Source organism: Euleptes europaea, chromosome 9, assembly GCF_029931775.1.
Source record: "Euleptes europaea isolate rEulEur1 chromosome 9, rEulEur1.hap1, whole genome shotgun sequence".
Lineage (NCBI taxonomy): Eukaryota > Metazoa > Chordata > Lepidosauria > Squamata > Sphaerodactylidae > Euleptes > Euleptes europaea.
Window position 1 is genome coordinate 66,654,188 of NC_079320.1, and position 72,089 is coordinate 66,726,276.

Below are 72,089 nucleotides of genomic sequence, written 5' to 3' on the forward strand. Positions count from 1 at the left end.
GGTAGTAGGCTTCTACTAGGTCCAATTTAGAAAAAATACATCCTTCTTGTAGTTGTCCCAAGATATCTGAAATTAGTGGTATAGGGTAGGCATTGGTTTGAGTAACTGCATTGAGTTTTCGGAAGTCAATGCAGAGGCGTAGGTCGCCCTCCTTTTTTCGGACAAAAAACGCGGGGGCTGAGTTGGGAGCATTTGATGGGCGAATGAACCCTCTGGCAAGGTTTTTGTCCAAAAAGTCCCGAAGCACAGTGCGCTCGGAAGTGCTCATTGGGTAGATTTTACTTTTCGTTAATGTGCAGTCCTTCACCACTTCAATTGCGCAGTCAGTAGCCCGGTGAGGGGGTAAGGCATCACATTCTTTAATGTTAAAGACATCCGCGAAGTCTTGGTATATTTCAGGGAGGGTTGGTGTTGATGGGATCTCGGAGAGTAATGCCGAAGCGGGTGGAGACAGCATCGCAACTTGCTGTCGGTTCTGCTCGCATTTAAGGTTGTTAAAGGAGATTGTGTTCGTGTCCCAATCGATACTGGGACAATGACCTTTAATCCAGTTAATTCCCAGGACCACCTCGAATCGAATAGGGGCTATGGTAAAGTCGATTTGTTCCCAGTGGGAGCCAATTCCCATCGCCACCCCTATAGTGCGATGATCAACTGGACCCCCTTTGAAATGGCTCCCATCCATTTGGGCAAATTGGACGGGGGCTGGTAAAGCCTCAGACTCGACTTTGAGTGCTGCAAATGTGGCTGCGCTTATGAGAGTGCGACTGCAACCAGAGTCAATAAGTGCTTTAACGGGTAGTTGGGGGCCACCTTCGTGATGTTGTAGAATGGCGTTCTACATAAACGGTGGTTTCTACTTCCTTTACTTTGGTGGGAGCTGTCGGTTTAGCAGGAGAATCTGCAGAGGTCTGTGGAGACGCTCCACTCACCACAGACCGGAGCCGTTTTTTGACAAATCAAGGGGAGATTCCAGGTTTAAAGCTGGAGAAGTCCATGGGTTCTCTTCGTCCGAAGAGGGAAAGTTGTCCCCCAATGGGGCACTTGTAATCCGAGACCCGGCTGGGTCAATTGATGCAGGCAGAACGGATGAGTCTCCAGCGTGAAGTGCAGAGGGTGTGGGTCTTCCCGGCGCTGCGCTGCGGGTGGCCGCGGTGCCTCTGCGTTGCGGTCGTCCTCTAGCTCGAGTTGCCGTGCTGGGACGAAAGGGTTCAGGGCGGTACGGGCAGACCACTGCAAAGTGGCCCTGTTCCCCACAAATGAGGCAGGCACCCCTTTGAAACCGGGTTTCGCGATCCTGGGGTGGACGCGTCGGCTTCCGTATAGCGGGGGGTGGTGCCTTGGGCTGGGGCTTTTGGGCGCTTTTCTCCTTGTGTTTTTGGCGGACAAGGGAAATAAAGCGCCGGCGGCTTTCTACTTCTTCGGCTAATAGAATCCAATCCTCGAGAGTGTCGGGATCGCCCCGCATGTACGACCAGTTCAGGACGTCAGGGTGTAAGGCTTCCCTGAAATGGTGAATTAGGGTGGCCTCGGGCCAGCCCACAATTTTGCTCGCCAGTCTTTGAAATTCATCGGCAAACTCTCGGACTGGGGTAGAGCCCTGTCTCAGCTGTAGCAACTCTGCTTTGGCCCGTTCCCCCAGAAAGGGGTCCTCAAACCTCCTACGTAAAGCAGTCATGAAATTGTTGAGGGAACGGATAGAGCGGGATCGGGTGTCGAATTGGAGGACCATCCAGTCGGCCGCTTTGCCTGTCAAAAGGGAAGCTACGTAGTGCACCCGGCTGTCCTCGGTAGGGAACAATTGTCCCTGTTCTCGCATATAACTGTCCACCTGATGCAAGAAACAGGGTAGGGCTTCAAGAGATCCATCATAGGTAGTTTTCAACTTGAGCTGTTTCCAAGGACCGGGTATGGGTTGAGCCGGTTGCACAGGCTGACCCGGTGGCACAGGTGCTCCGGGTGCAGGTAGAACGGGAGCTCCGGGAGGTGGAGGTGGTGCAGGAGGTTGGACTGGTCCCCCCTGACCTGGTATTGGGACGGGCTGTGCTTGAGCCATCAGGGCTTGTTGCAACTGCCTGTTGTCCTGCAGCATTTGTTCCATTGGCTCTTGGAGTTGATCAACACGGTCGGATAACTCTCGATTCTGGGCTCGTAACAGGTGAACATCCTCTCCTGGGCCGCCGGTACGATGAGATTTACTTGTCCGGAAACTCGTGGCCCATTGAGAACTGTCCCCATATAGGTCCTCGTCAGCAGACTCTCCGGAGTCTTGGCGTCGGTCTGCAAGGCGGCGTGCGCGTTGGGTCGTGCGCGACGGGACAAACGCAGGGGAAAAAAACAGCCCTAACGGAGGGCCGCTCTTTACAGTGTCCTTAGGGCGACCGCCGGTCTGCGCACGATCCGCAGCTAATTGTAATTCCTTATCCCTTGCGGCTTGGGCTTCGGCCGCCGCCTTAGCCGCTTCAGCAGCTTCTTTATCCTCGAGAACCTTTCGGGCTTCGAGTTTCAGAGCTTCAGTTGCGGTAACGTGTGGTAAAAGTTCTGTTTCCAGGAGTGAGAGTATGGGGTCGAGTTCCCCGCCCAGCAATGGTTGTATCCGAACCGTGATAGCGGGTGCGTCGGCTCCAAACGTTGAGGCCAAACGTTGGGCCAAGGTGGCTACCGTAGTATCCTTTGTACAATCCGCAAAGAGGAGGGCCGTATGGACAGCGGCCCGCTTGGCTTCAGCTTGACAACTAGCTGCATCGGGTATCAGGGAAGGACCTGAGGCTCCTGCCATGGTACCTTTTCCCAGAGTAGTAGGGGCCGTGAATGGGAGAGACTCACGGGCAATAAGTTCATCCAATAATCCGGTTAGTACCTGTAAGTCCTCAGTTGCCAGCCGGGCATCATCCAGCAACTGATCAAAATCCTGGAGATCTAAACGAGTATTAGTATCATCCGAGGTTAACATCCAGAGAACTCTCACTAGAGATTGCCACTGTGTCTGTACTAGTCCCTCCAAGCGGCAAGCCTCTAGAGTAGTCCTAAAAAGTTCAGCGACTATGTCCTGTAGAAGGGTAGGATCCCCACATGAGGACTCCAGGGTTCCAGGAAGTAGTAGTCCCAGTTCACTCGGAGTGCGACCTCCTAGCTCCTATCCGAGTGGCAGGCGAACCCTCCAGGGCTCTAGCCTGACTAGGGGACCGTTGAAGAAGAGTTGTAGGGATAGCTGTCATAATGTCAGCTCTTGACCCAAAGAACCAGAAATCACCACAGAGACAGTTAGAATCCAAGCAGATGGCTTTTACTGGTCAAATAGGTAATACAGTGCATATAGGATAAGATGACAGCTATGAGGGTCTTGCTCGTTAGTTGGCAATATAAAGCTTGAAAAAGGCGGGTGATTACAGAACACACAAAGCATAAACAGAGCACACTTTCCCAGTAGTAGCGTTCCCAGGCATTGGTATGTGAAGCTGTCCTTGAAGTCTGGACGGTTCAGCACAGGAACAGAGGCAACAGAGAAACCGAGATAACAGCCTGACACAAACCAGCTTACAATCACCTTCCTTCCCCCCCCACAACAGACACCCTGTGAGGTAGGTGTGACTAGCCCAAGGTCACCCAGCTGGCTTCATGTTGAGGAGTGTGGAAACTAATCCAGTTCACCAGATTAGCATCCGCCACTCGTATGGAAGAGTGGGGGATCAAACTCGGTTCTCCAGATCAGACTCCACCGCTCCAAACCACCGCTCTTAACCCCTACGCCACACTGGCTCTTCAGCGTGGAGGACAAAACATTGTTCGCAGTAAACAAAATTTCAAGAGACCATGAGGAATGTTTCAATGGAGCAACACCTATTTCTCTTTCCCACCTCCAATGCCAAGGCCTGAATCTGATTTGGGTCCCCATGAGGATGCTACGCCAGAGCAGGATTGTGCCGGCTCCAAAGGAGCTTCGGGCCCCTCCTTCAGGAACGGGCTGTAGCTATTTATGTTTTAGGCCATGTGTACTTCTAATGATTAAGATGTGCACCATGAGAAAGCTCCTCTCATGCGTCCACTAGATGTGGAACTACAGCGAAAACATGAACACATGAAGCTGCCTTCTACTGAATCAGACCCTTGGTCCATCAGAGTCAGTATTGTCTACTCAGACCGGCAGCTGCTCTCCAGGGTCTCAGGCAGGGTTCTTCCACATCACCTACTTGCCTAGTCCCTTTAACTGGAGATGCCGGGGACTGAACCTGGGACCTTCTGCATGCCAAGCAGATGCTCTACCACTGAGCCATGGCCCCTCTCTTGCCTCTCTCTGCCTCACCTAGCTCACATGGCTGTAGTGAATATAAATTAAGAGGAAAAGGAACCACAGACCTTACTGGATGACTATCAGCCCATCATCCTCCCTCTTTCAGCCTATCCCACCTCACAGGACCTGGTGATCCCCCGGAATTATAGCTCATCTCCAGACTACAGAGATCAGTTCCCCTAAAGAAAATGGATGCTTTGGAGGGTGGACTCTATGGAATTGTACCCCACTGAGGTCACTGCCATACCCAGGCTCCATCCCCAAATATCCAGGAGTTTCCCAACCTGGATCTGGCAATCCTGCCACCCCTCATCCCCTGATGGTGGCCTGGGGGGAACTGGAAACACTACATGTAGCCCACCCTACCCACTGCTGATGTTTTCCAGGCAAGACACAAACTGAGGTGGTTCGCCATTGCCTGCCTCTGCATAGCAATCCTGGACTTCCTCGGTGGTCTCCCATCCAAACACTGACCAGAGCCAACCCTGCTTAGCTTCTGAGATCTGATGAGATCAAACTAGCCTGGGCCATCTAGGTCAGAGCAATATATACAGCATGTTATATATGAACTTTGTGGCATATTACTTGGGAAACACAGTAGAAAAGGGGTTTGCAGGAGAGAAGAAAAGGAGGGCAGCCAATATACTTTGAATCTGGACAGCAGATACGTTGGAAGGACAGAAGATAGGTCAGGCATCATTGGCAGGGGAGCCATGGCTCAGTGGTAGAGCATCTGCTTGGCATGTGGAAGGTCTCAGGTTCAATCCACGGCATCTCCAGTTAAAGGGACCAGGCAAGTAGGTAATGTGAAAGACCTCTGCTTGAGATTCTGGAGAGCCGCTGCTGGTCAGAGTAGACAATACTGACTTTGATGGACCTAAGGGTCTGGTTCAGTATAAGGCAGCGTCATGTGTTCATGGGTTGCCCAAGGAGAACAATCGCTAAAGATCAGTGACAGTTTTTTTTTCTCCTCAGGCACTTTCCTGACATGAATTGGCTTATAAAGTTGCTATGAGAGCAAGAGACGGCTGTTGAAATTCCACCTTACATCTGGCCGAGACTTCTGTTTTTTCAAAAATTAGAACACTGAGACCCTGGCACGAAGATTTCCAATGAATAATCTGGCAATAGTGAATGAAATTGAAAGTACATTTAGGGGAGGCAGAAAACAAGGATTTCTTCACACAATAAACGATTAAATTATGAAATTCACTAGATGACGCATGATTTTATAAAAGGATTGATCACATTCCTGAAGGACGGGGCTATTAACCATCATAATTAAATGAAGTCTCCCTTTTATCTGCTACAATTATCAGGTGTAGATCTGGCCGGGAAGGATTCCATTTTTAAATATCTAGCTGAAGCCATGCTTTCCAGCAGATTTATTCACCAGTAGACACCACCTATGAATTCTTGCTTGAAATGAAGCCCTTCGCAATGGCAGGTTTGTACCCAGTCAAAACCTGTATCAGATCTGGTGGCTGGAGGGTACAGTCGCCAGACTCCAGGTGGGGCCTGGAAATCTCCTGGAATCGCCAGATGACGGAGATCAGTTCCCCTGGAGCAAATGGCTGCTTTGGAGGATGGACTAGATGGCAATATGCCCTGCTGAGGTCCTCAAACCCCACCCACCCAAGAGCCACCCCCAAAAGCTCCAGATGTTTCCCTACTGGGAGCTGGCAACCCTATGGGATTCATTCATTGCCAGAGGTTGCAGCATTCCAAACTTCAGGAGCTCAATCTGCTGCTTCTGTTGCCAGGTCTCTCGGATTGGCGGGTAATTGCTCGCCAATCCATCAGCCGGCTGAGGAGCAGGGATCACGCCCGCATCTGCACCGGCACGATCACATCACTTCCAGTTTACACCCAGAAGCGCCGCGACAGGCTGCTTTCCACTCAAACCCCCAGAACCACTCAAACTGCCCAAACTACACCCCAAAAACCTCCTACTGGAGGAGAGGGGTGACCTGACAATCCTATCCGAAGTAGTTCCTCTGCTGCTTGTTGCTTTGCAAGCTTCACAAATCCACAAATAGAAACAGCAGAACATTCTGGGAGAAGGACTAAGAATGAGGAGTAATAGTATATTTCTTCCTTTCCCTTCTTGTAAAAGAACATAAACCCAGGGTGCTTTATAAATCACAAAAATGATAAGAAGTACACCAAAAGCGTCATAAACCTATATTGAAATTAATATCAAATCGAGTACCTTTAAAAAAGTATAGTATAGTATAGTTCCATTTTAAATGCCTTCAATATGGACATAAGTGGAAAAAGCAGGATGGCTCACAAAAAAGTGAAGGGGGAAATTTTTCTGAGGGTGCTTTTTTTGATGTGTAATGTGTTAGGAAATTGTCGAGTGAAACAGATCACGTCTAACATTTAGGGGTAATTTCCCCTGATAATACAAAGGGTAGAGCATGACCATTTAGACCACTGGTTCCCAACCGGGGGTCCATGGACCCCCAGGGGTCCGCGAGAACTAAATTAAGGTCCGAGAAACAAAGTTATAAACCCATAATAAATTAACATTTTCAATTAAAAGTTCTCTATTATAAAAATATATATTCAAATATTATTCTAAGTTTAATGTTTAACTAACAGTTATGATTAAAGTTTATTTTCAAATTCTCTGAATTTTTATTTTGAACCTTGGGGTCCCTGCACCGAACAAAAAAGTCCTAGTGGTCCCTGGTCAAAAAAAGGTTGGGAACCACTGATTTAGACAGATCATGTTTGATTGTTGGCATTTATGCAAGTATAACAATGTATGTGTATGTGTGTTAAGTGCCGTCAAGTGGCTTCCGACTCATGGCGACCCTATGAACGAAAGTCCTCCAAAATGTCCTAGATCTTGCAAAATGAAGGCTGTGGCTTCCTTTATTGAGTCAATCCATCTCTTGTTGGGTCTTCCTCTCTTCCTGCTGCCCTCAACTTTTCCTAGCAATATATAGCCTTGAACAATTCCAGCTCAGACGCTTCCTGCCAGCAGATAATAATTAATATTTAAAGGGGGGGACTTTTATCTTTTGGCCAAACATGATGTAGGAATGCAGGACCAAACCACATGTGACATTCAAGGTCTATGGTTTTTAGCCCTGAAAAGCAGCTGCAGGATGAGGCAAATACGAATCAGAGCTGCAGTGGCTAGGAATGGTAACTTTGAGCCCATTCCTGAGTGTGGGGGGTGAACCATGGCAACTCGCCCCGCCTTCAGGATTGCACTGTAACTCTTCTCCTCGTTCTTTTTGCCTGGTTGAAAATGGCCCAGGGCAGCTTTTAGGTACCTGTATTGGGTTGGGGCCAAAAGCATCCCCAAGGGGGCCACTTTTTATTGGGGAGACAGTGCCAGTGTGTGTGAGCAAGAGTTAAATGCCTGACATCCCTGCACTACAGGCACCAAGCTGTATTGCCCCCACTGAGGGATGCCAGGTCCCTCTTCGACACCGGCGGGAGGTTTCTGGGGTGGAGCCTGAGGAGGGTGGGGTTTGGGGGAGGGGAAGGAATTCAATGCCATAGAGTCCAATTCCCAACGCGGCCATTTTCTCCAGGGGAACTGATCTCTATTGGCTGGAGATCAGTTGAAATGGCAGGCGATCTCCAGCTAGTACATGGAGGTCGACAACCCTACCCCCATCCCTCCTCCTTTTACATGTCGGGAGTTCCAATGTATGGGAATGCATCACAAGGATTTGGAACATGTCTACAAACGTGGATGCAATTGGACAAACTCTCAGGGCAGCATCTTTGTTTTCTTTGGGCTGAAATGCCCGAGTCGCATGGCCAGGTATCTGTCTATGGAAGGAGAGCATGTTGCTATTAGGCCCATTAATTATTGGTAATTGTGTCAGGTTACCTGACAGTAGACTTGCTTTGCCCCTGCAATGGGTCATTTCCAGTAAGTATTCTTTTAAATGCATCCTATATGAGATTAACATCTGAGAAATTGAAATGCAATAGGTTTCTTTTAAAAAGGCAATGAGAGAGAGGATAGTAACTTGTTGGCCATGCCCCAGTCTTTAAAGCTCTGCAGTAGTGTAGTCCCACGTTCTGAAATGCAACTTGTAATGGGCTAAGCAAATTGGGGACTGTTGCCATTGTCAAAGCAGTGTGCGGCCTACAAAGGAAGAATGTGGTATTAGACTAGGGTTGCCAACTTCAGGTACTAGCTGGAGATCTCCCGCTATTACAACTGATCTCCAGCTGACAGAGATCATCTGGAGAAAATGGCCTTGTTGGCAATTGGACTCTATGGCATTGAAGTCCCTCCCCTCCCCAAACCCCACCCTCCTCAGGCTCCGCCCCAAAAATCTCCAGGTATTTTCCAATCCAGAGCTGGCAACCCTATATTAGACTCAGATAACTTTTAAACAGTGCAGTGCAATGTGTGTTTCTTCGAAGTAAGTCTTATGGAGTACAATGGGACTTACTCTCAAGTAAGTGTTCCTAGGATTGCAACCTAAATCAAATTTCTAGCCTGACGAAATCTCCGGATCCTGTGGAGTGGCCTGAGCAGATTCCCAGTAAGCAGGGCTTTAGTGCCCTCTCTCTGTCTTTCTCCATGAATCACAGCTGCAGTGGAGCGGGGGAGATATGCAAATGTGGCAAATATGTGTAAATGTACTTAATTTGTACAGCTGGTAACAAGAGCAAAGCTCAGCTGTTTTGGTGCAGAATTTGGGTTACGTTTGTGCAAGATTTCTTACAAGTGTACAGTAAAAGCAGAAACCACTATAGTCCGTAGTGGCCCTCACAAAGATTTCCTTCAAACGAGGCCAACTGAAATAAATGGAAGTTGTAGGACGGTGACTTTGGGAAAGTGTCCCTGTTGATCAGAGCCCTCTAATGGAGAAGGGTGCTGCCTCTGAAAGCTCTTGCCACAAGAACTATGTATCCCACCACACCCAATGGTGCTTTTATTTTGAGAAAAGGCGTTTGGTGGCATATTTACTTAATGGTTTCGTGTAGTTTGACTGTCCCAAAGAATCCTGGGAGTCCTGGGGATTATAATTTGGTGAGAGGATAAGGGTGTAGTAGAACCACAGACATGTGCAAGCTCCCAGGTGATAAGAGCTTGGCTGCAAGGGAAGCACTTTGTGTTGGGTGCAACCCCAAACTGATAAAGGGCTTATTAAAAATGTCATAATGTCGAAAGGCTCCTTCGTTTCAACTTTTCTCCTCCTAAACTGAGAGCTGAATAGTTAGGCTTTACAGGGTCAAAGCCTTCCTATCTGTGTATTTATTCCTGTGTGAAAACCCATACCTAAATAACTGTGGAGTTAATTCTTTTGCCACAATAGGTATTATAAGTACCCCACTGACTGATTCCATCAAAATTGCCTTGACTTCTTCCTGAGGTGAAGACCTGTTTTACCAAAAAAAAAGACCTATTTTTGTACCAAAAACAATATTTTAGGAATATTGAGCCAGAATACTTTTGGGTTGGAAGGTCAAATGTATGGCAGTGGCCACCACTCTTTTCCCAGAGAATTCTCAGCATTTGGGAGATGAAGAGGGGAAGGAATCCAGTGCCTTAATGGATTCTTGAACAATACTTCCACCTTGTGGCTGGCACAGAGAAAGTCTAATTATTGTCTAAACAGAATTTCTGAAGAAGTGAGCTGTTCCGAAGAAGCGAGCTGTGACTCACGAAAGCTCATACCCTGCCAGAAATTTTGTTAAGTCTTTAAAGTGCTACTGGACTCTTGCTCCTTTCTACTGGTACAGACAAACCTGGCTACCCATCCTAATCTATCGTCTAAATAGTTGGAATGACTTTCCATTTCAGGATAGCAGGAGTGAAATTTCTCTGTTTTATTCGTAGAACCTACGAGATCTGTTAGGCAGCAAGATAATACCCCAACGTAGGGTTGCCAACCTCCAGGTACTAGCTGGAGATCTCCTGCTATTACAACTGATCTCCAGCTAATAGAGATCAGTTCACCTGGAGAAAAATGGCCGCTTTGGCAGTTGGACTCTATGGCATTGAAGTCCCTCCCCTCCCCAAACCCTGCCCTCCTCAGGCTCCCAAAACCTCCCGCTGGTGGTGAAGAGGGATCTGGCAACCCTACCCCAATGGCTCAGATCACTCTTTCACCCAAACATGCACTTATAAATGAGCTCCTTGCGGTCTAGGACTTTCTGGGCCTAGTTAGATTGTGTTAGTCCAGAACAGAATTTTCTTTCCATCTCATTTATAACTGAGAACATCACTACTACAGCAAGAGGCCTTGCCAGCCTACAAGTGGGAACTGGAGCTCTCCCAGAATTAAAACTATGTCCAGCCTACAGGGATTGGTTTCTGTGGATGAAATGGCAGCTTTGGAGGGCTTAAACTCCGAAGAGGGGAGGGGAGGGTTATAGGGTTGCCAGGTCCCTCTTCACTACCGGCAGGAGGTTTGGGGGGGCGGATCCTGAAGAGGGCGGGGTTTGGGGAGGGGAGGGGCTTCAATGTCATAGAGTCCAATTGCCAAAGTGGCCATTTTCTCCAGGGGAACTGATCTCTATCGGCAGGAGATCAGTTGTAATAGCAGGAGATCTTCAGCTAGTACCTGGAGGTTGGCAACCCTAGGGAGGGACTTCAATGCCATAGAGTCTAATTACCAAAGTGGCCATTTTCTCCACGTGAACTGATCTTTATCGGCTGGAGATCAGTTGTAATAGAAGGAGATTTCCCGCTAGTACCTGGAGGTTTGCAACCCTAGTCCAAGTTCATTTTCCTTTCCAGGGTCTGGAGGGATCCTCAATAAACATCACAGAGTCCTTGACACTGAGACCCCAACTACATATACAGCAGAATCTGATGGTCAGAACTAAAAATGGTAGACTGAACCACTTCGGCTGCAAGGGTGTGGTGCATTTGGGATTGGGAACCTTCCCACATCTTTTTTAACTTTTGCATTTTAAAAATATATATGCTGGGGTATGGGAATGGGGTCTAGCCAATTTGCTTCTATTGTGCCAGTTTTTTTTTCCCTAGGAGGGAGTGGGTTATTTTAAAATGTGAAGAAGCATTAAAAAATGTATTCCCCACCTGCAACCGAAAGCAGTATAGTCCTAACTCTAACTCGATTCAGTTGATGGAGTGTTAGATGTATACCAGGGAGATGAAGGTTCAGATCCCCTCTCAAGCATCACAGGGTGACCTTGGGCTAGTCTCACTCTAGCATCACCCACAGGGTTCTTTGTGTGCGCATGCACATATCCTGGGGTGGCCAGGTCCCTCTTCACCACCAGCAGGAGATTTTTGGGGTGGAACCTGAACAGGGCAGGGTATGGGGAGGGACTTCATTGCCATAGAGTCCAATTGCCAAAGTGGCCATTTTCTCCAGGTGAACTGATCTCTGTCGGCTGGATATTAGTTGTAATAGCAGGAGATCTCCAGCTAGTACCTGAAGGTTGTAATCAAACAACGGCCTACAAGTGCTATCAGGAGTATAGAATTCAAAGTATGGAACAAGACAAATATTTCCAAAATAGGAAAACAATAATACAAATCTTGCTTTTAGGGAAATATATTGAGAACAATTTTCATACAGTCATACTTCTTGAGCAGAAAAATATGTAACAATGGGTCTAAACAAGACCCCAAAATTTAGTACAAAGCAAAACAGTGTGAAAATATACAGGCACAAAGGCTCAATTCTTATTCAATCCGTTTCAATAGAGTCCATAAATATTGCATCAGTAAGCAACGGAAACAAGACGTAACACAATGGAGATCCGATATAATTCCATTTCGTGTAAACTTTCTCAAGCCAGTCTTTCCGTGCACAATTCATTCAAAGCATGAAGGAGTGTACCTTTCCTATGTATTTGGACAGCAAAGTAAGACGTACCTGAAGGTTGGCAACCATAACATATCCATATGTGCTTGTTTGTGCGTGAGAGAAATGTATATTGCCTTGAATTTCTTGAGCATGATAAAAATGTAAGAGGAGGAAAAATGAGGGGGGAAAATCTTCTGCAGGCATAGTTTACTCTGAAACTGGACATGTGCGTTCCCGATTGCCTAGCAGGGACTGAAATGGTCTGGCTACCAGTAAATAGGTCACCACAGAGTGGCTCTCATCAATATCATAGGCAAAAGGGAGAAAACAGACATTGCAACATCTAACCTTTAAAAAAACTATGTGGTCAGAGAGTTAAAGGATGTATTAGGCCCTTACTAGTCTAATGAAGCAGCATGAAGCAGACAAGTTAAACAGTGTGGTGAGAGAGTAGGTTAAATGAGGCTAATTTGGCAGAAAGGAAAGCCACATATTTTATTTTTCAGTTATGGGAAAGTGAGTCACATGAGTCATCCCCATGCCAAATGCATTGCTTAAATGAGTGTGTGTGTGTATGTGTGTGTGCGTGTGTGTAAAGTGCCGTCAAGTCGCACCCGACTTATGGCGACCCCTTATGGGGTTTTCATGGCGAGAGACTAACAGAGGTGTTAGTCTTAAACGAATAGCACAATGGAAAGCACAAAAATGCATCCAGTTTGATGTGTCCATGTGCTTTTTCAATAACTGTGTGCTGGGTTCCTTCAACCCTTAAAATGAGAATTAGTTTCAAGACTGCATGATTAGCTGGCACCGCAGGTAGCCAACGAGCAAGCTACTGGTATCCTACACAAACTTCTGCACACTGGGAGTGCACAAGCTCTAGATCTTCTCCAGATGTTTCAGAAACAGACTTTTGTATGCCTCAAATAAGCAGCCATGTTTACAAGAATGACCAATGGCATATATACATTGTCTCCCACAACATTTCCCTTTTCTCTGTAATATGATCTAGCTCTGAGTCACTGAAAGAAGCTTCAGCCACAGACCCCTTTGCTTACTTTCCTGTCTTTGTTTTCTTGAGTTTGGCACCACTGCAAGAAGAAATGAGTGGACAACATGGATGGACAGAGCAGCAGCAGGGGAGGTGCATCAACGATGTCTTCTTTTGACACTTCAGAGCTTCTGGAGTCTCCTTTCTTGAAAAGATCTGGCAAAACTGTGCATGACATGGGACTGAATTGTGCTCAGATACAAAAGCTAGGCTTGCCAGCTCCGGGGTGGGAAAAACCTGGAAATGTTGGGGGTGGAGCCTGAGGAGCACAGGGACTGGAGAGGAGAAGGACTCCAAAGCGGCCGTTTTCTCCAGGTGAACATTTCTATCGCCTGGAGATCAGTTTTAATGGCCCGCCAATCCGTCCAGCCACTCGGGGGCCACAGCTGTGTGTGTGTGTGCAGGTGCGCGCACGCAATTACAGCACTTCTGGTTTTACCTCTGGAAGCTCCGCTTCGCCACAGCTGCTTTTGCACTCAAACCCCCAAAAGTCCCTCCCAAAAGTCCCTCCCTCCTCAGACTTCGCCCCCAAAACCTCCCGCCAGTGGCGAGGAGGGGAGTGGCAACCCTACCCAAAGGACATTACATTCTGCTGATTCTGCCTTGGTTGTCCCCAGCCCTAGAAGTAAGCGGCTGTCCTCAAATAGAGCCAGGCCTATAATTAAGGGCAGCTGCAGGTATCATCTGCTGGACTCCCTACCCCCCCCCCCTTTCCGGCTTTACCGAGTTATACATTATGGGGGAGGCTCTGTCTAGGGTTGCCAGCCTCCAGGTACTAGTGTAATGCCCAGATATAAGGGCTGGGGTAAAATACTATGTACTCATATGCACACACATGGAAGTTTTGGGGAAGTTGGCATCCGGGAGCCATGAACCAACAAATCATGCTCTCTGTGCCTGGTACGGCCTTTCACCAGTAGAGAGCTCTGAATTACCTTCATCCTTAGGAATGTGTTTTCTACTTCCAAGATCACAAGACCTAGCACTTGTTTAGAGATGCCTTCGGGCAATATCTATAGGCTATGGTAATTAGAGTGGAGTAGACACCTAATCTGCATGGGTGCTTTTGTGTATCAATCTGCTTGTCAGCAGCCATGGGCCTGCCCCATGCAAATGCATAAATGATACTGAGCTTCCTTTGTTTCTCGGGTGAGTAACCCTGCATCTTGTCTGTGGGTTATTTCACCCCAGGTCTGTGTTTAGCTAAATAAAGAACTGTTGCTTTTAACCTCCTCCTAGTTGTCTTTATTGGACTCTATAAGACAACCAGGCACTTCACTAGCTAGATATCTCCTGCTATTACAACTGACCTGCAGTTGATAGAGATCAGTTCACCTGGAGAAAATGGCCGCTTTGGCAACTGGACTCTATGGAATTGAAGTCCCTCCCCAAACCCAACCTTCCTCAGGCTCCGCCCCCGAAATCTCCATGTATTTCCAAACCTGGAGCTGGCAACTCTAGCTCTGTCTGCCTGCCAAGCATTCGGCAGCTATTAGACTTTTAATTGAGCGTCATATATTGTTTTATTGTAGGTAAGATTGCTGGATTTTGTTTTAATGATGTTGGATGTTTTTAATAAATATTATTGTGTTTTATTTATAATTTTACTGTTGTTACCGGTCCTGAGCCCAGCCTGGCTGGGGAGGGTGGGATAGAAATTTAATTATTTAATAAATAAAACAGTCCTGGAAGCTGCATTTTTAAACTAAAAAAAAATCCTGTTAGACAGAGGAAGCTGTAGCATATAATTGAGCCCTAACACTGCAGTTCTGTGCACACTTACTGGGGAGATGAAATTCAATTTCAATACCTTTATTGGCATACCATCAAGCAGTCGATCAAATAAAACCAACCCTCTAAATATCATTTAGAGATGAAATTGAAATTGATGGAAATAAATAAACATGCATAGGAGTTCTTGGATCACAAAGCTTATATATGCTTATGGATTATATAGTTATTCAATGAATGTGCTCCGATAGTTTTAAATAAACTGGACTGAACTGAAGAACATACATAAAGTGCCGGCTGCACAGAATAAAATAACCCACTGTGAACAAGAGAGTAAAAACATCTTAATTTTCTTTAAATTATATATCATTTATTGAAATATAAAGATCTTAATTTACATGTTTTGAAAAGACAAAAATAAGAACAGGGGCATTTGCATTATTACCCTTTGAACCTATGATCACTCCTTCTAGCTTGCTGTTCTCAAAACATTTTGCAATACCACCTACCGGGAGACACTTGCATTTTTTTTTTATCATTCTAAAATATAAATTCTGGACATTTAAAAGTGCAACAGTTAGAGTGCCTGTGGAATATATCACAGTTTTCTTTTTTAAAAAAAATCATAAACAAAGGCAGTGATACAGCTTGTAATACATGTTTTGGCAGTACTCTCAAAGTCGATATAAAAATACATATATACATATTGATGTATAACATCACCTTATCTTTTGTCCCTCGTTATGTTGTAGGACTGTTTTTTGTACATTTGCAGACCACATTTTAAAGAACGGATCAGCCGTCTGAAATGGGAAAGTCGTGTTTCACATGTAAAAATCGATTGTCATTATACAAATACTGAAACAGGCAGAAGCTGGGCATTTCTCTACTTTGAAGACTTCACCACACTGAGCCACAACAGAGAAACACCACACTGGGCCACAACAGAGTACTAGCTAAGAATGTTATTAAAAAACCCAAAAACATTATAATCCAGATATTTTTTCAGACTAGTATTTGTCAACAGCCCCCTGCCCCCCGACTGTGTTGACTCCATAAAGTTGTCCAATGTGTAGTGTATTGCAGCATCAAGAACAAACATTTTCATAGGATTATAAATCTAAGAATTGTTTTGGTCCACGCCTGGAGCTTGGCTCCAAACCAAATAACCCCAGCCGAGCTCCTGCTAATCGGTGTTGCGCACTTCTAGCAGCGTTGGGAAATGACGCGAGAGAGCGCATAGCAATAGGCATCCCCATTACAATGCTGCTGGGGACATGCATCTGGATTGCATCCAGATGTGCAATGCAACATGAGTGCATACGTCTGACCTGCAGGCATACATCTGACCTGCATGGCCACACATATCTGTGATCTATGAGATACAGAATAAAAAAACTTCCAACAGAAAAAAAAGAAATCAAGGAAAGACCGTAGCTTATTCTTTAGTGGTGTGGTGGTGCTGGAAAGTGCTGTGAAGTCACAGCCAACTTATGGGAGCCCTGTGGGGTTTTCCAGAGATGAACAGATGTGTTTTGCCATTGCCTGTCCCTGTATAGCAACCCTGGACTTCCTTGGTGGTCTCCATCCAAGTACTAACCAGGGCTGACCCTTCTGAGCTGCCAAGATCTGACAAGACTGGGCTGGCCTGGGCCACCCAAATCAGGGCCTTTAGTGGCTAGTATCATTACAACAGGAAGGGCCAGTATGCAGAACTCTAGAAGGCCTGATTCATGTGCAGCAATGCATGAGGAACCTTTCAGTAAAAATGCAAGTAGGTAAAGGCACGTGCATCTCCGATAGTTACACAATTGAAATCAAGGGACGTTCAGGCAGAATAGAGAGAAGTTGCCAAGTCCCTGACTTACTCATTTTGCCAAAGTAGCTACATATAAACTTGTTGTGTTTCGGCATTCAGAGTTACAAGGAGTTATCTGAGCCACAGTTTTCCCTATGGAAACAAACCAGCCGAAAGAGAGCACATTTCAGACTAACTGATTTCAATGGGGAAACTAAACACAAACTTAACTACTTCCCATTCAAAATGAAGGGCCTTTCACAGTGGCATCCTAAACAGAATTATACTCTTCTAAGCCCACTGACTTCATTGGTCAGAGCGACCGCCCGTCTCTGACTTGTACCTGATTGCTGCTCTATACTAAGCAACACCGAGGGGCTCATATTGCACAGGAAATCCAGCAACTCCCCATGTTGGTCCAAGTCCAGCTTACCTGATGCCCTGATTCAGGTCTGGTATCTTGATTTCTTTACCAGGTCTGAGCCCAGGTGATGTGTGTAGCAGTAGCAGACTCTGATCATGTGCAGAGTGGCTTTCCCTACCAGTGAGCAAATGCACTTTAGGACTGAGGAACATGGCTTCAAGAGCGAACGGCGCAGCTCCTAGGTTGGTTTAGCCCTTGCCACTTCTCCTTATAGATATTAAGCACTAGGACTATAATGATAATGAAAATTATAGAATCTCTTTGATGGGACTGATTCCAGGGAGAGAGCCCCACAGACTCTAACAATGCCACAGCCTAAAATCATAAAACAGCTTCCACTAGGGTTGCCAGCTCCGGGTTGGAAAATACCTGGGGGGTGGAGCCTGGGGAGGGCGGGGTTTGGAGAGGGAAGGGGCTCCAATGCCATGGAGTCCAATTGCCAAAGCGGCCATTTTCTCCAGGGGAACTGATCTCTGTCACCTGGAGATCAATTGCAATAGCGAGAGATCTCCAGCCACCACCTGGAGGTTGACAACCCTAGCTTCCACTGAGATGCTCTGTCAGAAACAGAAGAAATGCAGATTAAGGAAGAGCTGATCCAAAACTCTTTGTAACAAAATGTACACAAGACCCAGTGTTCTTCGGGCCATTTCACACACTACACAGCCAGGATTGTTCATGGGTGTGCACTCTACAGGGAACTGCAGCCAATCTGGACAATCCCACTCAGCGCACCTGTACAACACATGGATGTTTTCAAACACCTAGCTATTACATTTGCATTATAGTTTGTTACTTGTAAGCTTTAAAAAATAAATGTGTGAAGAGACTCATAAAACAATTGTTTCACTCCGGATTCAGTGCCCATTAAAGAGGCTATGAGAGATTCCTGTTGTATCCCTCGATAAGTAGACCTGACAAGGACGAAAGATCCAGTTTCTCATCTATTAAAACTGGATAATTGAACTTCTCTTGCAAAGTGGCTACATACTTAATTGGAAACCCCAGGCTCAGAAAAGAAGCTTTTTCAGAAAGCGCATTTGGCATATCAAATCAGTCACAGGTAGCCCAAAATGAAATTTCAGGTGGGCAGTATGTTTCTTGGACACTCCCAGTAGCCTTGCTATTGATTGATTAGCCACACATCCATTGTACAGTAACTGGAGAAATCTGGTTGCAAATGGGAAATTTTAAAAATAACTTCAGCTGTTTAAAAGTTCCACTAGCAATACAAGAGGATTCACGAGCAATACAGATTTATCATATTACGAAAGCCATACTGCTAAGGATGGGAAATTATATCTGAATTCCATAGAATACACTCAACTTTTCCTATGTACTGAACTAGTTTTAATTCACCAAAGGTATTAATCAAATAGAACAGTTGTTTCTTGTAAATCAGAAAAATCTTTAGTTCATTAGTAAAGTTCTTCTAAACACTGTGTTTTTAATGAAGGACATTGAGTAGTTATAAACTATACTTAGTGATACTGAAGACAGTAATAATAGGTAAACAGCTATTCCTCTATGGTTATTAAGAGTCACTAGGTTTACTAAGCTATTGTATAAGGTTTGGAAATGTCTATAGTTCCCTTTTATTTGCATTAGCCTTGAAAGGTAAAATGTTACCCAGTACCAATTCCTTTGAGTTTCAAAAGTGGTTTCTGGTTTGCATGTACTTCATCTCATGAGATAGTTCAACAGCAGCTTGTGACGAGACTGGAGGGAAAAAATATGTAAAATCTTGAGTGGTCTTCTAGGGGGGGGAAGTCTATTCCATACCCATCACACAATATCCTGGTAAGGACAGGTATTTACACAGTTACGCTGGTGATGTTTCACCATAGTGGAAACTTGATCCGTCTGAGTCATGAATGCCCTTGAAACACAAACTGGATTGTCATTGACCTTTTTCTTCATCCACCTACCTATTAAAACTGCAAACAATACTGCTATGTGACAAGTATCGCAAGACGCAAAGCTTGAAAGCTGGTTTCCAAAAGTCATGTCCCAAACCAGGACAAGATCTCTGTGCCTCTGATTAGTTCATCTGATGTTGCAATCTAATAAAGTGGTTTTCCTTCGGCAGTCAAAAACGTCCATGAGTTGTATGTTGAGCTTCTTTTATGTTGTTGTTTCTCACAGCCCCAAAGATGTCCACTGCTTCCTCCAGAGTTACAGGAAGCTGTCTTCAACCAGTTCTGACGAATCCATCCCTATGTCATCAATTATGTCGATATCGTCGATGGTCTCGTCTTCTTGCTTGATGAACGTAGAACTGCTAGAGCCGGTTTCAATGGCACTTTCTTCAGACGTCTGGGAACTGTTTTAAGAGGACCGCAGAGGAAACTAATTATAAAGATAAACATGCACGGTGGAAAAACACATACTTGAGTTTTCTGGGGTCAGCAGGAGTCCTGCCTAGGAATTCAGCCAAATTACATCCATAATTTCGGAATCAGAAAAAAGCTCCCTGATGATTTACCGCTTTTATTTTCAAACGCCTTTGGGGGACTCTCTAAACATCAGCTTGTGAGGGCCAAACTACAAGTGATGGTGGCCACAGATCCATCCCGTGGCTGTCGATGCCATTTGAAAAGCATTTGTAGTTCGTTAAAAATAGCTGCGAGGCCCGGATCTGGATCAGAAATATGGCATGGTGGCCCCAGGAGCTCTCGTCCTCCCCCTGTTCAAGTGCTGAGGCAGCCGTCGGGAGGACTGTTTCTGCAACTGAAGAAACAGGGAGGAAACGAGCTCCTGGGGCCACCCAGTCTGGATCAGAGCCTCATGGCAATCTTTTTAAAAACTGCAAATGCTTTTAAAACGGTGGGAGCGGCCATGGGATGGACCCGTGCCCACTGTCTCTTGTAGTCTGGCCCTGAGTTTTCCCCAGCCCATGTGCATGTTGCAGAGGATTCTGGGGAGTGGACTGTTCTACGTTACACCATTCATACAAGGTACTGGCCGGCTTTCTTGGGCATCACCATGGCTCACTGTGGACAAGGTAGAGTCCTTGCACACTTCTACACCTGATCAGAAATTGGGGGAGAACAGGAGATAGAATTCAGTAGATCAGTTTACCCACTAGGACGGTACATGGGATGGTAAATTACAGTGGCAAGCAACTACTTATCAAGTCACTAATCAAGGATGTTAACACCAATTTGCACAAATATCTGTACAAGGTCACATGAATGGGTAGGGTTGCCAACCTTCAGGTACTAGCTGGAGATCTCCTGCTATTACAACTGATCTCCAGTCAACCGAGATCAGTTCACCTGGAGAAAATCGGCCACTTTGGCAATTGGACTCTTATGGCATTAACCCCAAACCCCACCCTCCTCAGGCTCTGCTCCAAAAATCTCCAGGTATTTCCCAACTGGCAGCCCTATGCATGGGGAACAAGGCCAGTCAACAATTACCTGTGCCTGTTTCTTTTGCCAAGTTCATCATCAGAAACAGGGTCGATATCAGGCAAGGGGATTATGTAGCCGCTGTCAGCACTGAGTCTTTGTTCATCAAACCCACTCTCTCGGTCCTTCAGTTTGTCTTCATTCTTGTAAGTGACACCGATATAGGTGTTGTCGCAATCCACTCTCATGCGCGTGACGGCAGGATGGTCGCTCTTCAGAAAGTCCAAGTGAATTCTCTCGTAACTCTAAAAAATTCATTTTTTGTAACGTCAGTTGGAATTGCTTGTGACACCTTTCCCCATCATCCTGTACCTTTGCCCATTTTGATTTTATTAAAATATTTACATTTTGCCTTTTCCCACCAATTGTGGCAAAGACCAGCCCAGCTCGGCAGGCAGCCTACTCTTTAAAACTTTGCTTAATACTGTCCCCCAGTAAATTGGGAGGGGGTATGAGAAACATTAGGTGAAAGGGGACTTGCTTTAAGTTCTTTGCTTTAAGTTCAGAGTGTTTGAGAAATTATTCACCCCACATTAGATAGGATCAGATATACTTTTTACAGAGAGTTAAACCGCAGTCCAAACCCCTGTGTTTGAGACCACATGTGATGATGCCTCTGCAACATTAGCCACCTTACAGGTCCTATGAGTAAATGGCTGTTGTTGTAAATAATTAAATGGGCCTACCTGGAAGGAACCCTGACTTAGATAGTTCAGGCTAGCCTGATCTCATCAGATCTCAGAAGCTAAGAAGGGTCTTATTTTATTATTTGTTTTATTCGATTTATACCCCACCCTTTCTCAACAAGGTCGAGCTCAGGGCAGCGTACAACATTCAGCCATGGTTAATACTTGGATGGGAGACCTGCAAGGAAGTCCAGGGTTACTGTGTAAATGCAGGCAATGGCAAACCACCTCAATTTTTCTCTCGCCTTGGAAACCCTACAGGGTCGATGTAAGTCAGCTGCAACTTGATAGCACTTTACACACACATCTGCAAGGAGCCCTGACTTGGGGGAGGGCCTGTGGCTCAGTGGTAGGGCATCTGCTTGGCATGCAGAAGGTCCCAGGTTAAATCCTCGGCATCTCCAGTTAAAGGGACTAGGCAAGTAGGTGATGGGAAAGACCTCTACCTGAGACCCTGGAGAGCCGCTGCCGGTTTGAGTAGACAATACTGACTTGGATGGACTGAGTGTCTCGTTCAGTATAAGGTAGCTTCATGTATTCATGTGATAACCCAGGCTGGCCCCATCTCATCAGATCTCAGAAGCTAAGCAGGGTCAGCCATGGTTAATACTTGGATAGGAGACTACCAAGGAAGTATAGGGTTACTATGCAAAGGCAGGCAATGGCAAACCACCTCAGTTAGGCTCTTGCCTGAACAACCCTACAGGGTTGCCATAAGTCAGCTGCAACTTGATGGTATAAAAAAAATCAGCATAGAGCCAGTATATAGTAAATATCAAGCAAATCACAATGTAACATTAATAGAACCAATATATCACAGTGGGTTAAGAGCCACGAACCAAGAAATCACCATTTGTTGTCTCCACATTGTTCTCTGCCGTGCCATACTAAACCATTTAATTCTTCCAACAAGATCTAAGAACCACTGGTGCGACAGAGTAACACATTCTTCTGGAGTGAAACCAAATTTCCAAAAGGACCAACCTTCTTGTATTCTCCAGGCAACAGATTTTCAACTATTTCACTCAAGAGGTAAAAGGAAGGTCTTTTCTCGGGCTCACTGTTCCAGCATTTGACCATGATATCATACCTGTGGATGGTATGGGAGGAAAAAAAATAGTTTTAATGACCTGAGAGTTGGGAAGTTTAAGAGGCAAACTCATGATGGAACATTAAGGTGAAGAGAGACATAACAGAAAGGCAGAGCCGCCAGCATGTCGCTCATCCTCCAGGACCCAAACTAAAATTACCAATAAATTCTACACTGGCTCAGCAATCAGTCTTGCACACCTTCTGTGCATCAGCTGAGCTGTCTGCCTTTTAACGTCTTAAAATTAGCACATGAACATTTAACTATTCATTTGTAAACTTCTTAAATATACAAAAGGGCTTTTAAAAATGTTCAAAATGGCTTTGGAGGTTGTGAGGGTTTTGAGGAGTGACGTCGTAGGGGCGAGACAGCCAGCACCATGCAAATCTGGCTTCAGCTTCAAATTCCTAGAACCACTGTTTTTGAATCTTGGGTACAAACTAGACTTTTTAAAACGTCAGATCTGGGGGAAGTTGCTTTTTCCTTCAGTCAGATGGCAGTTGTGAGGAACTAAGTTGGGTTGAGCTTAAGCCCCTTGTCCCCCCCCGTCCCCCCCTCATGCTATGGTCATCATCTGAATCACGTCCCTGTGTTGCTTGGAAGCTTAGTTCTCCCCAGCTGTTGTAGAACTGATGGGAAAGTGAGTTGGCTTGGAGGAACCCAGACTTGACTTGTTAAAAAATGTAACATCTTGTTTGGACCCCAGACCCAGACAAAGAGGTACGTGTGGATGGACAACCCATTCCTGAAGGGGGAGGGGCAGTTAGGTGGCAGCTGGGAGCAGCCACGCCATCTCCTCAGAGGCTTCCTGGCCAGGAAAAAAAATAAAATAAAACACTTTTTTAAATGTTAAGCAGGAAAATGCCCCCATTGAAAAGAGCAAGGCCACACCACCAAAAAAGGTGGCATAGCAAGGCCGCTGCTCGAGGGGGCGTTTCTGGGGCGACAGGGGTTAGGAAGCAGACGAAAGTCAGCTCTGGCCCTTGGAACGCTCAGGGAATGCCCTCCCCATGCCGGAGCAGGCTCCCGTTTTCAGGATTTCATTGCTGGCATAGCAGCGCCGGTGGTGGAGTCCCATGCAGCGGCGTGGCTTACCAGCGCTGGCATGAATGCCCTCCGTGCTAGCATGCTAGCCCGTTAAGTGTGGCTCCTAAGCCGATTCAACCCCCCCTTCAGGATTGCAGCCTTAATTCAACAAAAAAGCTTCCCAATCCTCCCCATTACTCTGTCCACATCGTGGTCTGTCTCCTCCCCATGTCACTGAGAATCAGAGATACAGAAGAGGGGCATAAAGGGAATACGTACACCTCACTGGTAGCATGATCAGGTTTTGCCATTCGGTAGCCACTTTTGATTTTGTTATAGAACGTCGAATCGACCATCATGCCGGGGTAAGGAGTGCCACCTAAAGATCAAGTAGAACAAGGAGCCATCAAACATTCCAAGAGCCACAACAGGTATTTTTTTAAATTAAACTCCATCAGAATCTTACAAGGTTCAACATACGTCTAAAACAAGATGCTACACGTTGTGAAAAACCTTATAAAACTACATTAAGAAAGGGGAGGGGCTGTGGCTCAGTGGCACAGCCTCTGCTTGGCATGCAGAAGGTCCCAGGTTAAATCCCCAGCATCTCCAGTTAAAGGGACTAGGCATGTAGGTGGTGTGAAAGACCAGTGCTTGAGACCCTGGAAAGCCGCTGCCAGTCTGAGTAGACAATACTGACTTGGATGGGCTGAAGGTCTGATTCAGTATAAGGCAGCTTCATGTGTTCATGTGTTCAAAGAAAGGTTTTGTCGTAATGTGCCCATATTCTTGCATTATTCAAATTTCATGATAGCAGAATTCAACTTTTCTTGGCACAGAATTTGGATTGCCTTGGTTTTGTGGCAGACTTTTATATCTTTTTGAAGCACAAAATACTAATAGACTTTTTCATGTTTCACCCCAGACACTCAAAAATGAGCAGTGTGACTTTTGTGCTTACTCGTCCCTTGCAAAGCCACCCACATTTACAATGAAATCTGAAGCAAAAGTTATATCCTTCTAAAACAATGTGTTTTTTCACTGTATTTATAGTCCATGTTTCTAACTCAAACAGTGCGTTCCTAAGGAGAGTTATTCCAGTCTAAACCCATTCATTTCAATGGGCTTAGACTGGAGTAACTCTCTTTAGGAATGCATTGAAAACGGATTATACAATGAAAACTCATAACAGTCCATACAAAGAGACATCTAATAAGTACAGTGCAGGTCGATACAATCATGCATGCAGACTCAACAAATGAGCAACGTACTAGGACTAGGATTACTGAAATCTGAGTAAGCATAGCATACTAGGCATGATAACTGTAGGGCTATAATGAAGAAAAATGGTACTGCATCAGTAGAAAACAATGAGATACAACAACACGGTTATATGTGCAGCAAACTGATGATACATCCTATCCATACTGGTATAATCCACAGTCCCTTTTCCTTTATAAATCACCATCCTGAACTATTCAGCTGTACTCTGTACATGAATCATATGAGCATTCATCATAACTTGTGAACAGGGCTACAGTGTTATTGAGCCAGGCTGATTGAGTCCTGGCCTTACTTTTTAAAATCATTATTAAGGGTAAGAGTCAAAGGAAAGTATGGTCATTTGGGGAAAGGATACATCCAGGTCACGTAGGGATATTTCGCACCACCCCGCCTTTATAGCTCTCAAATTAATCTTTTTAGGAGAAAATGTTTGCAAGGGAGACAGGTGGCCTCTGGGCGACGCATCTATGTAACAGCACACTTGCAGACTGCCAGTCACTAATTGAGCCATTATAGATAATTAGGGTGCCTACCAAGAGAAAATATTTCCCACAGCAGAATGCCATACGACCAGACATCACTCAATGTTGTATACAGGTTGTCAAAAATACTTTCAGGTGCCATCCATTTCACTGGAAGAAAGGTCTGCAGTGGGGGGAAAAGTCAAAAAGAATGACTGCAAATCAATCTTTAAGGAAAAGTTCACCAGCATATTTTTTACTTTTATTTACAGCCCATCTAAAAAAACAAAAAAAAAAAAACCTCTTGTTGATATTAAAATTATGCCTACCCAAAGGGGACACCCAAGGTCAACTGAAGTTTAAATTTTACAGCAGCATAAATCACCAATAGAAGGATCTCAAAGGATGATGCCAATTTGCTAGTTTCATGTTTGTTCAAATTGTTTGTAATAGACTAACACTGTTCATATGTTACTGTGAATTCATAAGCATCTATGTGTGTACATCTGCTGGTAAGGAAAAGCCAACATGCATTCACTTTATTTATTTTATTTATTATTTCATTTTATAGCTAGCCCTCCTCGGCCGAGACCAGGCTCATAAATGAAACCAGGGACCTGTACCTGGATAAATGTGCAATTTCAATCACATGTTCAGCTGTATGTGTTGAATGTACATTACTCATGAGTTGAGTAATAAAAAATCAAGTGTACACTGTACACAGATTGTGCGTACATTCACCGTAATTTGTGAACAGGGGTACTGTAAAAGCTGTGGTTGACTACAAGCACCTGACACTATTTTTCCCCCCGGGTAGTAATGAAAATATAGCCATTGATTTCAGTAGGGTGACATTCAGATGCCAATAAGATAATACAGAAAATATTGATTAACGACTTTATGAGCATTGAAAGAAATGGCCCAACAGGTTTGAGAGGAAGAAGGAGAAGGAGAGGAGTTGGTTTTTATATGTCGACTTTCTCTACCACTCAAGGGAGAATCAAACTAGCTTACAATCACCTCCGCTTCCCCTCCCTACAACAGACACCCTGTGAGGTAGGTGAGGCTGAGAGAGTGTGACTTGCCCAAGGTCACCCAGCGGGCTTCGTGTGCCGGAGTGGGGAAACAAATCCAGTTCACCAGATTAGCCTCCACCGCTCATGTAGAGGAGTGGGGAATTGAACCTGGATCTCCAGATCAGACTCCACCGCTCCAAACCACCGCTCTTAACCACTACAACATGCTGGTGTATGCTCATTGGATAAATGATTTAATTAAAGCATCTCATCAACTGATCTGGCTTGTGAATTTATTTAGATTATTAAATCAGATGCAAATCTGTTAATTTGTTTAGATTATTAAGTCAGATGCAAATCTTGACAGCTATATCACACATTTCTACAATTTTCCAGCAGATAGGCCAAGCTGGGCATGATGGAGCCACAAAAAGGAGTGTGGGTGCTTTACCATCATGTATGAGGCACAACAGTTTTTCATGTTGGTTGTGTTTAGTTTGAACAGAGGGAAAGACTAGCCTGTTTGGGGAACTGAAAGGCTAATAAGGAGAAGAAAAAGGTCCCTATTATTTTTCATCCAAATGTCAGTTGCTTTCACCCCCCAAAAAATGACTAAGGGAACCTTATACAATGCTTCAATACCAGGATGCCCTTCTCTACTGAAAGGCTAAAATATACATACACTGCCCTTGGAGACGTAGTTTGAATCATGCATGATGTCTCTAGCCAGACCAAAGTCACAGATCTTCACAATTTTTCCTTGAGCCAAGAGGACATTCCGGGCTGCCAAGTCACGGTGTACACACTGCAGAGGACATACACTGTATCAATAGATATAATAATACCATGCCATCGGTGTACATGGGGCGTATTTAAACTCTGCAGTCCCTCGCCCGGGGCAGTGGGGAGGAAAGGGCGTGCTGTGCGTGCTGGAGCCAGGTGCTGGGGTGGAGACAAACATGCCGGGTGGGGCGTGCAGCAGCTGCCCTCGCAGAAACAAAAAGAGAGGCGAAGCAGCGGTTGGGCAGGCTCCTTCTGCCCGTGCCCATGCTCCCCATGCCCGGGCTGGTGCCCCCTCTCCTTGCACCGGGGGCAACTGCCCCTGCCAGACCTCCCCCAAGATCCGACCCTGCTTAGACACTCACATTTTTAGAAGCTAAGAACTCCATTCCCCGTGCAACTTGGTAAGTGAAGCTCAGGAGGTCCAGCAAAGTGAGGCCTTCAGAATTTTCATCAGAAAGGAGGTTCTTCACATCTGGTTCTGTTGAGAGGAGGGGAAATGAATGAAAACATTTGTAATAGGAAGACATCTTGAAGGCAGCCTATTGAAGCAGTCACTTTGAACTAGCTTTGAGGATGGGCTGAGCCTTCAGCTCACGTACAGCCCTTTCGGATTTTTCTGAGAAGATACAGAGAGGGTGAGCAGATGCGCCTGCCTTACTTAATTGCAAAGACCCCTTGAGAAAGATTTGTTGCAAAATGCATGGGAGCAAAAGGGGAGTGTATTTTCCTAAGTAGCTGAGGCTGTTTTCCTGCACAAATCCAATGGCCGCTCACCTCTGGTATGCATGAAACTGGGTCAACATTATTAAAACAACAGGTCCGCTTCAAGACAGAGCTTCAAAACAAGTGACTCCCTTGTGCATTTGCATCAGTCAGTGATAGACAGCAACTATTTTTTTAAAAAAATCAAAAGCTATAGTTAGCATTTGATTTCCCTTTTGATTATAGACCTTTCCAAGAAATTGAAGGATGAAAAGATGTACCACCTACATATTATGCCACTTGTTTTTACTTTTATTCCAGTTGTGGTCAAAACCCAAAGTGATGATTTAGAGATGGCACAGCCTCTTCGACTTTCATTTGTGTATTTTCATTTTTGGCCCCGTTTAGCTTTGCTGAGCACAGTGATGTTCCTTAGCAAATATTCCTTGGGGGGCATCCAAGACCATCAAAGGGCAAATGATTTCCCGCGGCAGAAGCTGTTATTTTGTTTTGAAAAACTCTGCAGCAACAAGACTAAAACCTGGTTATTCCATTTCCCAGCTGGCTCAGGCAAACACTAAAGTGGACTAGTCTGTGCCAATCAAATCCGGGTCTGGAAAAGAGTCAGTATCTGGCATCAATAGCAGGAGGTGACCAAGCCTAGTTTGGAAGGCATGGATTGGATTTCTAAGAGAAAGGGATGAGTTAGCCGTATTGCCTTTTGCCAGCCTTCAATTGGGAGCTGTTGGTGGATGGGAGTGAATCCCAAGAAACAGCAGAGCCAAAGCGCTCAAAGTCCTGCTATATATAAAGGTAACAAAACTGACATTGCCACGTCTGACACAGGACCTCACAAGGCATAACGGGAGTGGCAGTATGGCACAGACCAGCTGTATCCACCCTGGTTGAAAGTCTGCTATTGTTGCATGCTGCATGAGAGGGGTAAAGAATATGTTCACTTTGGAGATGGTTGTGAATAACTGCTTCATATTAAACTTTCAGATGTCCTTTCCAGACATACCGACCTTTAGGCTGGGGAGGGTAGGGTAAAAGTGCAATAAAATAAATAAATAAATACCAGGAGGATGGCAACCATGCATATTGAAAGCTCACTACTTCTGATGAACACATGAAGTGGCCTTATACTGAATCTGACCCTTGGTCCATCGAAGTCAGTATTGTCTACTCAGACCGGCAGCGGCTCTCCAGGGTCTCAGGTAGAGGTCTTTCACATCACCTACTTGCCTGGTCCCTTTAACTGTAGATGCCAGGGATTGAACCTGGGGCCTTCTGCATGCCAAGCAGGGGCCTTCTGCATGACCTCTCCAGGGTCTCAGGTAGAGGTCTTTCACATCACCTACTTGCCTGGTCCCTTTAACTGTAGATGCCAGGGATTGAACCTGGGGCCTTCTGCATGCCAAGCAGATGCTCTACCACTGAGCCACAGGCCCTCCTCAATATGACATGCATGGTTGCCATGTTGACTGAACAAAGGCACGGCATGTATTTTGTATTTGTGCATGGGCTTCTTGACATGCAAACCAACCACTGGATTTTCCAGGGAACTTATCCACATATGTTTCCTTTGCAGTTACATAGTTGATAGGTACTTGAGAACTCTGGCATTGAGTGAAAGGACTTTAATTTCCTCCAGCTGCTTGTTGTTTCTTCCTGGAAATAAGTTAGATTGGTTGCATCTGGGCATTTTTAGTGATGTCCTTCCTTTTGTGAATAGACTGCCAAAGGAGGTAAGGGCAACACCTTTTTTACTATCCTTTAGGAGACCCCATATAGCAATGTTATTTAAGAAGGCCTTCAAAGATACTTGGATCTATGGTAGGCTATGCTGATGATGTTAGATTGACAGATATGGTTTGATTTTATTGGAATACTGAATGATTTTCAAATGATTTAACTGTTATTTTATGTATGTTTTGGGTAGTGCACGCAAACCGCCTTCAGCTTCAATGGAAGGCCTATAAATGCTTTTAATGAATGTAAATAATAAGTCAAAGCCACTTTTCTCTCTTTAAAGGTATAGCCTTCCCAGGGTCTGGCAACCATTTAACTAAGGGTGCATTCCTAAGGGGGGGGGCAAATTGGCTTAGGAGCTGACGTGACCCTGTGCCGATAGAAGTGCACATTTATCCCGTGATAATGAGCACAAATGCCAGCACAGGGGGCATTTCTACTGGCACCTGGGCCCACATACTCAGGCCATAGATGAGCGCACTGCCTTCCAAAATGGCTGACCACATCTGAGTGCATGCTGGGAAACTTCCATTATTACTTGACCATATGGGCAAAATATGGACAAAAGATCTTCCACCTTAGCACCAAAAAAAAGTCTCGCCTTGCACAAAATTATCATGAAAACTGTCCCTTGATCTTTCCACTTGAGTTGACAGTTTAAACTAGGGATTCATGTTGACTACACATTTTTACATTATTCAAGCACCCTTTTCGTTTCTACTAGGGTTTGGATTTCTTGAGTGTTATAGGATAGTTCTTACCATTTGAGGAAGACAGGAAGAGAGAGTTAAAAAACTAGTGCAATAATTTCTGCAATGAACTGTAGCATTTAAAAAAACACTCAGTATGGATATTAACACAGAGACAGATGAATAACTAGTTAGCCTGGCATTCAGAGCTGCACACAGGTGCACTTTTACCTACCCAACACAGATTTCTTCTTATATGAAGCAGGCCGATCGTACAGAGACCTCTGGATGTCCGAATATTTTGACCTGTCTTTCCTTTCTGACATTGGCACATACTGAGTTGTTTCCGCTTGTTTCATATCCATATATTCGCCATTATTTTCAAAAGACAGGATCACGTAGCTGAAATAAAAGCACAGTGGCAGCGTAAAGGAGCTATTGCATGGTGGGATTTAGGAGCCTTCATACACCACACTCAGTTCTATATTCATTGATTGCTGAACAAATGTAACATGGTATATTCTCTGGGGACCTCAAGATAAAGATCAAACAGCAAACTTCTTCTTTGCCATGCCTACACATGTGCTCTCAGTGGTTTTCTGCTGTTCCCAAACTTTTCAAGGAATTACAAAGAACCTACTCTCCATTCCTCCATGCCACTGGAAGCCTCACTAATGAGGAGAAAGGCAAATCAGAAGAACCCCAGAGATACTGTGCCTCAACATCTCTGAAGCCAACTATGCAATTTGGGGAAGCTTACATAGAGTTGCCAGCTCCAGGTTCGGAAATACCTGGAGATTTTTGGGGCGAAGCCTGAGGAGGGCAGGGTTTGGGAAGGGGAGGGACTTCAATGCCATAGAGTCCAAATGCCAAATCGGCCATTTTCTCCAGGGGAACTGATCTCTATCAGCTGGAGATCAGTTGTAATAGCAGGAGATCTCCAGCTAGTACCTGGAGGTTGGCAACCCTAGGAAGCTAGTTGAACACATGTGAATAGTATGACCAGGACTCTTGTTAATCTCAACTGAATGGTAGATTCATTTGGTGAAAGCAGACAGGCATTCTGGTCTTTCTAAGGAAATAAGTTCTATTGGTGTCAGTTGATACAACTTGCATGAATGTACTTGTAGGATCAGAGTCTTATACTCATCCATGCAAATATCTGGGTATATCCATATGAATTAATAATTGCAAGGTCAAGCAATGTGTTCTTTAAAAAAAAAACAACGTACCTTCTAGTACTTTCGTCAGCCGAATTCATTCCAAAGATGTCCAGATCTTTCTTGAATTTTTCAGGATTTCGGCTCAGAAAGTTGTCTCTGTTTTTATGAAGGTAATTCACCAAGTCTCCATAAAAGCAGTATTCCGTAATGATATAAATTGGACCTAGCACGAGAGACAAAACAACACTTAGCATTTTGCCATAGCTGGCTTCGAAGGATAATGAAATCAGGCAGTTTCTAGGCCCTGTCTCCACCGTAAGGCCCATGGCCTCAACAGTATTTCCCTCTTCACTTTGCAGAGAGTACAACTAGAGAGGCCAACCTCCAGGTGGGACCTGGAGATCCCCTGGAATTGCAGCTCATCTCCAGACTACTTTGTAGGGAAGACTCTATGGCATTAGACCCCACTGAGGCCCTATCCTCCCCATCTTGGAGCCCAGCAGCAGCAGCGGTGATGTCTGGAAGCTGCTGTGAGCCCAGAGTGGCTCCCATTGTCCACTGCTGCCATGGCCAAGAGTTAGGGTTGCCAACCTCTAGGCACTAGCTGGAGATCTCCTGCTATTACAACTGATCTCCAGCCGATACAGTTCAGTTCACCTGGAGAAAATGGCCACTTTGACAATTGGACTCTGGCATCGAAGTCCCTCCCCTCCCAAACCCCACCTTCCTCAGGCTCCACCTCACAAGCCTCCCACCGGTTTCAAAGAGGCACCTGGCAACCCTACCAGGAGTGGCTCTTGATGTCTGCTGCCACCACGGATGGGCCTGGAGCGGCTCCCCGTGTCTGCTGCCGTTATGGTCACCACCAGGCTCCTGGACTCCACTGCAGCAGCCACTGCTGCTGGGCCCCTCTCCAACTCCTTAATAGTAAGTTTAATTGGGGGTGGGTTTAAATACCCCCCTAAATGATTGTTTTAACTTTTCAGTTTTTTCTGCAGATTTTTCTCAGGGTCCCTTGAGTCTGCAGGAAAATCTGTTTTAGGTAAGCGAGGCCCCGATCCATGGATATAGGTATCCGCAGATGGGACCACATGGGAATATATAGATTATAATGGCATGGAGCTCAAAAACTACGGGGTCTAGTGAACTCCTTTTCATGTGCAGTATCAGACTCTATCTAGCCCAAATTATAGTTTGTTTAACCTTATTTAGTTAGTTAGTTTTATCCCTGGCCAAGCTGGGCTCAAGGCGGCTCAGTAGGGCAAAACAAGCTGGATGTCAAAGGAATTTAGTATGACCATACTATGATCGTAGTGACATCATTTCAATTATTTATTAATGTACTATTTACAATGCTATCCAGCCCAGTTTAAGCATGTTTAAGGCTCATAAGAACAAATGAAAAGCCCTGCTGGATCAGACCAAGGCCCATCAAGTCCAGCAGTCTGTTCACGCAGTGGCCAACCAGGGGCCTCTAGGAAGCCCCCAAACAAGACAACTGCAGCAGCACCATCCTGCCTGTGTTCCACAGCACCCAATAGAATAGGCCTGCTCCTCTGATCCTGGAGAGAATGGGTATGCATCATGACTAGTATCCATTTTTGCTAGTAGCCATGAATACCTCTCTCCTCCATGAACATGTCCACTCCCCTCTTCAAGCCTTCCAAGTTGGCAGCCATCACCACATCCTGGGGCAGGGCTCATCTATTTGAATGGCAGTTAAAAAGGTAAAGGTAAATGACCCTGTGCAAGCACTGGGTCATTCCTGACCCACGGGGTGATGTCACATCCCGACATTTACTAGGCAGACTTTGTTTGCGGGGTGGTTTGCCAGCGCCTTCCCCAGTCGTCTTCCCTTTACCCCCAGCAAGCTGGGTACTCATTTTACCGACCTCGGAAGGATGGAAGGCTGAGTCAACCTTGAGCCGGCTACCTGAAACCAACTTCTATAGGGATTGAACTTAGGTCGTGAGCAGAGCTTGGACTGCAGTACTGCTGATTTACCACTCTGCGTGCCACGGGGCTCCTGAATGGCAATTGACCATAGGCTTAATGGAAATTAAAGAGCGCAGCCTTCGTTGGGTTACACCCTTAATCATTATATGTGGAACTGGAAGGCAGATCACTAACATGTGATGGTCACTTTATGTCTCTATTACTCTGCAAAGCAAGAGTGGGTGTGACATTGAGTGCCTTGGGATAGATCCAGCTAGCTTTTCTTGCACTCTGTCCCAATTCTCAATACAGTCCCAGTTCTCAATACAGTCCCCACCTTTTTGGATGGTCAAAGGAGACCCCTTCCTTCCTTTTTCAGCAGTGAAAAAGCTGGTTGAATCCAACCCAATATATTTACAAAAACCAAACAAACCCACAATTGTTTTTCCCCCCTTAAAGGTACTTGGTGTTGCTTTTTTGCTGCCTTCAGTATCTTTTTGTTTGTTTGTTTGTTTGTTTCAAACATTTTGAAACTGACATCTAAACTGATTGAAGTTTGTTTGAATCTACAGTCCTGCTTTCACAAAAGAAAGGGCAAATTACCACCGTATTATTATTTATTGTGGACAGTGCTCTCAAAAAATGAACTCTCCATAAAAATGATGAACAGCTGGCAATTCTAGTCAGTAGACTTCTGAAGGCTTGTGGGAAACCAAATACCCACTCTTCCAAAATATTATGGGTTGAAACCACACTTTAGCTTTGAGCAAAGTGCCCAGAGGATGAGTTTACCAGCGGGAAAGGCACAAAATTGCTACGTCTTTCCCCTTCATGAATTGCTATACTTGGATTTGCAGTAAATGGAAAAGACAGCAGGTGACTTCATGGATTTCAGATTATGGAATAGAAGAATGCACAGTTAAATTGTGGAACTCCCTGCCCCAGGATGTGGTGATGCCTGCCAACCTGGAAGGCTTTAAGAGGGGAGTGGACATGTTCATGGAGGAGAGCGGTATTCATGGCTACTAGTAAAAATGGATATTAGTCATGATGCATACCTATTCTCTCGAGGATCAGAGGAGCATGCCTAATATATTAAGTGCTTTGGAACACAGGCAGGACAATGCTGCTGCAGTCATCTTGTTTGTGGGCTTCCTAGAGGCACCTGGTTGGCCACTGTGTGAACAGACTGCTGGACTTGATGGGCCTTGGTCTGATCCAGCATAGCTTTTCTTATGTTCTTAAGAAGTCGGGTCTGCTGTGCTTTGCTTTACCCCAGATAATTTAAGAGAATAAAAGCTATCTTTTCATTTTTTTTTTTAATTTTGCATTTCCCAAATTTTGAGGCAAGCCTACAACATAATTTTTGAAATCCTTTATTTTAAAAGCTTATACAATTATTTAAAACAATTTAAATTATAACACTAAAACAGCATTTATAACCACCCTTTAATTGCTATAGGCTTGTCTAAAACAATGCTCCCTCCAAACTTCCTAAGTGCCAAAGAAGAGATACGATGCTCTATTTCTTCCATTAGCTCATTCCAAAGCCTTGGGGACTCCTAAAAAGATCCTGCTCTGCCCCTGCACCATCCTGATTTTCTTGGACGAAACCTTTAGCCGAGTTCTGCCTACTGATCTCAGTTCACTGAAATGGGGTGGGAGTAGTTCATAAGAAGAACTACCTCTGAGAGATGCATGTCCTACGCGAGAAATGCCAAAACCAAACACCTTGAATTGGGCCTAGAAGCTTACTGCCCTCTTGAACTGAAGGTAGCAGGCAACTGTACCTTTCTACAACTAGCATGTGGACTCTACTTCTATGTTCTGATGGCATGCAAGGACAGCTAAACAAAGCCACATTGGCCAGGGATCCTGGAGGTTTTTTGCCATCTTCTGGGCAAGGAGCAGGGGTCACTGGGGTGTGTGGGGAGAGGTAGCTGTGAATTTCCTGCATTGTGTAGGGAGTTGGACTAGATGCCCCTGGAGGTCCCTTCCAACTCTATGTTTCTATGATTCTATGAAAACCTACCTGATTTTGTACAAGCTCCTAACAGGTTCACAATGTTCAAGTGGGGTCCAAGATGGGTCATTATCTTCAGTTCAGACATGAGAGCCTGTTTTTCACTGGTTCTTGCTGTTGCTGTTGAAAAAATAAGCAGAGAAGCTAATCAGAATTATGAATGTCTTTTACAGCAATGTTAATACCAGAGTACAGGTAAGATAAAATGATACTGCATCATGCTCAGTGTGATGTCATGTTAGGGTTGCCAGCTCTGTGTTGGGGAAATACCTGGAGATTTTTGGGGCGGAGCCTGAGGAAGGTGGGGTTTGGGGAGGGGAGGGACTTCATTACCATAGAGTCCAACTGCCAAAGCAGCCATTTTCTCCAGGTGAACAGATCTCTATCGGCTGGAGGTCAGTTGTAATAGCAGGAGATCTCCTGCTAGTACCTGGAGGTTGGCAACCCTATATGCACAGTTCAGCACAAAATGGGAGTGATGGCAGGTAACCGCACTTACGCTTCAACATTTTCACAGCCACCTTCATCACTGGCTGAGACCGGCTTAATCCGTATGCAGTTCCTTCAACTACTTTCCCAAAAGCTCCAGAGCCAAGGATCCGGCCTATAGACAACAGAAAGGCAACATTTTATCTTCTCTTGCTGCTTTACTGTTCTTCATGTCATGCTGCAGCTCTTTGCATATTCAAAACTAAATCCTCCAATGAAACAAGGGGAGTAAAGCCTGTTCACATGGGAAATTTAGGCACAGCTCCCACCTATTTCTGGCCTAGAATATTCTGTTTCAATCTTGCCATTCCTACCAAGAAGCTCACATTGGTGAGCAATCTGTTGTGGAATTAGGCTGAGAGAAAGTGACTGGCCCTAGATCACTCAGAAAGTTTCACATACAGTGTGGACCAGAACATGAATCACTCAGATTCCTATCCAACAGTCTAACCACTACCCCACATCACTTCAACCCCTACAGGCAGTTCCATTTACTTAATAACATTGACACATGAAGCTACCTTAAACTGAATCAGACCCTGGGTCCATCAAAGTCAGCATTGTCTACTCAGACTGGCTCTCCAGGGTCTCAGGCAGAGGTCTTTCTCATCACCTACTTGCCTAGTCCCTAACTGGAGACGCCTTTAACTGGAGATGCCAGGGATTGAACCTGGGACCTTCTGCATGCCAAGCAGATGCTCTACCACTGAGCCACAGCCCCTCAAGAATAAATAATTTGTAAGCAACACTCTCAATTGACTAAATACTGATGGGTCTAGTTCATCCCACCAATGCTGGGCTATATTTGAGCCTTCAAACCAGTGGCTTTCAAATTGTGTTCTACAAAATGACACTTATCAGGAATTATCAGAGAGGAGATCAGTAAAAATGGATGAGCTTATCTAAAAGATAGCTTTCCTGTTGCTGCCCATCTTCCCCTATGACTCACAGCCACACAAGAGTGTAATCTATGGTTCACAGGGGATTTTGGTGAGACCCAATATGCTCGTGAACTGAGGGCACACTTGTGACATGCCCTAACTCACCAGGGTTCTGCACAGGGGGTGCAAATAGGCTTAGAAGTCTATACCATCATGGTATTACTGGTTTGGCGGGTAGGGACTATTGCTGAAAGGATGATATTGTTGAAAGCCTAAAACAATCATGACCATATTCTAAGTGCCCAGTCTTTTTTCAATTCAGCTTATAAATTTAAACATTATTAGAACCACCAACATCTAAACTTTAAAGAAATTTGTCAGAGGGAAAGAAAAGCCTGTGAAGTACAAACTTAGATCTCTAAACCTGAGAAGATCTTGGCTTGAATGTTGCTCCCATAACAGTGTCTGATCCAGATACTGAACACCTCACTGGGATGTTTAGACATTTCACTTGCTAAATAAAACCTTCATCTGGCTTCTGGTGACAGAACCCTTTCCCCTTTGGAGCATCCAGGATGGGACAAAGCTTCCTTTGACTTTTCAAGCCCACGCCGACAATGCTGAGCTTCAACGAAAACTCCAAAGTCCTTCTGTTGGCTGAAGGTCTGTGAACCACATGGCAGGATGTAGCCTCTAGCACCCACATACTGCCGGTGGGAGATGATGAGATTGCATGCTCTACCATATAAACCTCGTCAAATAGAAAGCTACATGGCAGAGAGAAGAGTTCTGCTTCATTCCCTGTATTGCCTCACAGAAAAGTCAGCATTTGACGTGATCAGACGTAGACTTTTAGACATAGAAATGCAGGAACTTAGAAGCCATGCAAGTAGAAGATGTTCCCCCTTGGAGTTGGAAGCCTTGGCCAAATAGACAACATATAGCACTATACTTTACTTGTTTAATTGTGCCGCAACAGCGTGGAGCATATATGCTTGTCAGGCTAAATGCACTACCCTCTGCTTTGTTATACGGAAGATTTAATAAAATCCCATTTGAGGACAGAGTTTGCCCTTGCAGGAATGGTGAAATTGAATCCCTTGTGCATGTCCTTTTTAATTGTTGCTTTTATACTTGTAGCCGATCCCAATTCATTGACCCGCTGTTTGTAAACAGGGAATGGCTCTCTGATGAAATCAGGACATCCTATCTTATGACCACACAAACCCCAAAAATAATGGAATCAGTTGCAAGGTTCTTACAGCTAGCAATCAGGTATTGTGAATGGTGTGTAGCTTTCCTTAATGGCTGATTTGGGATGGTTTTATCCAATTTTATTTATTTGTACTTGGATTTATCCTAATGTATGTTCTTCATTTTTTATATGACAATAAAGACTTGTGTTGTTGAGTTCTGCTTCAGCCTGCTCTTTAACAAGCTGGCTTTGGGTGTTGTTGCCCCTGGGAAGCATTTGAACCCCCACTAGCAATTTGAAACGGTACAGTCTAAGAACAGTTTCACCACTTCTTCAGCTGTTAACTGGCCCACTTCCACTACCAAAGGGCTACAGCAGTTATAATACTCTGATCTCTTCTTTTACTTTAGGGAATTCCATGAAAAAGCATAAAACTAATGTGTTATGGGACTGTTTTCTGCCCAACACCCATTTTCTGTGTATAGAAAGAAAACTTTTAAATGTCCGTACTTTGTGAAATGAGCTTGTAACAAACTGCTCCCCTACTACGGAGCTAGTTAATGGAGTCGCCAGTTACATACCAAGCTAAAACTTAAGTAATTTTCACAGACTGAAAATCAGTCTTTTAACAGATTAGTATTCCAAAGGAATACTATGTCGTGCCCATTCAACAGAGCTGAAGTTGCATGTTACTCATGTGTTTACTCATAAACTAGAATGTTTTTAAAGTTTACTTTACAACTCGTGCTAGTGAGTCAGAAAGACAGGAACATCACTGCCTCATCACTGGTTTTAATTACTGTTCCATGTATATAATTAAATCCAGATTATATAATACATTTTTACAGTGTGGTTTGATTTCCTCTTAACCAAGTGGATTTAATTAAGCACTGTTTTCCCTGAATCATAAATTCCTTCCAATACATGTGTCTGAGAGTGAACCACAAGTGTTTCTCTATTACTAGAATCATCCCTTTTTATATGAGACGGAGCAGTACATGTAATGAGTGACAAATTAAGGAAATATTTTTTTCTTGTGTACATTCTGAACATTTTTGTGAGATAAACATGATATTGTTAAGATGACAGACCAGAAAAAAAAGCATGTGGAAGACAAGGGTATTTTGATTTTTAGCATTAAAGTGTTCATAATTTCCTAATGGTGTGTCATATGTGCCCAGGATCAATTTCCATGAGATGGAATTCACAAGAGCTGTGGCTCAGTGGTAGAGCATCTGCTTGGCATGCAGAAGGTCCCAGGTTCAATCCCTGGCATCTCCAGTTAAAGGGACTAGGCAAGTAGGTGATGTGAAAGACCTCTACCTGAGACCCTGGAGAGCTGCTGCTGGTCTGAGTAGACAATGCTCACTTTGATGGACCAAGGGTCTGATTCAGTATAAGGCAGCTTCATGCGTTCATGTGCTGGGGACCTCAGGCCCAACCTGTGAACTCTGGCACAGTCATATATTACTGGGGCCTGCCCCATTAAGCGCAAGGAAATGTATCCTTCTCCCCTGCACAATAACCTCAAACAGAAATGAGTTATTTGGAGTTTGGAGTTATTTGCCCTATTGCAGGAAAAAAATGTGGCTGTATTTTCTGCAACGAGCCAAATAATGTCTTCCCCAGACTGTTTCTGGTTGAGGTGCGGGGGAAGAAGTCTAAAGCTCCTTCTGCATGGTGCTACATCCCAACCGGAGTGGGAAGAGCATATCTGAGGAACAGAGGACCAACATGCAAGAAACCTGTGGCTATGAGAGAGTTCACAGGTTGGGTCCACGATTTCCACTCTGTGAACTCTGTCTTGTGGAAACTGCTCCTGGCCTGCTCCTAGAGCACACTAGTAATACCTCAGAGATTCTTCTCGTGGTATTCCTTTGAAATTTGGGGTACTCCAGAAGCTAGCGAATTCAACACTTTTTTTTTTTACATGTCAGAATCAGGGGTATCATTTGTGGTACCTCTTGCTCCTCAATAGGAAACTGCAAAGTAGATTCAAATGTATACAAACCACAGTGTTAAATTCCCTGAAATGTAGCGGAATACCATCATTTATGTCAAATTTCCCATTTAATCATTGCTTCTACAAAGGCAGCATTTAGAAATGTCACGATTAACTTCTCATTGCTGCTGTTGGAGAAACGATAATCAAAATGGAAATGTGACATAATCTAGGGTATTGCTATGATGTCCAGTACTATACTGCAAACAAATAGACCAGCACAAATACATAGGAGTCTTCCGCCAGTTGCTAATGCTCGGCAGGCAACTCTAGATCCCCCTCAGGCCCGACACACACATTTCCCCCCTTTACTCAATATTCCATGACTCTGGAACACATTGAGGGCTCATCAAGCCAGGCGTTTTCTCCCCTTTGGGTTAATCTATGAAGTAATATGTTTCTGTATTCCTGGAAAGTCCCTGGTTTTGCTACTTTTATGATTGCCTTAGCGTGGTGTGGCGTAGTCATTGTTGACCCAATGGAATGTGGGTGAAATATACTTTCATAAAATGAGGGCAGACCCCCCAGCTGGGGTCAAACTCCCAACTGTAAAGGGGGTCAAACTGGATTCACCAGAACAGCATGTCATTTCTCCTTAGAACAACATAGTTTTTAGTAGACACTACTGTTGGCTTTAGGTCAATACTCCCCAGGCTTCTCCCTTTCCTCCTCTCCCTTTGTTTAGATATGTCTTTTTTATGTCATTCGGTAAAGCACTATGTATTCTGATAGCACTCTCTCTCATACTCTCTCTCTCTCTCTCTCTCTCTCTTTTTGTGCTGTCAAGTCACAGCTGACCTATGGCAACCCCTGGTGGTGTTTTCAAGGCAAGAGACATTTGAAGTGGTTTGCCATTGCCTGCCTCCATGTCACGACTAGTGTTCTAACCAGGACCGATCCTGCTTAGCCTCTGAGATCAGACGAGATCAGGCTAGCCTGGAGCTATCCAGGTCAGGGCACTCTCTAACCACACAAAATAAGCAGAGTGACATCCTTCTAAATTCATCAGTCAAAGGCTTTGAAAGGTGTAGCTCTGCCTAGGGTTGTGCTCTAAATACATGGGTACTTTCACTCATGTTCGCCCCGTCTCAGTTGTTTCTTGGAGTTATGCATGAGTTTTCTGTCCATTAGAGATTACCTCGCTACCAACCTTCACAAATCCCAGGACTTCCCGCTCCTCTGTTAACCCATTTCTTCCCCCGCTCCCCTGAGCTCAGCCTGAGTGAAATCCCTGTGCACAAGGAAAGCACGGGACATGCAAGCTTGGTTTCTCTCATAGCCAGTTACAAAGCAGCATGTAAAGAGGCAGGGATTCAAATGCTTCCTATTTCCTCAGAGATCTTTCTGAACAGAAGGGCTTTTTAAAATCAAGGCTTGGATTTCTCCCGGCTCCCTTTCAGATTGCTCCATTTTTTGTTTTTGTTCTTAAAATGCTTTTTTTATGCAGCAGTTGGGGTTTTTTTGGGGGGAATTTCTCTCACAGTAAGCTCTACAAATAAGCCAATTACAAAGTAGCATTTAAAGGGGCGGGCACTTGATTTGAGCTTGGAGACTGCTGGTGCATAGATCCCCAACAGGAAAGTGTGGGTCCAGCGAGCAATGGACCTCAGGTAAAACTCTCATGCCTAAAAGACCTTAATAATAATGGCTTCCATTTGCAAGGAATGAGAGTCCTATTTCTGCACATGAAGGCAACTTCTTATGGTCCCTTACCCAGCACTAATCCATCCCTGGGAAACTCCCATCTTGAGTCATAGGGTAGCTGCATGGGATCCACATAAATGTACTCATGGCCGTCAGGACTGATGGACTCAATGACTCTCCATCTTATTTCATATCTTGGCTTCTGCAGTGCAAAAAACAACAACACACACAATATGCCAAATGTTAGCTCGGCTCCTACTGGATAAGTGAACAGGCTATATCTGAAAGAAGCTTGTGTCTAAATTACCTGTTTCCATATGATTACCAGGACAATCAACGAAATTATTACAATCACTAGCAACACAAGGACTACAGCAGCCACCGTCAGTTCAGATCTCAAAGCTGTAGGAAAAAGGAAATGTATGGCTTAGGTTTTTTCTTTTCATTTTTTCCATATAAATTTTATTCAGACATATTCCTACACATTTCAAAACAAATAAAAATTTCTTACATTCTTATTTCTTCCACTTTTAACTGAATATGCTCCATAACTTTAAACCACTCGGATCTTAGTAAATCACAGTTCTCATCCTTTGGAGAGATGTTAAGTTTTAGCATAAAACTTAACTTTATAGAGCAATTCACTAACTTCAGGCACCTTGTTTGATTTCCAGTAACGTGCAAAAGTTAAAAGTGCTGCAGTAATTAGATACAAAGCTATATCTCTTAACCTCATCTTCAGCGGATGGGTGGGAATTCATCTCAAGGATACTAGAGAAATTCCTACATTATTTTTTATATAAAAAGAAAGCTAAGCAGATTCTCTGTTGGCTTTTCTTTTAAATTACATGGGCACTGAAAGGGCTGCTAACAGATATCTCCAAAGAAAATGAGGACGAGTGAGCCTGCAGGAATTAATTAGCTAGGAGGAAGTCTTATGATTGAGCAAAATTGAGGTGGAGGCCTCATGAGCTCAAAATGTATTCCAGAATGAAATGTATTCCAAAATGTATTCCAGAATGAAAACCCTCAAATAATCTTGTTTAGATCCATCTTCTCTCTTGTTTATTTCCTTTAGTTAGACCTGGGGCTGCTTATATCTCAGTTTTAAAGAGGAGATGGCAAAGTTAAGCGGTTTTAAGTCTCTTTGGGTTGGATCTCATGGACAGAACTGTTCTTCAAATGTTGGTGCCTTCCTCTAGCACAAAACACCTTTCCCGGATGCAGGAGCCTCCTGAGCCAGGGGAAAGGGCCTTGTGCTGGAGGAAGGCACCACCGTTACAAGAAAAGATCCAAGGAATCCAACTAGGTGTGCCAGGTCTCCCACTTTGGCAGAAGACCACCTCTGTGGAGGAGCAGGAGGAGGAGAAGAAGGGAAAAAATTGGTTTTTATATGTCGACTTTCTTTACCACTTAAGGAAGAATCAAACTGGCTTACAATCACCTTCCCTTCCCCTCCCTACAACAGACACCCTGTGAGGTAGGTGAGGCTGAGAGAGTGTGACTAGCCCAAGGTCACCCAGCTGACTTCATGTGTAGGAGTGGGGAAACAAATCCAGTTCACCAGATTAGCCTCCACGGCTCATGTGGAGGAGTGGGGAATCAAACCCAGTTCTCCAGATCAGAGTCCACCACTCTTAACCACTACACCATGCTGGCTCTCCAGTGTGAAGTTAAGCATGAGTTTAAGACTCTCAAAGGGACTTACAAGTGCTCGACTTTTATTTGCTCGCATTCATCCTTTAATTAGCATCTGCTACTTCCTGCCCTTCTTGAGATTAAAGACCCATGTGATACCAGTATTTCTTCTGTACATTGCTCCCCTCCCCCAAGGATGAAAGCTGTGGAAAGTCACAGATTTGTGGGGGAGGGAGCAGGAAATAACATCAGATCCAATACTTCACATAACTCTCCAGCTATTCTATAAAATATTATTGATATGATACAAAATATTTTAAGGGGGGAAAACAAAAGAAAATGCAATCATAAAACGCAGTTACCCCCTCTCTTCTAAGTCCACTGAGGTCAATTCACTTAGAAGAGTGTAACTGCATGGGATAGCACTATCACTGTAGCGTAATCTTTAATAGACTTGAGCAGCAAAATGAATCCTTAGTCCACAATATTTTTTTATACACGGAGAAGAGAAAGAAAACACTGTGGACAGTGGGTTATGAAACCTAGCTATAAAACAGCGATCACTCAGAGAAACTGATAAGTAAATGCAGTTTACTCAAGTCGGTATATTAATACATTAAGAAAATTGCTTTGGTCTGGTTTTTTTCTATAGCCTTAGATACAGCAATATTAATAATGAGTTCATTATAAACAGCCTCAATGATTAGGGTTGCCAACCTCCAGGTGGTGGCTAGAGATCTCCCACTATTACAATTGATCTCCAGCCTACAGAGATCAGTTCACCTGGAGAAAAATGGCCGCTTTGGCAATTGAACTCTATGACATTGAAGTCCCTTCCCTCCCCAAACCTTGCCCTCTTCAGGCCCCACCCCCAAAATCTCCTGCTGGTTGAGAAGAGGGACCTGGCAACCCTATCAATGATCTATGCAATGTATCTCTTACAGATCTCTTCCAAACCTTCTAAATCCATGCTAGAAGCATCATACTTTATTGCATTCTTCTCCGAGTTATTTTTATAGTCATGTTTTTTTAAAAAGCTATTACTTTCAGATGCACACATTGTCTCAAACAGCATAGGATCTGCTGGAGGAGCTGACAGTAACGATCCTAAGAAGTACACAAAGACTAGAATCCTAAGAATGCTTTCCTGGAAGGAAGCTCTACTAAACAAAGTGGGATTTACTTCTGAGTGGACCTACTTAGGCTTGCTCCCAAAGTTACCAAGTAAACTTACTAGGCGCCACAAGCTTCAGTTCTCGTGTAACGGTACCAAGGTCGTTCCTTGCCATGCATCGGACTGCTAACGTCTCTTCCACTTTCTGGAAGGTCACCTGGCTCTCAACTGTGTTTTTCTCGTCAAAGTGAACATCCATAGTAATGTCTGAGATATTGTTAGTCAGAAGCGTCCACGAACTTTCATTGCTGCATCTGGAGATGAGCAAGCGCAAATACAGTGAGGATTGTCCTCTTTCGTTTTTACAAGAAACCATTCAGAGCTATTTTCTGTGTATAAAAGTATATTTCTTAAGAGACTGGAGAGCTGGGCCATAAGCAATAAAATGGATTTCAATAGGGAGAAGTGTAAGGTACTTCACCTAGGCAGAAACAACATAAGGCACAGGTACAGGATGGGAGATAGTTGGCTTGACAACAGTACATGTGAAAGAGATCTGGGAGTCTTAGTGGACCACAAACTGAATATGAATCAACAGTGTGATATGGCGGCTAAGAAGACCAATGCAATTCTGGGCTGCATCAATAGGAGTATTGTGTCTAGATCAAGGGAAGTTAAACTACCACTGTATTCTGTGTTGGTCAGACCTCACTTGGAATACTGTGTCCAGTTTTGGGCTCCACAATTTAAGAAGGATGTTGAAAAGTTGGAGCGTGTCCAGAGGAGAGCGACCAGAATGGTCAAAGGTCTGGAATCTATGCCCTATGTGGAGAGACTTAAGGAGCTGGGTTTGTTTAGTCTGGAGAAGGGAAGATTAAGGGGTGACATGATAGCCATGTTTAAATATTTGAAGGGATGCCGTGTTAATGAGGGAACTAGCTTCTCTGTTGCTTCAGAGACTAGGACACAGAGTAATGGATTTAAACTAAGAGAAAGGCGATTCCACCTAAACATTAGGAAGAACTTTCTATGGTGAGGGCAGTTCGACGGTGGAATGTGCTGCCTGGGGGTGGGTGGAGTCCCTGTCTTTGGAAGTCTTTAAGCAGAGGTTGGATGGCCATCTGTCAGGAGCGCTTTGATTGTGGGATCCTGCATGGCAGGGGGTTGGACGTGATGGCCCTTGTGGTCTCTTCCAACCTTGTGTGATTTTGTGATTTTTTTGGTGATTTTGTCAAAGTTCGCCCTCTCTGAAGGTTTAACAAGTTTCTCATCGTTATGACAGGCTATCCTTGAAGTTCTAGCAAGGATTCCCAGAAGGCAGAACAACGTTTCTGCTGTGAACATATCTGGGATTGGATCCAATGAAACATGTCCGCAGATGGACTGTTTCCTGCCCACGGAGTGTGATTTTCTCACCTCCCCCTTTCTGCTGGAGCTCAAAATGCCCCCAGGGCAGGAGCAGGATGGAGGCATTTGGGGCTGTAGTGGGAGGCAAGTAGCCTTGCCAGGTTGCCAAGCAACCTCTCCCCCACCCCACCCCGAGCTCTCACTGCTGCTTGGTGCAGCAGTAGGAGCAAAATGGGGGGGGGGACTGGCAGTGCACTACAGCACAACATCACTTCCAGTCATTTACGTGGAAATGACATCATGGCATTGCATGATACTCCAGGAATTTCCAAAATCTCTATAATCAAAACCATAGAGACTTGGGAAACGGCTAGAGTGCAGTGCAAAGCTGTGTCATCACTCTTGGGTAATTGACCAGAATGATATTGTGACATCAAATGACACTGGTTTCATGTGTCTCTGCTACCAGGGGTTGCCAGCCAAGGACAGGCAATACTAGTGGCGGAAGGTGAGAAAGGTATGCTCTGTGGTTGGAAATCAATGTGTTCATGGAAACAGTTCTGTGGATCCAAGGCCTTGATACTCCGCTGGCTTTAGTTTCCTCCCAGCTAGCATAAACTAGTGTTGATAAGCGTGTTAAGCAAATGCCCAGAGAACGTTCAATGAAAAACAATTTACACCTGGTTGTACATAAATAATACCACACATTAAGAACACCGCTGCATCCACTAAAATCTGAAGAGGAATTTTATTCACTTCAATCAGATCAAACTGCCCCCAAATAGAAAAAAATCTACAATTTGCAAAAAAATTGGACCACACCGTAAAGCTGGTGGTAGTTAAAGAAGCTTTGAACAGTCTTACCTTTTAATGTCCTTGCAAACCAGCCATTCCACATCTGGAAGGGGCGTCCCTTTGGCCAAGCATCTCACTGTCTGTGCAGCTGAGCCTTGATGAACATCTATCAGGTCCTGAATTATAGCTGGAACTGGAAAGGAATACGTCAGGATGAGTTTATGAGATCCCAGCTGTGCTGAAGGGACCAAGCATTATTGACTGACTGGCAGACTCAGTCGTTCCTTTTCAAGGTCTTTGAGTAATTTATGTAACTTAGGTGCCGTCAGTAGGCTCTAGTCCAGTGGTGTTGTGGGAAAATACCAGCTGAGCTTCAACCTTCACAATTCCTTGGGGTAAGCCCCATCAAATTCCGGAGTCAAAATGCATGTGGTCAGGATGGTAGCTTGTCTTTGGTGGGAACGAGGAATTAATTGACTTCAGTAAGAACTATATCCCATAGGGGAAGCAGGGTCCTCACACCAAGTGAGGCGAAAATGGAAGTGGTTTGGAAACAATATACCCAGAAGTGGAATAGAGAGAGAAGGGGGCATGACCATAGCAGCCCAGTTTGTGGTACCTGTGGGATAAAGTTTACACATGAAAATAATTCCCCATAACTTAATCAGGCTGCTGTTTTCTGGAGGGTCTCTACAGTAATAACCAATGGTACTGCCATGCAAATGTATAGTAAAGTTTGGGATTTTTCAGACTGTCCCACATTTCTCACATGGGTGGATATTTGTATTAGTAATTTATTGTTGATGACATTGAGTGAGGGAATATTCCGATAGATTTTCATGACTAGAATCTTATTTTATAGAATGGTTGACTTTCCCTGCTTATTCTCCATTCCTTTTTCAGATCTTACCATACCATATGCTGTATGTTTATTTTGAAAAAAATAAAATAGCCTGTTTTGTGAGGTGCTTTAAAAAAAAAAGAAATTCACATTTAGGCAAAAAGTTGTCTGGATAGGACCCTGCTTACAAATCATATGTAAACTACTCTGAGCTACTCAGAGATGAGAAAGGTGCAAGCACAATAAATGAATAAAACAAATGATAGCATGGAAACAGGAACAGGATTCTGTATGAATTCCTTCCTTCAAAAAAACAACAACCCTTGTTTAAAAAAAACACTGGAAAATGGTGGCCAACATCAGTTTTCCACTCATCATTAATTTTGCACTACAAGTCCATATTCCTTTTATGCACTTCTTCCTCTCTCTAAATTAAATTCACGTGGAAGGGATAATTCCTATCAGCCAGGCACAACAGATGTATACGTATATCAACATCTGGGCTCGAAATAACTTCCAAAGTATCTTTCATGGATGATAACTTTGTTCCTGGGTGATTTGACGTAAGAGGTGTTGTTTGTATTGTATGCTGTTTCTTGAGATAATACAAACACTGAAGACAGTCGTTACAAGGATGGATGGATGGACCCGCAAATGAAATAATCTGGCTCTATCCGTTAGGCTGCAACTGTTCACATATTTTGGCACACATTGTAGGCAAAGTGAATGACAAAACTGTTCCTGGGTCGAACTGCTTCGGACTGCAGGTGGTGATGGTAGGGAAATCACACTAGTAAGGATGCTCCCATACAAAAACCTCCCTGCATATAGAAAACTAGATGTTCGGGTGAGTTTATGTGTCCAAGGGTTCTACCTTTCCCTTTCCTGTGCACAGGAAATTATTCTCAACATGTCAGTGTTTGACTTGTGTTTCTCTGGTCTGACTCTAGCATTCTGTCTGGTCTAACTCTAGCATTCTGTCTACCATAACTCAGTAGTCTACATCCAGTTGCTAGCCAACAGATTGAGTAGGGTTGCCAGGTCCCTCTACGCCACCAGTGGGAGGTTTTTGGGGCGGAGTCTGAGGAGGGCAGGGTTTGGGGAGGGAATTCAATGCCATAGAGTCCAACTGCCAAAGCAGCCATTTTCTCCAGGAGATCTCCAGCTAGTACCTGGAGGTTGGCAACCCTAGGATTGAGACATGTTTAAATGTACACCAAACTCCATAACGTCAGTTTCACTTCTGCCGCTCTATTGTAATTTAATATGGACTGTAACCATATTTTATAGTCTTACCCTGTATGAGCAGAGAGAAAGTATATCTTTGAATTTCATCTTCATTCTGTACTACAACTGTATAATTTCCATTGTCTTCTTCCTTGGCACGAATTAGTTTTAATACACTTCGGTACCTATGAAGAAGGAAAAAAACGCTACATTAACTTTTGCTAAACAGCACAGACATCTCATTCTGGGCAAAGCCAATAGCCGTGCCAGAATCAAGAGTGCATCTAGGAAAGCCCCACTACAAAGAAATGTCGCCATTTTGAAGTTACCTTTTTCCATGGAACACACATTTTTGGGGGTGGGGGACATTATTCCTGTATAGTAGAATGGAATTTAGTGGAATTAAATGAGATCATTATCTGGAAGAAAGGATTGGATGCTCTATTTACTTGCAATCTTAAACTGAATTGCACTCTTCTAACAGCGCATTCCTGAAAGGAATGCCTGTGCCAGGCTTAGGAGGCAAACTAGCGTCATTGCCTCCTAAGGAGGTTTTGGCAGCGCAAAAAACCCATGCAACCCTCATAGGGTTGCACGGGAGATAAGCCAGCAAAAAGCTGGCGTATCTCGCCCCCCAAAAAAAGGGGCATTCCCGAGCAGGAACCGCTTGGGAGGCCAACTAACGTCGGCCCCGCCCCCCTGGCTGGCGCCAGAACACCCTGGGAAAACCTCCCGGGGTGCCGGCACACCTCCCGGCTCACCCCGGCGACCTGTGCTGGTGGCTGGAGGCCAGCGGGAGACTGCGGCGGTGTCCGGGCCCAGTGCTGCTGCGGCAGCAGCCTAGTACCGGCATCTGGGCCTGCACGCCAGCGCTGGGGCCACTCACGCCAGTGTGCGCCTTTTGGGTGCCAGCAGTGTGGGTCCTTGCGCCGGCGGAGGCCTTCGTCGGCCTCCTAAGGCCTTTGGGCCAGGTTGCTGGCGCATTTGAGGAATGCGCTGTTAATTCATTGAAGTCAATGGTCTTAGAAGGGTGTAGCTCTGCTTAGGATGGTACCATTGGACACCTGATGCTAAGACAAAGGAACTGACCACTCTGCTAAGGTGATGTAGAATATGAGACAGATCCTTGCTGTCCAATGAGGCTGCTAAGCCAATCAAAATGGCTATAGAACTCTTTTAAGATGAGAGAAACATGGAGAGGTCAAGGAGCCCTATGTGGTGTGCATGCCTTGCCGCCCCATATCGAAAGTATTCGGAGAGGTTGAGAAGGATGCTCCATTCTAGCTCTCATCTGAAGGGAATGAAGAGGAGAGAGACTTGAGGGCAGGGGTACATGAGAGTGCACTGTACAGACTCTAGGTTATTGTGCATGAGCCCGTGGTATATTGGTTTAGCAGTAGTGGCAACCTTACACTTTGCTTGGGGGTAACAAAACACCTTGCAATCGCCCTATACCAGAAAGGTAGTGAATTGGCTCTGTTAAACTAGTGCAGGGGTCCCCAGTGTGATGTCCACGGATGCCATAGCACCACCAAGCGCATTTAAAAGGTAGGTGGGGCTAGATGGAGCTTTTGCCCAGCAGGGCTTCTGATTGGCAGTGCAGATTAAAAGGCAGCCTGTGAAACGGTTTGTGCCTGAAATGTAGAATAGTGACTATTAGAGTTATATATGACCTCTCTCCTTGATATTTTGTGGTCGGCTGCACCTCCTGTGGCAGCCGTTTTGTGCCCACCGTCATGGGCCAGAATTCCAAAGGCGCCCACAAGGTCAAAAATGTTGAGGACCACTGAACTAGTGAATTAAGTTTGTGAACTATAAGATATGACAGACTGATGAAAGAAAGCAAAAACTTATGCTCCAAAACATAAGGGAATCAGCCTAGAGGGATTTTCACAGAGAGATGAAATAATGTTGCAGAGTTTCCAAAGGAGAGAACAATCAATATCTGTCAATGGAGAACATGGACAATTTATAGACGCATGTCCACCCTACAAACTTTTATCCATTTTAGCCAGGTTATGTGTTATGGATTTCTTCTAACGAATCTTGGGAACATTGGTTTTGTGGGAGTGCTGTGACTTCTCCATTAAACCATGGGTTTCCTTCTGTGTTAATTTTTAAAGTCTTTCTTTTATTTCCCAATTGCAGCCACTGGGGCTGCTTCTTCATGGAGGTGAATGGAGGGCAGACTTTAACAATTTCTTCCTGATGCTTTCTGGATAGCAGGAAACCCATCCTCTTGCTTCCATCCCACTGAGGAAAGAATATGGGTACCCATAAGATTCCTCCAAAGAAAGCAGAAGCAGCATTCAATGAGAAGACAGGAGGAAACCCATGCTGTCAACCATTCTCCTCCTTGAAAAAGCGGACTACATTTAGAAAGAAAAAGTCTTTCATAATGAATATAAAAGGAAATGTCACATGGAGTTTGACTCCTAGGCTCTCTCACTGCCCTACTGTTCCCATGATTCTAGGGTTGCCAGCCTCTTTGCCACCGGCGGGAGGTTCTGAGGGCAGAACCTGAGGTGGGTGGGGTTTGGGGAGGGGAGGGACTTCAATGCCATAGAGTCCAATTGCCAAAGCAGCCATTTTCTCCAGGTGAACTGATCTCTGTCGCCTGGAGATCAGTTGTAATATCGGGCGCTCTCCAGCTAGTACCTGGAGGTTGGCAACCCTACATGATTCCCTGTCAAGAAGGCAAGACTGTTAAAAGCAGTTTACATCTGCAGCATCAACATACTCAAAAGAAAGAGTAAACAGTCAAAAGGGACTACACTGTTCTTAATTTTTGAACAACAAAACCTGATTCCTCCTCACACACATACACACACTGAATTTCAAATACAGGATATTAATGAATTAAGCCCCAAGATTTATGAGGAAATACGTTTGACTTACAAACAGAGAAGTGAACTGTTAAGACATCTACCGGTCCCTTGGCAAGCATTTCCTTACCTTGTTTCACTAATCTGCTTGGAACTAGTGACAATCTCTGTGAGATTCTCAATCAGGGTCACATTATTCTTCAGCCAGAGTATTTTGGGAGCTGGGTATGCATACACATCAAGCATGAAGTTTTTAACTCCATGTAGATTGACATCTTCCAGGAGGCTAAAATGGGGCTCCAGGCTAATGAACCCCTTATCTGTGAAACGATAAACATTTCCATAAGTATTTCTCAATAATGGGCCATTGGCTTGGTAAACTGGGAATCTTATGGAAACAAGAAAGAGATTGTACCATAAACTGTGATTACTATCTTTTGGGTTTTTGTAACATCATTGGTCACATGCTGTGCTGCACATTCATAATCTCCAGTGTCTTCTACTGAAGCATCTGGGATTTTCAAGCTGTACACCAGCTTCTGGGATGGAATTTTGATGTCTTCAACTGTGATTGTACCTTTGTTCTTCTGCATTTGGAAAAGGGGCAAAATCATGTTTGTTAAACAACCTAGCAATACAGCGAATAATTTAGCACTCTGATGAATCCTTCTCCACCTCCCTGATCTCTTCAGAGGGAGCACGGCTCCATACCCTTTCTTTATCTGAGATCTTGAAGGTAGAGGTAGACTTTTCAACAGTGGTGCCTGTTCTCTGAAATTCCCTCCCTGGTGGGGCTTACTGGGCCACTTCTATTTGCAACTCTTAGAAATGAGCAAAACCACTTCTCATTTTAAGGAGCATCAGCAGTGTGTGGCCAAAGTGGGTAATCGGTTTTGTATAGGTCACATTATAATAAATGAAATTTCAGTTGGGGTTAGGGTTGCCAGATCCCTCTTCGCCACTGGGGGAAGGTTTTTGGGGCGGAGTCTGAAGAGGGTGGGGTTTGGGGAGAGGAGGTACTTCAATGTTATAGAGTCCAATTGCCAAAGCAGCCATTTTCTCCAGGTGAACTGATCTCTATCAGCTGGAGATCAGTTGTAATAGCAGGAGATCTCCGGCTAGTACTTGGAGGTTGGCAACCCTAGTTGGGATAATCCAGTAACATAAACTGTAACCCTAAAACATTTTACTGTGATAAAGCCTCAGTGAATCACATGGGACTTACTTCCAAGGATTGCTCCCATATGGTGGCTGTGGGGGGGGGAAACAAGACTTTGCCAGCAAAGATGGCTGGACACATTTTTTCTGGTGCTTGATTGGGCTAGTAAGATCTTATCATAAGAACGTATGAAACAAAACTTCCTTTTGATCAAATAGGACAACCTGAATTTGTTCTCTCCTTATACTTTTTTTTCTATTAAGGTGGTTATGGTGGACATTCAAATTATTTATCTCATCCTTCCATTGGGTACCCAACGGGAGAGTACACAAAATTAGCATCTGCTATCTTGGCAATAATCTTATGAGGTAGGTTGTCTGTAGTGGCTGGTTCAGGACCAGCCAAGAGGCTTTGCGACTGAGGAGATCTGGGGTTTTAGTTGCACTAATCTTAGTTGGACTAATTTTAGTTGTACCTAAGAGAAAAATTAAATTCTCAGGTTGTGACTTGGAGTCATTTGTGAGGTCATACAAGAACATTAACGTGTGGGTGACTTTAAGAAACACTCCGTTTTTGTTGTTATATTTTCCAGACTGCACGTTAAAGTGGGCGTTATTACTGTACGACCATAGTCCCACAACCTCATATGGTCCTCATCTCCTCATAAACTCTTGTAAATCCCTGCATGTTTGCTCACAATGAAGTCTTGGTACTGAGTGCATGTGACAAGAAATTGCTCTCTATTCATCTGTCTTGATTCCAGGAATTAAAATCAACAACAACTAAAAACCCCACCCAAAGCTTTCTCCGGTCATTTAACCAAGAACAAAAGGGGATATTTACCACTTTCCCTGGATAACTCCACTCCAAGTTCACCAGTTCATTTTCAAGGACCACACAAGTTACATCAATAGTTTCTCCAGTTTTATACACAGTCTTGAGGGACCCGATCTCAACAGGAAGCTGTGAAGTAGCTGGAAGCAGAAAGAAAGAAAAAATTAAGAAGCATTTGAAACATTGTGCACATTACACGGGCCCTTTTGAACAATATTCTCTGAATAATTTTTGAGGGCAACTCTTTGCCTTAGCGAGGAGAAGGAATAAGTCTCCAGCAATAAACCTATGGTCCTTTCAGAAAGCATGGTCTACATCCAAAACAGTTTCTCTCAGGTATTCTGTATTGTAAGGGAAAGACTACATTTATTCTCTTTTTCAAAAAGTTGCCCTATCTATCCGTGCTGACTGTTAAAGTCTGCTCTGCTCTAGTGCCTCTTAAAATTCTCCACATGTTGCAGGCAGCTGTGGCTTTGTCAAATATGAGCTATAACCATGGTAATGAGGAATGGCTGAAAGAAATGGTCACCAGCATCTGGGCTGAATGTATTTGTGCAACAGTAACACACATGCTGGAGGCCCAGGAGGGACCGCAAAGTAGAGGAAAAAATTACTTGGAAATTTCCTCTTCTCAACCCAAATCCTCCCCACTTCCAGGATATTATCAGGTTTTCAGGGATTGAGCAGGCCACATCCCATACTATTCCTGTTCCGTGTAAGTGACTTTCAGTTGCTTATTTTGAGGGAAATAAGCATATTCAGTTTTGATCAGGCTGTTGGGATTATTTTTTTTAATTAAAAATATTTTTGTGCACACCAAAGGGGTCCCTTGAGTTTGCAGAAGCCCCAGCATTATCTCTGGGCATGGTATGATTTCTCTGCCTTCGTGACAAGTGCTTGACCATGACGTTTGTCCAAAGAATAAGCAAAAGGTCCACAAGGAATCATGGGCAAGGAGTGCAAGAAAATTTTCTCCAACACACATGTATATCTCCTCTCCAGGAAACTCTCAGGGCTCAAAATCACAAAATCACACAAGGTTGGAAGAGACCACAAGGGCCATCCAGTCCAATCCCCTGCCATGCAGGATCCCACATGGCCATCCAGCCTCTGCTTAAAGACCTCCAAAGACGGGGACTCCACACACACCGGCAGTGCATTCCACCGTCAAACCGCCCTCACCGTCAGAAAAGTCTACTTCTGCCCTTCAGACCTGTTTCCCTGTGTCCCTCAGCTTTTAAATTGTCTCTCAGCTGCTATCCATATTCCAGGCCTCAAGGAACAAGCTTAGTCCTGATGAAAATAATTTTCCCCCTTTTATTAATTTTTCAAAAACACGCTTTTCTTTATGGCTGGGGAGTCCCCGAGACCTCTACCTGGTCAGTGGGTGACCTGACTTTACTACTTTTGTAACTGAAACAAGTTCAAACGAGACCATTTTTCTAATGTATATAGCAGTGTTTACCCTACCCTAAGGAAGAGCCCCATGGCGCAGAGTGGCAAGCTGCAGTGCTGCAGTCCAAGCTCTGCTCACGACCTGAGTTCGATCCCAATGGCAGTCGGTTTCAGGTAGCCAGCTCAAGGTTGACTCAGCCTTCCATCCTTCCGAGGTCGGTCAAATGAGGACCCAGCTTGCTGGGGGTAAAGGGAAGATGACTGGGGAAGGCACTGGCAAACCACCCCGTAAACAAAGTCTGCCTAGGAAACGTCAGGATGTGATGTTACCCCATGGGTCTGGAATGACCCAGTGCTTGCACAGGGGACCTATACTTTTACCCTACCCTAAAACATCAATAATTACATCCTTCAGAACATAATAGGAGTCTCAAGCTCATTATTGGACCCTTCCTTTGAGTAACTATGTAAAGGAGTACCTCTGTAAACGTAGACAATAAATTCACTAGAGAGAACCTCCACCGCCTTAACAGTGGTCTTGCACACGTAGGAGCCTGCCGAGAAGTTTCCAATGAAGCCCTGTTTGTTGTCATAAAAGGCATATATGATTTTCCCTTCATTGTTCATGAGGGTTACTTGAGCATTACGATCACTCGTGCGGCAAGGAATGACGGAGGACTCGTCTTCATCAGTGATGAAAATGATTTGGTCTTCTGGGGGTGTAGGAACAAAAGGGACAGCTGGATCTGTTAGAAGCAACAGAGGCAAAGTTTGAGATATGTGCCCATCGCCATATGCCCGTTGACCTTCCCACCACTGTTCAGCTGTGTGGGAGAAACCACAGAGGTTTTTTGCGAGTGCTGGAGTGTCCCCCTAGCGCGATGCTAAAGGGTTGCATAAATCACCAACATCTGGAGACATAAGGAGAGCGGGAGAAGGCTCTCCTACCTCTGGGTAAGCAGAGCTACCTGGAGGCATCTTTGTTTTACAGCCGGTAAGCACCCGGCTTGGGGAAAGCATGGGTCTCCCTGGGAGGAGGACTCAGGGCTGGGCCGGCTCCTCAAGCTTTCTGGGTGGCTGCTGGCACTAGTCGCCTTGTTTCCTCCCCTCCAGTGACCCGCCCCAGAGCCTTGCAGCTGATCAGCTGTTTTTCCCAATCAGCTGTTTGGCGGGGAGGAAGGTAGAACAGGGCTGCTTTTTTTCTCCAGCGCCCGGTTGGGGCTGCCCTGAACAAACCCAACCTGATGTCATCTAGTCGATGACACTGGTTGCAGCCCCCAACCTCGCCTCCCTAAACCTCCCGCAAGGAGGGACCTGGCAACCCTAGTTTCAAGGAACCATGGAATTCCCAACGGAAGATCTTTAATGTCGTACATATGTCCCTAAAAGGCTGCTTGCCACCTGATCTGGTTGTACTGATATGCCCTGCAGCATGCACCTATAGGAGACTGCTGGGCATTTTCTAAGGTATGTACAAGGTAGCATGTTATGTGATGTCCCCCACACAAACTGAGACCCATATCCTTTGCACCCAAGATCCTTTAGCCTTCGGATGCCAGAGGTGTGGGGAAATGCATCTAGTTTGATATTAAAAGCAGGGTCTTTGGATCAAGGTAGATGGTCCCCTTAGGTGTATTCAAGATGAAGTAGCCAGCTGCCTGATTACTCCAAGAGAACATCAATCAAGACTCCTTGTTTGAACCTTAAGAGCACCTAACACTTTTCTGCCATAAACACCAAAAGGTGCTTACATAACAATAAACCAAACCCTAAAAAACTATTTTACAATGCAGTTCCCAGATGACTCAGTCATAAACCCAGGAAAGGCCATAAGCCCATCTCCTGGCTATTGTCAGCATATCTAAGTCAAGTAGGGTTGCCAACCTCCAGGTGGTGGCTAGAGATCTCCCGCTATTACAACTGATTTCCAGTCTACAGAGATCAGTTCACCTGGAAAAAAATGGCCACTTTGGCAAATGGACTCTATGGCATTGAAGTCCCTCCCCTCTCCAAACCCCGCCCTCTTCAGGCCCCATCCCCAAAATCTCCAGGTATTTCCCAACCTGGAGCTGGCAACCCTAAAGTCAAGATTGTTGCCCTACTCCTTCAATCACCTGCAATCAGAATCATCCCACTTGTCTACCCCAGAATATTTCCTGTGCACCTTCAGGTATCTTCTTCTACCACAGTGATGGCATTTGGGCTGTGGCTCAGTGGAAGAGCTTCTGCTGGGCATGCAGAAGGTCCCAGGTTCAATCCCTTGCATCTCCAGTTAAAGGGACTAGGCAGGTAGGTGATACGAAAAACCTCTGCCTGAGACCCTGGAAAGCCACTGCCGGTCTGAGTAGACAATACTGGCTTTGATGGACCAAGGATCTGATTCAGTATAAGGCAGCTTCATGTGTTCACAGGTGGACTGAAGTATCCTATCACAGTGTGGATCCCAGGTCCCCACCAATGGGGTCTCAGATCCTATGGCTGCACCAATCAGAATGAAACCGAAATTCCACCAATGACCAGCCAGCTTATGAAGCTTTGGCTAAATGCCATCACATATCCTAGTTCTGCACCAAGCTAAGCCAATAGCAGAGCTTCTCCATTGGAAGGTAAATTCGGGTGTGCATCCCAAGCATTCCCAAGAAGAGCATCTTTGGAGCTGATTCCCCTCCAGAACCTTCTTCCGCCACCATGAACATGAAATCACTGGACCCTTCCTCGTCAAGACATGTGGAATATAAACAGTCTTCTAGGGTTGCCAACTCAAGGTTAGGAAATGCCTGAAGATTCAGGGGGTGGGGCCTGGGAAGGGTGGAGTTTGGGGAGGGGAGGGACTTCAGCAGGGTAGAATGTCAGAGAGTCCACCATCCAAAGCAGCCATGTTCTCCATGGGAACTGATCTCTGTTGTCTAGAGATCAATTGTAATTTCAGGAGATCTCCAGGCCACACCTGGAAGCTGACAACTCTACTAGTCTGCCCTACTGCCAGCTGGTCATTGAGCCCTCTCCGGACAGACAATATACAAATTTTCTAAATAAATAAATAAGCCTCCGGAAGGAACTCACCTGGCACATAGATATAAATCTCCTTCCCCTCCACCTCCACATCTTCCTCTTGAGAATGATTGTAGTAACAAATGTACAATCCGGTGTGAGTGGCTGAAGCCTTTGCTACTTCAAGCACAGTCACAAACAGGCCGCTGTTGTTCTCTTCACTTCTGACATCGATTGTGTCATTCCCATCAGGTACTGGATGTTGCCAACTCAGTTCACTGTCTCCAGAACATTTCAGGGTGAAGGGGGAATTCAGTTGCACAACCATTTCATCTTTGTTTGGGGAAATCGTGGGAAGCAAAGACTGACAAGAAGCTAGCCACAGCCCTGTGAAGGTAAAAGTGAAACCTGTTACCTCATAATTCCTGAGGGGGGGGAAGGCATCCAGCTAATTTTAAACAGTAGCTAATGACTGAGTGTAAGGAGCCCCGTGGCGCAAAGTGGTAAGCTGCAGCGCTGTAGTCCAAGCTCTGCTCACGACCTGAGTTCGATCCCAACGGAAGTTGGTTTCAGGTAGCCGGCTCAAGGTTGACTCAGCCTTCCATCCTTCCGAGGTCAGTAAAATGAGTTCCCAGCTTGCTGGGGGTAAAGGGAAGATGACTGGGGAAGGCACTGGCAAACCACCCCGTAAACAAAGTCTGCCTTGGAAACGTCGGGATGTGACGTCACCCCATGGGTCAGGAATGACCCAGTGCTTGCACAGGGGACCTTTACCTTTACCTTTTTTAATGACTGAGTGTAGAAGCTATAGTTTTGTGGTAGGTGAAGCATGGAGCATATATTTTTCATGTTCACATTTTCAATCCACGGTATCTCTGGTTAAGAGAAATTAGGTAGCAGAGCTGGTAAACCTAGCTGTAAGCCATGAAATGTAGGTTAAAGGCCTTCTGATAGATAAGACTGACTCAGCGTGGTGTAGTGGTTAAGAGCTGAGGACTCTAATCTGGAGAATCAGGTTTGATTTCCCCACTTCTCTGAGCGGCAGACTCTAAACTGGTGAACTGGGTTGGTTTCCCCACTCCTACACATGAAGCCTGCTGGGTGACCTTGGGCTAGGCACATTTCCCTCCGAACTCTCTCAGCCTCACCTACCTCACAAGGCGCCTGTTGTGGGAGGGGAAGGGAAGGCGACTGTATGCCGGTTTGATTCTGCTTTTGGTAGAGAAAATCGGGGTGTAAGAACCAACTCTTCTTCTTCATTAAATGAGGGCTTCCTATGCAGCACTCAGACACATTAATTCCTCTGTGGGGTTTTTTATTTATTTAAAATCGCATCCTAACATGTGACTAGTGAGATGCCACCAAATGGTGGGAATGTACATGTGGCTTCAGCCACTCACTGTCCTGCCAAACATAATTCTTCATATATGGGCCATAAATGACCCATGTTCTTCTCATATATGAAAAGCCAAACGTATGCTATGAAACTTCACTCCCTCAAAAGACTCAAAGGTATTTATTATGATCCACAACCAGCAAATACAGCAAAAATGCAATACCAAAAATGGGAGAATTGATAAAAATAATCATGGTACACATCAACCAAGAATACAGATAAACGTAATGTATTTAACGTTTTAACACTCCTTAATGAATACTAAACATAAAATCACCCCAAGGATTTAAAATCTGTACCACTCTTTAATTTAAGAACACTTATTAGTTTTTTTGAGGTTATAGACTTGGGTACAGAACCTGGCAACCCTTCATGTTGTTTGATGGTTTTTATCCGGTAGGAGATACTCTATTTTGAGTTTATTAGATCTCCCTGGGGATTTTTCCAACAATGGCCCAATAGTTTCACTGCAGATTTTGTTGTATAAAGCACACTCCAGCAATATGTGCTCAGTTGATCCAGTCTCTCTTTGTGGGCAAGCAAATAGTCTCTGTTCATAGGGTGCTTTCTTCAATTTCCCCTCCAGTACAGCAGAACTTCACTCCCTCTGCTTCTTGATGCCTCCAACCCAGGCCAGCAAAGCTTATGAAACTCCAGCTGTTTCTAGAGATCTTGCATTGGGTTTGGTTTGGAGGTGTAAACGCAGCCTGCTAATCAGGGACTGAGTGGCCATTTAGGTTCCTGGAGAAATTCCTAAAAAGCTGCTGTCATGGAAGGTCCCCTGGGAGCCAGGAACAATAGATTTTCACATAACTGCATTAAACACATAATCTGTTTCTATTGGTCTTTTCCATTAGAAAGCCATTGCATGTTCAATGTATGCTGAAGTCATGAACAAACACTCGTGAACACATGAAGCTGCCTTATACTGAACCAGACCCTTGGTCCATCATAGTCAGTATTGTCTACTCAGACTGGCAGCGGCTCTCCAGGGTCTCAGGTAGAGGTCTTTCACATCACCTACTTGCTTGGTTCCTTTAACTGGAGGTACTGGGGATTGAACCTGGGACCTTCTGCATGCCAAGCAGATGCTCTACCACTGAGGCACAGCCCACCCCCTCAATGAGGCTAAGGATGCAATCATAGACGTACTTCCTTAGAAATAAATCCTAACGAACTAATTTCTAAGTCAGAATTGTATTTTGATCATTTTGGATTTATTGAGGATGAGGGTACATGCTGCAGAATACCAAGCCAGGCTAACATATTTTAAAGTGGAAATATTACCTGCCAGCAGATACCCCAAGATCTGGAAAGTCCTTCGAGAAGGACTCATTGTGATGGTGAACTGAAATCAGAATAAGAAACATAGAAAAGACATGGTTAGTTAATGTCTCTATCGAAAATGACCACAACATATCTATGGTGCACATTATCGTTTTAGAAATACATTCTGCTTCTATAAACAAATCATAGAGTTGGCAAGGGCCGTACAGGCCATCTTGTCCAATCCCCAGCTGAATGCAGGATCAGCCTAGAGCACCCCTGACAAATGTTTGTCCAGCCTCTGTTCAGAGACTGCCAGTGAGGGGGAGCTCACCACCTCCCAAGGCAGCTGATTCCACTGTCGAACAACTCTTACTGTAAAAAACATTTTCCTAATATTCAGCCTGTAGTTTTCTGCCCGCAATTTAAACCCATTTATCGCGAGTCCTAGCTTCTGCTGCCAACAGGAACAGCTTCCTGCCTTCCAGTAAGTGACAGCCCTTCAAATACGTAAAGGGAGCAATCAGGTCCCCCCCTCAACCTCCTCATCTCCAGACTAAGCATTCCCAACTCCCTCAGCCTTTCCTCATAGGGCTTGGTCTCCAGGCCCCTGATCATCCTCATCGCTCTCCTTGCACGTGCTCCATTCTGTCCACATCCTTTTCGAATTGAGGCCTCCAGAACTGCACACAATAGTCCAGGTGTGACCTGACCAAAGCAGTGTACAGCGGAACGATGACATCTTGCCATTTGTTGTATATACCATCAAAAGTGACTAACAGAACCTCCAGCTGTGGTCTGTTAATCTTTACATTCAAAGATGACCCACGTTATACCCATCAGACATGCCATTTCAAGAGGGCACAGGCACAGTGTTTTAGACTGCCTATGGAGCATTCTTCAGGAACAAATCTATCAAATCTATTTTTAGTTCTAGTTGCGTATAACAATTGCTCTTAATAATGGTAGGTATTTATTAATACGGCATTAGCCAGAAAAGATACAAACCTTGTCAATAAAACCAATTACATGATAATCTCTTTGTACAAAATACAGATAAAAATATATCAATTAAAATTCTAACACTAAACCTTACTAACACTAATACCCTTTTCCGAGTGGATTTTAATTGCTGCAGAGCAATACTTGGGCAACCTGCAAATAACACTGAGAATCTCCCTCCCATAAGAGGAATTTATTTTTCTCTTCCTCCAAACTGGATTCCATTGTGTTAATAAGAGGAAGAATTAGCTTCTGACGAATTCCCTCATAATAGATACACGCTCTTAATAATGTGCAGCACAACCCATACGAGTTCATTCAGAAGTAAATTTTGCTGAGTTCAGTGGAATTTACTCCCTAATCCAAGGGTCCTCAATCTCATTGATCCTGTGTGCACATCTGGACAGGGAATGGGCACCACCACAAAAAGGCTATGGTGGGGGGAGGCTTGGGTCAATCACAAAGTAGCTGCCATGGGATGCTGGGGCCAATCACAACATGTTGGGAGGTTGAAGGCCAAGCATCTAACAATGGAGGCAGCTGTTTCTGACTGGGTGCTCCTAAAGACACAAGGGTGATGTCTTCCTGGTCCTTTGGAAGCATTTCCTGCCCAGTGAGGTAGAGGAATAGGGCTGCCAGCCTCCAGGTGGAACCTGGAGACCCCTTGGAATGACTGCTCATCTCCAGACTACAGAACCCTGTTCCCCTGGAGAAAATGGATCGGAGGATGGACTCTATGACATTGGACCCCGCTGAGGTCCCTGTCCTCCTCAGGCTCCTTCCCCAAATCTCCGGGAATTTGCCACCTAGATCTGGCAACCATACCCCCCAGCCATTCCATGCCGGTGGCCAAGGGGGATCTGACAACTATATGCCCACTATATCCTTTGAACGTAGCTGTGGATATTCTCTTTAACCCACAACTCAAACCCCAAAAGGTTATCCTGACACCCATGGCTCTTAAATGCGGGGCGGGGGGGAGAAGGAGAAGAGTTGTTGTTGTTGTTGTTGTTGTTGTTTTTTAAAGGAACTGGTTAAAAGGTTTAGCTTTGGTGAAAATGTAACAATCTATTATATTAATATACTAGAAAGATAATTTGCAATTATGGGTGTTGGGAGACATGCAGGGTTTACAGAGAAATTAACTTTTAAAGGAGGTGATAAATGTTACCTAATGTTCTAATCTAATTACTATTATTGAGATTAATTTTTTGTATTAGTATCAATTAAGCTTTTAGTTCAATGTTTTATCTTTAAAATTGCATGTGATTTAGTTTATTGAATAAAATTAAAAATATTACGATTGGAATTACCTATACTAAAGAGTATATAGGCTCATTGAAGGATGGAGGAAGATGTAGGGAAAGATTTCTCTCTTTTTTCTTTTTTTATATTGGATGTATTTTAAAAGTATAAGTTTATTTGATTTAGAAAAACAATAAAATATTTTTTTAAAAAAAATGAGTTGTTTTTTATATGCCGACTTTACCTTTTAAGGAGAATCTAACCAGTTTACCACTGAAAGAGGGTAGGAAGAGCAGAAACGGACACTTCTATCTTATCTGATTCTAATCACAGCATTTAGTCTGATTGCTGCGCTCATTTAGTAATGTTCTTCTTTGCATTCCTCTTTTACAACTGAAAATATTGTCCTCATGTTGCAGGAATTTCTTAGGAAAACATTTCAGAAGAAATTCAAGTCTTGCTCTGACCTAGCTTGGTTCAATAAGCAGTGCCCAGAACAAAAAGTTTTTTTTTTCTTCCAATCCCTATATCTTTTGCTCAGAAGGAAAACCTATGAGATACAATGGGATTTACTTCTAAGTAGACACGACTAGGATTTCTATTACACTGTTGACAGCAGGAAGAAAAAAAACAGCAGTCATAATTTGCTAATTTTGTTAAGAGGGCAGTTTTTGCTAGCGGCTTTGAAAAATACATTTTTATGGTGAAATAAGAATTATCCTGATCATCTAAATCAGCGGTGTCAGACATAAGACCCGCGGGCCGGATCTGGCCCCTTGAGGGCTCTTATCCGGCCCGCAAGTCAGCCAAGGCCGCCACCCCCACTCCCACTCTCGATCTGGGCTGGCAAGGCATGGCCCGGCCCTACCAAGTGACATTGATGTCATAACCGGCCCTCGTAACAAATGAATTTTACACTCCTGATTTAAATGAATCCAGAAACCGCCATGCTTAACACAAGAAGCAATACAAGACCGGGCTCATATCCATATCTTCTTTCATTTCCTTATGCCTATGACAAGTAATGTATTCTCGCCCCCGCTGCATCTTTTGCAGAATTAGTCATCATAAATCAATGCCTAATCTCCCAAAGGTAACAGCAACCAATAACCTTTTCTCTATGCACTACGTGTAATTTCCAGTCCATGGTAATCAAACTGCTCTTCTGCTCATATCCAAAAGCCAAACCCGAGCAACTCTTGGGGTGAAAACGCATGGTCGCTTTAGCCTCCTTTATTCCCTGTTTCAGCCAGGATTCAGCCAGGATCGAATGAACATTTGGCGAAGCGCATGCGTTCCATTATGGCTGAATACTGGCTGAAACAGGGAATAAAGGAGGCTAAAGCGACCGTGCGTTTTCGCTCTTGTTCAGTGAAGTTCTCATTGAAGACAGTGGGAGTCTGTGATTCAGACATTACAGGGATCACCACCATCTTGTGTCAGACACAACACAGTCAGATGTGAGTTGTGGGTTCTTCTCAGTTCCTGTGCAGACTTCATCTAGTTTGGATCAGGACAGCAATGTGCACAGAGAGGGGGCTTCAGCCTCCCCATACCATTTTTACAACGTGGAACAGTCCTGGGGGTGCTGTTGGGAGAACCCACGTGTTCTATGGAATGCACAAGGGTATCACCAACAACAAGCCAAATAGTGCCTCCGGGACTGTTTCAACTTGGGGAGATGGGTAGGGTTGCCAGCCTCCAGGTAGTGGCTGGAGAGCTCCCGCTGTTACAACTGATCTCCAGGTGACAGAGATCAGTTCACCTGGAGAAAATGGCCACTTTGGAAGGCGGATTCTACGGCATTAGAGACCCCATTGAAGTCCCTGCCCTCCCCAAACCCCGCTTCCTCAGGCTCCACCCCCAAAATCTTCAGGTATTTCCCAACCTGGAACTGGGAACCCTAGAGATGGACTAAAAGGAAGACTAAAGCCCCTCTCCAAATGTGCTGTGGTCATGATCTGAATTAGTTTCCACACACGTGGAAATTGAGGATAACCCACAACTCATGTTTGACTATATTAAATCCTGTACCACATATCCAGCCTGTGTACTCCGTAATGTATGGATCAGAACCGTTGGTACTAATTTTGGCTGCATGGCCTGGAGAGGCTTTACAAAATTCAAGGTAATGAGATGTTCCCACAGGACCATTATTATTTACTTCATATATTTTATTTACTTCATTTACAACCCACCTTTCTTCCCAATGGAGACCCAAAGCAACTTACATCATTCTCCTCTCCTCATTTTATCCTCACAACAACCCTGTGAGGTAGTTTAGTCTGAGAATGTGAGACTGGCCCAAATCAGTAGTGCAGGGGCCTGCAGAAGATATGCCAGTTTGCAAGTTGAAATGAAGTTGTCCCCAGATATATTCCTCCAATATTTTCCTTTGCAAATGCTGATGTCAGAATTCACCAGAGAGTTTCTAAATATCCCCAAAGTATTTATAATAAGGTATTTAACATCCAAAGTCGCTTTGATAGTATTTAACATCAGATATGCAATGAAACGGCACATTTGACAGCTGGCAATTTATAAGATTTAATATCTGCACCCCACCAAGATATGCCACCATGTCTAAAGCACTCACATTTCAAATGCTGGAGTTACAATAATAATGTAATTTATCATGTCTATAATGCTTTACTACATTTCACATGCACAGTCTCAGTAACTGTTAAAGGAACCCTATGAGATGTCAGTATTACTATGCCCAGGCCATTTTTCAGACGCAGATGCTGAAAAGCTGTAGCTTCCCTAAGACCTTCTCGGATAGAGGGCAAAAGCAAGATTACCGCTCCAACACTGCAATTCTAAACATAATTTTGGTCAGTTTTCTAGGTTGATTGAAGTCAATAGGTTTAGAAGTATGTGATTCTGCTTCACTGTTAGCCACTGCTCTAACCCAGCTGTGCCATGTAGCATTTCACGTTTAAAATTCGAATTCCAGATTCACGTTTTTATTCAAAATTTGGTCCAAATGTTGTTTTCATTTTCAGGCATTTGCAACATTTTGTTTCATGTGAGTTGTGCATGAGATGTAGTGTTACCAGGTCCCCCCTGGGCACCGGTGGGGGATGGGGGGGTACGGTTGCCAGATCCTGGTTGGGAGACTCCTGGAGATTTGGGGATGGAGCCTGGGGAGGACAGGGACCTCAGTGGGGTACAATGCCACCCTCCAAAGCATCCATTTTCTCCAGAGGAACAGAGCTCTGTAGTATGGAGATGAGCTGTAATTCCAGGGGGTCCCCAGGTCTCACCTGGAGGCTGGCATCCCTAACGGAATACAAAATTAACTGGCACAATTTATTGATGTCTGAACTGTGTCGGAAGTACTATTTTATTGCTTTTCCCCCAGGAGCAGCGTGGATGACAGGTCAAAACAGCTCGGAGAATAGTCACAGGTTAGTCCCTCCAAATCCTACAAAACTAGTTCTGGGATTTCTCATTATTCCCCTGTGACACATGGTTGAAAACTTGCAACAGTACTTTGTGATCTGGCATGAGGCTCAGTTGTTCAAATAAAACAGTCAAGGATCCCACAGGGGATTCCCAAGACCTTGGATGGACAAGAGGAGTTCTTGGGATCTTAGCCAGAGCTTAAAGTTCAGTCTGCTAAGTAACAGTTCTTTATAGACCCGTGTGTAAATCAGCTCAAACAAAATAGGATCTGGAAACAAGGCAGAAGGTCTCAAAAAACCCAAGAAATAAAGCAACAAGTCAATACCACCTTTCTTCTTGTAGTCATGTACAAATGAGAGAATGAGCTAATTTTACTGGTGAAACTTCACGATGTACAGAAGGTGGGTGTCAGGGTTGCCAACTCCAGGTTTGGAAATACCTGGATAATTGAGGGTGGAGCCTAGGAGAATGGGGCTTAAGGAGGGACCCTGGTAGGGTATAATGTCATGCAGTCCACCTTCCAAAGCAGCCATTTTCTCCAGGAGAGATGGATGGATGGATGATTTATGTAGTCTGGAGATCGGTTGTAATTATGGGAGATCTCCAGCACCCACCTGGAGGTGTCAGAATCTGCAGGTGTAGCCAGTTTGACCCATGAAGTGGTTTCTAGTTTAAACAGTATAAGCATGCTCCATATATGTGGGGCATATTGCATAGTAACATAAGACCTTTCCAAGATGTTACCATCGTATATACCATGAGCCCAAGAACCACATGTAACAGGAATGTGCTCTACCCACGTTCCTCCAAATATGTATGGTTGCCATTTTGTGTGAACAGTGGCAATGCATGTATTTACCATGTGCGTACAACTTTGGTGCTTGCAAACAGACCCACGGATCGCATTCACACATACCACAACTGTACTCAGATGATAAATACACCTGTTGCCCCTGTTCACAAAACATGATGACTGCACATATCAGGAGGATCACAGATAGTACATCCACCTCTTATGTGCACAGTATAGAATCATAGAGCAGGAAGGGTCCTTAAAGGCCATCTAGTCCAGCCCCCTGCTTAACGCAGGATCAGCCAAGAGCATCCCTGATAAGTGCTTGTCCAGCTTTTGCTTAAAGACTGCCAGTGAGGGGGAGCTCACCACCTCCCTGGGTAGCTGATTCCACAGTCGAACAACTCTTAGTATAACTCCCCCCCCTAATATCCAGCCAGTACCTTTCTGCCCGCAATTTAAACCCATTATTGCAAGTCCTATCCTCTGCTGCCAACAGGAACAACTCCTTGCCCTTCTCTAAGTGACAGCCCTTCAAATACTTGTGTATTCAAATGTGTCAATCAAAAATGTGTGATTGTAACATCTGAGAAGGACTTTAATGGAACATCATTCTAGACATTAGGAAGAATTTTCTAACAGTTAGAGCTGTTCCTCAGTGGAACAGGCTTCCTCAGGAGGTGGTAAGCTCTCCTTCCCTGGAGGTTTTTAAGAAGAGGTTAGATGGCCATCTGTCAGCAATGCTGATTCTGTGGCCTTGGGCAGATGATGAGAGGGAGGGCATCTTGGCCATCTTCTGGTCACTAGGGGGGGGGGTGTGGCGGGAGGTAATTGTGAATTTCCTGCATTGTGCAGGGGGTTGGACTTGATGACCCTGGTGGTCCCTTCCAACTCTATGATTCTATGATCAATGTGGAGCATTTAACCCGTATGGATAGACTTGATGGAGTAGGGCTGTGACAACTGAGCTATGGTGTGACTTCAACATGACTCCTCTTGTGTAAGCGGTGAGTGACTTGGCAACCTGCATTCCACAGCCAAGACTGACAACCTACCAGCAAATGGACACACACTCAACTACTTCAGAAATTCAGCAGATGGCATTCCCGCAGAGACAAGCTGCTTACCTTGGTTTTTCAATTAGCAATAATGGCCATGTGTTTATGTAAGTGCCTCCCACTGATAACAGGCTCTTGGACATCAAAGACGTCTTCCCTATCAGCCTTCTTCCCCTTCTTTTTTTATCATAGTTCTAGCCTGTATTTTTTCTAGATAAAGTACCCACAGTACATATATCTTAAAAGAATTCCCATACTCTTTAGCTGATTAGACTTTAACTTCTTCACACACTCTAAATTGTCTCTGTCATCTATATTTGGAGTTGGAGATTTCCAAATCAAATTTATCTGGAGATCTCAAAAATAAAAGTATTAGCACTATCAACTGCTGTATACTGTAGCAGGAATGGGATTATAGTTGCCAACAACATGGAGGAAAAAATGTCCTGCCCCTTTGTGTGTGTGTAAAGTGTCGTCAAGTCTCAGCGAACTTATGGCATCCCCTTTTGGGGTTTTCATGGCAAGACACTAACAGAGGTGGTTTGCCAGTGCCTTCCTCTGCACCCTTTAATGGAGGCTTAATGTGTGGAAATGGACAGCTGAAGTTTTGGAAGGCATTGGAGGTAAATAGCATAACCTAGTAAATAACATCCCATGAAGCCTCTGTTAAAGGAACAGGAGATTTTTCTCCAAGTAACCCTGAATGGGATTGGATTTGGGAAAATATCTCTGTAAGAATGTACTTAGCACTTATATCAAAGAGGTGTTTTAGAATTTTCTTATGATAGTACTTAATACCTTCAAAGTTGAAACAGATCTATGGTTTGAATAGTAAATATTGTTGGAGACACCAACCCGATTGCTGAATTAATACATACGTTTTGGAGCTGCCTGAGAATTATGTTTTTATCAACAGATTTTGGATCCAGTTAAGGCAATTACAGGATATGAATAAACCTTGGATCCAAAATGTGTTTCTGCTGAGATTTATCAAAGGTTTTGTTGGGATAGATGACATAGAACTGGGCAAAACTTTGTTGCTTGCAGCTAGAATATGCATAGCCAGTACCTGGAAATCAAAGAATTCATCATTATTAATAAATCAGGAACATTGTCCTTTTGACTAAACTGATGTGTTGTAGGAGGAAGGAGGAGGGGGTCTCTGCCCCACAGATCTGTGAAGAACTGGATTTTGTTTATAGAATAATGGGATGTGGAAATGTTTCAATTCTGTGAGACCTTCCATTGTAGCCCAGTGTTCTGGGATGAAGTACATCTGGAAGAATGGGTTAAGGAAGAGGAGGGATACTAGGCTGAGTCGTGTTCTTTGAGGAGGGGCAGAGATCTCCACAAATGTCTCATTTCATAATCAAGGGGTTTGAACACTCTTGATGCTTTATAGTTTTGGAGGAAATGGCAACTAAAGGAAGGACAGGATAGGAGTGATCAAATTATGAATGTTCTGGAGAGAGCAGATTGAGAGAAATATTTATCCTCTGCCATAATATTAGAAAGCGGGGCCATTCCATGAAATCAATTGGCTGTAGGTTCCCGACAGGCAAAAGGGAAGCACTACATCATGCAACACGTAATGCACATCCTGCGTAGGATCCAGCCATCTTTTGCTTAATCTCAGGCAAATTCCCCTGTTTATTAGAGCCCCCCACCCCAACTGTTTTAGCACATGCATTTTGTGTGGCCCCAAGCGTAGCATTTTTTTTAGTGGTCAAAGAGGATCCACCTCTTCTCATTTTATCTGGCAGAAAAGTTGGACAGATCCAGTTCATAGAGTTCACCACAGCTAGGTGATTCACTTGAAGTGCAAATTACACATTTCACACAGAGTTATATAGAGGTAGCTCAGTGGATCTTTCTTTAGCTTGAATGGCCGCTTTGTGATGCAGAGATGACTCTAGGAAAACTAGTTTGGGACGGTAAAAACCATAAGCATTCTTTCTATTAAACCTTAAGGGTGGTTTTTTTTTAATTATTGCAATTAGTTCTTTAACAAATTCCACTTCTCAAGACAATGAAGGAAAGGCTGAGTGAGATTAATACAATGGGCAGCAAACAATATAGATCAAATCAAATAGAAATTCGGTGACTCTTTAAAGGAGGGTTGCCAGGTCCGGGCTGGGAAATACCTGGAGATTTTGAGGTTGTAGCCTGAGGAGGATGGAGTTTGGGGATGGGGGGGACTTCAATGGGGTATGATGCCATAGAGTCCACCTTCCAAAGTGGCCATTTTCTCCAAGTGATCTCCATCACCTGGACCTTGTAATACCAGGAGATCTCCAGTTGTAATACCATGCAATCTCCAGCTACCACCTAATTTAAAGACTAATCAAATTCATTCCAAAATAAGATTTCATGAGTCATACCTCACTTCCCCAGATGCATGGAGTGTACATCCATAGAAGATATATTTATATGTACAAGATACAAGCGACAGAAAGATGGGAGTAGAACAATATTACGCAGAGAGGCCAGTGAGAAGCAGTAACTAATCAAAGAGAATTTAGTCCACTCAGAGTGAGGAAGGACCATTCCCCGCTTTAGGCAGATGGGCAGAGTAGGATAAATATAATCTCAAATGTTGATCCAGTTGGTGTCAGTAGAATTTACTTCCAAGGAAGAGGGAGCAATACAGCTACCACAATGCAGTTTTAAGATCCCACATATTTCATCTGGGGAGGAAGTGCTTAATTTTTCCCCATTGAAAGATCTCCCATCACAAGATCTAACCAAAGGTAAACAATTTTTTTAGCAGTGAATTCAGTGAGAAAGTTAAGCTTCAATTACATCAGGGGAGCTTACTTCTGAGAAAAAATGCAAAGGGTTGGGCTGTACAAAATGCTAAACTTTGGCTGGGTTGTACCCATTTTGTTTAAAACTGCAGCCGTAAAGTTACCACTGGTTCCTTTGAAACTTTTTATCTTGTAATATCACATTACTGCGAGATGGTCCAGATTAGCATTATCCAGTTATGATTCTCTGCTGGAGTTCTTTGTCCCTTGAGAGAAAATGCTTATGTAAAAGTCACTATTACTCATTTTGATAATAATAATTTAGTATTGCCAAATATTACTTCATAGCAATGTTTTGAAGTACTTTCCCTTCCAACCTTATCATCTATGAAGCCTAACATATGAACATTGGGCGGGGGGGAAGAGTACATCAAAAAGAAATTTGGCCCGCCATGTGCAGGTTGTATCAAGGGGTAAGCTTTGGCAGAAAAGTTGACATCAAAAACCATAGCAGCTATAAATTAACAACACAACAACCTGCTGTGCCAGCTATTCTGCAGTTCCCCAGATAGACATCGAAATAATTAAATAGTAACATTTTATGCATGCTTATTCAAAACCAGCTCCTATCAGACCTAGGTAAAGATAACTGTCCCCTGTGCAAGCACCAGGTCATTCCTGACGCACGGGGTGACGTCACATCCCGACGTTTACTAGGCAGACTTTGTTTTACGGGGTGGTTTGCCAGTGCCTTCCCCAGTCATCTTCACTTTACCCCCAGCAAGCTGGGTACTCATTTTACTGACCTCGGAAGGATGGAAGGCTGAGTCAACCTTGAGCGGCTACCTGAAACCAACTTCCGTTGGGATCAAACTCAGGTCGTGAGCAGAGCTTGGACTGCAGTACTGCTGCTTACCACTCTGCACCAAGGGGCTCCTTCCTATCAGACCCACTCTCAAGTAAATGTGCATACAATTCCTGCCTAGGCAACCTTACTTGGGTGTGGGTCCCATTAAATTCACTGGGACTCAGTTCTGAATAAACATACAGAGGATTGGACTGAACAAAACATTTCTCCTAAATTGGCAACACTTCTTTGTAAGAAACGTATCTGATCTGCCTTCTCTCTATACAACTGCCAGTTCTCATCATTTTGTCTGTTTTTGTCAGTGATAGGATAGATTGTGCTGGATGAAAAGGAATCTGGTAACTCCTTTTTGGAAAGAGTGGGAAGATAATGAAAGGGAGCAAGGGGGATGAGTAGGAGCAAGAAAAATGCAAGGGACCTCCTTTCTTCCCTCCCTCGTAAAATACTAATTTTCCCACCTGTGAAATTTCACAGGCTGTTAAAAAGTTACAAACAACTTCCTTGTCTCCCAACTTGTGCGTCCTTCATGTATTTACCCCAACAGGCCAGATGATGGCAGTGTTGATCCACACTGATACGGTTATGGTCTCTATTACATTGGTGGAAAATTTTGTCTCATTGGTGGCAGATCAAGCTTGGGGCAATCTAGATTGCTGAAATACCATCGGGCGGGAAACTGTGATTTTAAAAAATGGAAATCATCTGCATTTCTGTCCTGCTTGTGTAAAATGTCATGATCCCACAATCCAAGGAACTGCCCTACCATGGGTTAGATTGAGAAAGGACAGCTTTCAGCTGCATAATGGTAAGATTATCCTAACATTTACAAAATTTAACTT

General features: G+C 44.3%; 1 protein-coding gene across 1 annotated transcript; it reads right to left on the bottom strand.

Moving 5' to 3' along the window:
- Positions 1–18,231: 18,231 nt before the first annotated feature.
- On the bottom strand, positions 18,232–60,199 carry PDGFRA (platelet derived growth factor receptor alpha). Its single transcript, XM_056855086.1, has 22 exons — positions 60,151–60,199; positions 57,540–57,854; positions 54,956–55,222; positions 53,091–53,221; positions 51,504–51,675; positions 51,219–51,408; positions 48,333–48,448; positions 46,265–46,388; positions 44,174–44,367; positions 41,609–41,703; positions 41,371–41,503; positions 35,590–35,694; positions 35,100–35,210; positions 31,202–31,355; positions 30,205–30,371; positions 27,189–27,304; positions 26,726–26,848; positions 25,100–25,211; positions 23,562–23,661; positions 22,151–22,256; positions 20,490–20,725; positions 18,232–19,390 (listed from the first exon to the last, which is right to left on the bottom strand). The coding sequence occupies exons 1-22, from the start codon at positions 60,197–60,199 to the stop codon at positions 19,243–19,245; spliced, it is 3,264 nt and encodes a 1,087-aa protein (XP_056711064.1). The 3' UTR covers positions 18,232–19,242.
- Between the last annotated feature and the right edge of the window lie 11,890 nt (positions 60,200–72,089).

Coding starts and splice junctions, on each gene's coding strand:
- PDGFRA (XM_056855086.1), bottom strand. CDS start 60,199: ATGAGTCCTTCTCGAAGGACTTTCCAGATCTTGGGGTATCTGCTGGCA. Junction 35,695..41,370: donor CAGGGATGGATTAGTGCTGG/GTAAGGGACCAT, acceptor TGTTGTCTATAG/GCCGGATCCTTGGCTCTGGA. Junction 27,305..30,204: donor TAAGAAGAAATCTGTGTTGG/GTAGGTAAAAGT, acceptor TCCTCTCAACAG/AACCAGATGTGAAGAACCTC.